Raw genomic sequence first — 62,424 nt, forward strand, 5'->3', positions numbered from 1 at the left:
AGATCTAGCCGAGAAGCAAGGATCGAGGAGAAGGAAAAGAGAAAAGGGCTGAAGGAAAATAGGTAGAAACTATTTAAGTGATTCATGTTCATTGAATCTTGGTCTATTTATTTCTTCTGCGTTATTATATCATCAAGTTTTCTGTGCTTCAGGGCCTCGAAAAGAGAGCCTCGTAGAAATCAGCCTGAGCCTGACTTGACCTCGGTACTAAAGCCCTTGGTTCAACCACAACGACCAGTCATATCCGATCATTCAAGAATCACAGAAAATGAAATGATCAGACCAGGAATTTTGGTCAAACCAGCATTCATGGCACACCATATACCTTCTTCAACTAATGTCCAAGCTCAAAACCCAGGCCCGTTCGCTGATCATTGCAAAGTGACCGGAGAGACTCAACCGAAGAAGAGTCCAGTACTAGATATGCACGTAGGCCCAGAAGCCTCTCAGCGATTTGCGGGGAATATGAGTTTCAACAACAAAGAACCCAGATTTTACCCCGGAATTCAAGAGGTTCAACACACGAGAAATCAGCCACATTTCAATCCCGGTGGCTATATGGATTGGTCAACAAGGTCCAAGAACCAGCCATTCACAGGTTTGAACACAAATCATCCTGTCAGTCCTGTAAGAAGAGAGTATGGTGTGAACAACTATCATCGACCCATAAGCCCACCAAGAAGAGAGTATGGTGTGAACAACTATCATCGACCCATAAGCCCACCAAGAAGACACTATATTCGTCCCATGAGCCCGCCGAGAAGACACTATACTCGTCCCATGAGCCCGCCGAGGAGAGAGAACTTTGTGCCACGAAAGCCGTGCCATCATTATGCTCGAGGAAGGTGTCACTATGGGGAAACTTGTAAATTTTCTCACTCTATGAGGGACTAATATGGTCAGACCCGTCCCCTGCAGTGTCCTCATTTGTTCTAGCCGAAGGAGGTTTTTGGTGATTTTTGCTTTCGAAATTTGAAGAGATTTCCCTGTTCGATGTGAGGTTTACAAATATGCATACTTTGTTGAGATATTGGGTTTGGCGTGAAGTTTAATGAAGGCAAGTAATTTTGCTTTTTTCTTGCTTTCAGCTGAAATGAGCAATGAAGGTTTGGAGCAGAAACGTTTATTTTGTAGATTAAAATTTTGACATGCTGTCATCAGGTGGCAATATTCTTTTACATGAGTAAACTTTTTCTCAACTATATGATTACAAATGGTTACATTTGCAATGGTTGCATTGTGATGGAGATTTCCTATAACTAAGAAAAATCACACGGCGTACGTATCGTCAAGTAATAGAGTGCAAAGAGCACCGATATCGAGCCCACAAGGATTTTGGACAATTTTCGATATAAATTCACTAGATTTTCTTTTTAAGTTGTAAGAAAATTAAAGATGAGGGGTTATTGATGTTTTTGAGAATGAAACTTATTTAAAAGCAAGAGTAAATTAAAACAATTAAAATCGATTCAACAAGAAATAATAAAAGCAAGGGGCGCGACTTCGTTAGTTCATCGATTTGGTTGGTCTTGGTAACGATTCTAAACTCGGGTTAAAATGGAAAAACTTAGTCTCAATCCCCTTAAAACATCCACTAATCTCTCTCGAGTCTTTAGGGACCTAGTTATTTGACGAACTTACACATCTCGGTTTGGGTTCTATTAAAACAAACAATTGCACTTAGCCCGAGATTTCAATCAACTATATCTACCTCCTAGTCTATCTATAGCTCTAGGTTGGTGAATGATGGGATGAGTAAAGCTCGCTCATTTCTTACCTCTTCGTTTCTAAACTAGCCTTAGGATTCACTAATTAAGTAGCTAATCTAACTAGAGATAACACACAACCCGAAACCCATAGATTTTCACTATCTAACCCAACCATGAAGCACAATTTCTAATCTAAGAATTAACCAACCAAAATCGACTCACTAACTACATCGCACCCCTTTGACTATTTAGCTACTCATGATTATGAACAAACAAAGCAAAATAGAAATGAGTAAAAACAACAAAACAGGAAACAAATGAGGCATTGAATGCTAACTCAACAACCAACAATAAATTGCATTAACTACAACTTAAACTTCAATATTAAACTCAACAACCTATTAACTTCAAAAGCTAACAATATTCAATGCTCATAACAAACATAAGCTAAACAAAGTTAACAATAAAGTAATTTAAATGAGTTCAACAAAGCAAGGATAAAATAAAGAGTAAGGAAAAGAATAAACTATTGGAGATAATGATGATGATGGTGAGTGTGTCACTTCACTCCTTCTTCTTCACTCCAAAGCTTAGAACCTCAAAAAACTTCTCCCATAAGCTATGTTTTCAAAATCTCTCTCTAGAAAATCAAGTCTTTCCATATGGTGACCTAGCCAAGAGTATAATGACCCTCCAAAGTGTGTTTTCGGAGCATTTTGGGCCTTTGGATGAGATCCAAAGGTCAAGATTAGCTAAAAAAAAGAAGATGGAAAAAGCTAAAAAACACTGTGGCACACCGCGCCATGTTTGAACTTGCAAAGGGCGGCGCGCCTTGGATGGGGCGTTGGGCGTTATACTTCCTGCTTGGAGTTTGCATCTTAGGTACGGCGCGGTGCGCCAACTCCAAAATTAACTTCCCCACTTTTCGTGAAGTCCAAAAGACTCTCGTTTAGCTCCCGAATGCCTTATTTTCTTTCAAGACTCTCTAAAAGCTCTCTTTAACTCAAAAACCTGAAAGTTCACTAAAATTACACAAAATAACATAAAAAATACTAAGAAGAAGCTTCGATTCTTATCTAAAAAGCGAAGATAAGTGTGAATGAATCTTACTTATCACATTGTAAGCCATTGGACCGTGCAATACTATTTTAAATGGGCTCATAACTATGTCTCCGTATAAAATTAAGTAAGGCTATTGTTGCATTGTTTATTCTGATAATAGTAATTTGTTTTAATTTAAACAATGTAGTATTTGTTCCTCTAATTCATCATCTTATTTTATTTTGGGATTCTTTATTTTGAGTTAATATAATTTTTTTTAAAAAGAAAATGATCAAAATGTTAGTTGGTGGCGTGAGAGTCTCCTGTCAAAGTAGTCATGAACTTATGAACGAAGTCCTATTTAAATGTATGTGTGGTGGGCCTCAAAATTACCGTGAATGAGATTAAAAAAACAATGTGGATATATAATAACAACAAATAATAAAATCTAATGAACCATATCTAAAATTATGTGGTGGAATAATTTTCATTGATAAGAATAAATACATAGAGAATTGCTTTTACAAGAAAAAAGAAAGAAATTGGATGTCATTTTTGTGATATCCTCCTATTTATAATAAAACGCATGACTAAGGAGCGCTCGTCGGAGACAAGCTTTCAACTCAATGGCCATCTTCTTGCAGGCTCATGACACACTGTGATGGACCGAGATAATCGATTCACAATAATTCAGTCAAGAACATGATGACCAAAAAGAAATTAGGCAATTATATTGATCTTGACAATCCCTAAATGCAATCTCACATATAGGACACTCCTTCCTTCCCTCTTAATAGCATCTCCAATGCAAGCAACTAAAATTGATTTACACATCATAAAAAATATTATTGTTTATTTATTTTTATCCACATCAACATTTGTGGTATCTTACATGAATATACTCAAATGGTGGTAGCACCAAAAATTGCTAAAAGTGAGTCTCACTCTAGCAATTTATTATATTCAAGACATTGGTGTGTTAGTATTTTATTATTTTTTTATATCATATTAAAGAATAGTTGGCATTGGTGTCAGAATTAATTACTTTACCATAATCATTACAACTCATAATATTAATATGCAAAAATGAAAATAACATGGTATTGTCAAATAAACAATAAAACAATTTTAGTTGCTTGCATTGGAGATGCTCTAATACTTGCCAAATACATCCCTGACAAGGTCATTTAAGTAAATGGTTTTCATAAGCACAACAACGCTATAGCGATGACAAATTTCAATTTTGTATTTTGTGGGTCCTACTCTTTTTTCTTCTTCGATACATACATGCAAAATCATCCGTTGATATCGCTGTTAGCGCCGTTAAATAGCAAAACTCCGCCATTTAAGGCCTGGCCATTTGTTATTGTGCGGGGACCCGCTTTTGATAAGTCGTTGGTAATGGCAACTTATCACACGTGTGTGTTCGGCTCGTCAACAATTATTTGAATCGTGATCAACGATTGGTTTGTATAGAGAAAGAGACAGTTCTCTACTTGTTTAGGCATGCCTCGCGTTAGGCTGGGTTCAATGGTCTTGCTCTTCAAGATAAAATAGATTGGGTCAATTTGTTCAAACCCATTGATATATCTTTTTAAGGTACGAAGTCTACAAGTAATATGGCAAAGTAGCCTCAGATGATTGTTAAACTCGTTAAGAAGATTTAAGCCTTGTGACATAACAAAATTATGGCTGAATTGGCTGATTAAACATTTTGTACTCTACTTTACCAAAAAAAAAAATAACATTCTAAATTCATTTTACTAATTATATATTGGGGTAGATTATGAAATCTAATCAAACTTGGACCATTTAACCTAATTTTCTAATTTAAAAATAAAATAATTTTTCTATTTAGTTTAGCTTATAAATGTCAATTTTAACCTTTAACCCTGCCGTGTCCAACCTCTTTTTAAACATTTGTTTTTTTATGTGTGGGTCCAACTCCAAACGTAGGAGAAAGACATCAATTTCCGGACCACGCACTTGAACGGTTTTAGTCTTCAGAGTTCAGCTTTCGGATCAACAACGACAAATAGACTCTCAAGTCTCCTTGGTATGTCATGTTTATGAACTTGCATGCCTAACTTTAACCCAGCTTTCTTGTTTTTCAAGCAAGATCTACTTGTTCTTTCTTTTTAAGAAATACCCAGAATTTTTAAGATCTCTTAAACGCCATTTCTGAACTAAACATCATATATATGGAAAGAAGAAGAAAATAAGAACTAAAAATGAAGAGAAATAACGGTTTTTCACGAGCAGTATAGGGTTGCCATGGGAAGTGAAGCTGTGAACGTGAACGAGTTTCAAGAATTGGCAAGAAAAGTTCTTCCCAAAATGTACTTCGATTACTACGCTGGTGGTGCAGAGGACCAATACACACTCAAGGAGAACATTGAGGCTTTCCAAAGAATCAAGTAGATCAATCAATTTGACTCTCTATTACTTTAATTATAAATTAAATAAAATAAATTCTAAGTTTCAAATTTCAATGGGTTTGATTTACAGGTTAAGGCCCAGAGTCCTTGTGGATGTTAGCAGAATAGACATGACAACAACTATTTTGGGCTTCAAAATCTCGGCGCCAATATTGATTGCCCCGACGGCCTATCAGAAATTAGCTCACCCTGAAGGTCTAATAATATTACTCAATACAGTCACTTTTTCTTTTAATATTATCAGTTAAGAAAGGTCAAATCTTTACGCTCTCATCGTGTTCGTTTATAGGCGAAATGGCCACGGCCAGAGCAGCCTCTGCGTGCAACACCATAATGGTATCATTATTACTTCTTTTGCATTGTTTACTTTACTCTCTAGACTTTAGAGCTTGAATTTTGTTCTTCGAGGTTTTATCAACCATGTCTACGTGCTCCGTTGAGGAAGTTGCTTCAAGCTGCGAGGCCGTTCGGTTCCTACAGCTATATGTAATTGATCCCTCTTCTCATGTCTCCTCTCATTTTTCTGATAATGTAACTTCGAATCTTTGGTAAGAGTAGGTTTACAAGAGACGAGATTTATCGGCTCAGCTGGTTCGAAGAGCCGAACGAAACGGGTTCAAGGCTATTGTGCTCACGGTTGATGCACCTAGACTCGGTCGAAGAGAGGCCGACATTAAGAACAAGTGAATTCTTCGCAAAATATTGGCCATTATGATAATTAATACACTTTCATTGTTTGACATTGCCCAAAAAAATATTTAAAAATTGCCTCTCATGTGTCCGTAATTTTCGGGTGTAAAAAAAAAATTTGTGCAGAATGATCGCGCCTCAGTTGAAGAATTTCGAAGGCCTTATATCGACTGAACTAACCACTGTGAGTGGAGTTTTTGTAACTTTTTTTATATTATTATTTTTCATATATATTCTTCGTAGTTCAGAATTTTACTCGTAATTTTTTCAAAATCTGCAGGATGATGGGTCAAATTTAGAAGCTTTTGCCAGAGATATGTTCGACGAGGCACTGTGTTGGGAGGTATGGATATAGTGAATAGTTAGTCTTGTCATGTACTCAAACAAATATCTCTTCCGTATGAATATAGTCGAGAGACAATTGCCCGTATGTGGTTCCTACGAGCTTATGTAGTGGTTAATATGCAGGATTTAAAATGGCTCAAATCTATCACAAACTTGCCCATTCTGATCAAGGGAGTACTTACGCACGAAGATGGTAAAAAAAAAAAAAATCTAAGACCCACATGTCTTTTTCTTTTTAGTACATGATCTTGACTCGGACTTGGAAAATCTTGAGACCAACCAAAATTCATGTCCCGTTTTTAATTGTTTGCTTTTGGCTCGAGCAGGGCTTCTCAACGTGTTTCATACTAAATTTTAATCAAACCTCAATTCGACAGCGAAAAAGGCTGTTGAAGTTGGTGTTGCAGGGATCGTCGTGTCTAATCATGGAGCCCGGCAGCTAGATCACTCTCCCGCCACTATCTCTGTCCTCGAAGAGGTGATTAAACTCATATCCAAATAATTTACGATAATAACACTTGTGAGATACGTGAAAACCGATCAAAACATAACAATCTCGCTCACACTCGACCACAGGTGGTTCAAGCTGTTGGTGGGAAAATTCCGGTTCTTTTAGACGGAGGAGTTCGCCGAGGAACCGACATTTTCAAGGCATTAGCGCTCGGTGCACAAGCAGTGTTGGTAAACTAAAGCTAAGCTAGTTTTTTTTGTGTGTGTGTGTGTGTGTGTGTGTACACGTGTGAACAATTTGGCTGATTTGGAAATGATTCAGGTGGGAAGACCAGTTGTGTTTGGCCTGGCGGCGATGGGAGAGAAAGGGGTGAGAAGCGTGATCGAAATGCTTAAAAACGAGCTCGAACTCACAATGTCTCTCTCAGGCTGTCCTTCTCTTCAAGATATCACAAGTAATCATGTCATGACAGACTATGGAAGATCACACTCAAAGCTCTAGTTTTTCGTCATTGGTTTAGATAATGCATTCATGATTTTCACGCACTTCTTTAATAATTGGGATTAGCTCGTTTTTTCATGTTTCTACAACTTTTATTTTTGTCATGAGAAAATCTATGAAACAATATCGCTTACAATTTATTGAACTTTTAAAAATAACCATTTTGGATTGTTGGGAAAGCAACAAACTTTTTGCTTTCAGTTTCGTACATTAATGTTAGTGAAATAAATGAACGTAGAAGCTACAAGAATTTCTAAAAAGTTAAGGATAAAAAATAAAAATAAAATTTGTTCGAGGTTAGTAATTTTTATATTCATTTTCCAAATGGCGAAAAGAATTGGGATCCATGACAAGCTCAGTTATGCTCATATTACATTTATAGGTTAAGATAGATAGAAATTGGATTTGAGAATTGGGGAAAAACTAACTCTCATCTTGAATGATTGAGAGTGAAAATGTTTATTCCAATTTGAAAGGGAAATGTACAAGTAAAGGGCTTTATATAGCCATGAAACATAAGCGTCATAAAGGAAAATACAACTTGTCGTACTTGTCGTTTAATAGACATAAACGACACATACAATCGTATTTGATCTCTAATACACCCCCGCAAGATGAACTTTCCCAAAAGTCCATCTTGGATTGAACTTGGATATCGGAGAAGACAGCTCGGAGAAGACCTCGATCGCATGAATGAAGAAATGAATTGATTTGCTCACTGCTCAGCTTCACACGGCCATCTTCAAATTTCGGCGTGAATCCCCAGCAGGGACTTTGTGAAGAACCGATCTCGTTTTGAGAAAAAAAATTCTCAGACACTGAAGTGGCGGCACCGGCGAGCGAGGCTGAGAATGCGCTCAAGATTCTTTGCCACATCAGCGGCGATTCGGGGGGGCAAGACGATTGTAGACGGAGGAGGAGGCGTAGCAGATTCGCTTGGAGCAGAGCATCTGCGAGAGGCGATCGACGCTACGAGCAAGCTCGGAGCACTCCGACTTCGACGACTCGGCTTCCTGTGCCAACTTGATGACTCGGTCGGCGAGCAGGAACGGCACTGAGAGCTCGTCTTGGAGCGACCTTTCTTCCTCTTGGGTCCGAGGACGCCATTGTTGTACGGACGTGTAGAGGAAGAAAGAACACTGATTTGGTTGGGTATCTTATAAAAGAATCCGTCTTTAACTTCAAGATCAAACGCCGTCTCGTTCCTTCATTGGATCGAGAGAAATGAACGTCGTCTTGAATCTTCACCGGATCATAAACTCTGAACCACTTGAACCATCTCCGTCGATGAAGCTTCATTATCCGGCATCATAGCAACAAGAAGGAAGCTTGAAATCGTTATGGAGAAGGAATCGGAGATCAAAAATCAGAGATCTTGAAGCCTTGACATGGCGGGAAATCGCCGGAAGAAGAACTTGAAGCTTTGACACGGAGGGACTCGCCGGAGAAGCCTCTTGAATGTTGACACGGTGGGACTCTCCGGAAGAAGATTCTTGATGAATGACACGGCTTGAAATCGCCGGTGATGAATCTTGATAAAAAAAACGCTCCGAATTTTCGATGCGTCTCCGTCGATGAAGCTTTTTTTTCGTCGATGAAGCGATGGAGAGAAGAACTTGAAATCGAGAAGAAGAGACGCTCAATATTCGAAATATTCGGAGGTAAAAGGAAATCGACCTTCATGAAATTCCACAGAGGTTGTCGTCGGAGATCTATTCCGATCGTCGAGGAATCGGGGTTGACGAAGTGGATTTCTCTAACCTAGAAAATCGAACGCGAAATTTTGCTCTGATACCATATTACATTTCTAGGTTAGGATAGATAGAAATTGGATTTGAGAATTGGGGAAAAACTAACTCACATCTTGAATTGAGAGTGAAAATATTATTCCAATCTGAAAGAGAAATGTATAAGTAAAGGGTTTTATATAGCCATGAAACATTAGCGTCATAAAGGAAAATACAACTTGTCGTACTTGTCGTTTAATAGACATAAACGACACACACAAACATTATGTTTGATCTTTAATAGCTCATGTTTGGGATAAAATTAAAAAAAAAAAAAAAAAAAAACATTCTGATTATGAGTTTTGAATAGGCTTTAACATTGCTTGGATCTAAACTTATTATTTAACTTTTTCCAGTTTGCTTAGAAAAATGTAAATAAATTTGATTTGAATCCTAAAATAGTCTGAGAAAGTACTAGAGAATGTGAAAGTAAGATTTTTCTTCAGTATATAAAACTGGGCAGAAAAATGCTATCAATCAATTGCTTTGTTTTCCTTGGATATTATAATACACATGAGCATTAATATTATCATTTTGTGTGGATCACAAAATTTGTTCATCAGTGAATAGAGAAATTAAAAAAAAAAATTATAATTGTAAACTGGGACCAAGGTTTCTTATATTGTCAAAACCACAATACAGTACTATTTTGGCTTATGCATTTATTTAAACGGGGACCATGGTTTCTCTATACGACACAATCTAAAACACGAGACTTTTGCCTTTCATATTATTTGAAGGCCAACTAGAAACAGCGCTTTTGATCGCTTTATCTTCTCGTCATCTAGTTGAGTCGACAACAAAAGATATTTCTTCTTTGCAGTCTCAATCTTATTCAGCTTTACATAGAAATCTTTGTTCACTTCTTATTCAACTCAAAAAGTAAGCAAGTAATTAGTTATGGCTGATTTCCAAACACAAACTCTCTTTAAGTTATAACTATTTATGTACTAACATTGACCATTAATAGCAGGCTAACATGTCAACAGAGCCGCTGAATGCGAAGGAGTTCCAACAGTTAGCCAAGAAAGTCCTTCCCAAGATGTACTACGATTTCTACACCGAGGGATCAGAGGACCAGAGCACACTCAAACAGAACGTCGACGCATTTCAAAGAATCACGCAACGACTTCGAAAAGAAATTCTTTAGTTTCTCTATGTCACACGTTGATATGTAATAATAGTGCTTGGAAACAGAACGTTGATGCATTTCAAAGAATCATGCAAGTACTTGGAAAAATAATTGTGCCCTCCACCATATTTTGTAGGTCACTCATAGTCATATAAATAGATACGTAATTGTGAAAACTGTTTTACACTGATCTAGTCTAGTTTGGTTTGATTCGGTTTTTACCGTTTCTAATTAACTTCTATTTTATTTTACGTACTTAACTAGACAAAATGATTCAAAAAGTGCAACTATCTGAGTCTTGACATAAAACATCTTAATTCTTAACAATAAACAAGTCCAACTTACACTAAATAGCTTAAATACTCTAAAATTCCATAAAGAACCAGTCTGGTCTGGTTTAAATAATGTTTGATTATGGACCAGGGAGTTTGAGATCAAGTTAAAAAAATTAACCAGATTAGTTTTAAGAGAGAAACTGCTATCAATCAATTTTCTTGTTTCCCTTGCCTTGCGTATTATTTTACACGTGAGCATTAATATACGAATCCAAAATGATCAATCAAAGACACCCATATCATTTTGTGTGGATCAAAAAGTTATAATTCATCAGTGAACAGAAAAATATCAAAAAATGCAATTATAGACTGGGACCAAGATTTCTCTATAATGCCATTGTCTAAATCTCAAAACAGTGCTTTTTTTTAGGTTGTGCATTGATTTCAACTGGGGACCGGTTTCTCTATACCGACACTATCTATGATTTCTCTATAAAAGAGTATTGATATCCTTTTTCTTCATTCTCAATCTTATTCTTGTTCAGACTAGTGGCACTAACACTTAAGATTTACAGACGAGTCTCTGATCACGTCTTAAAACTCAAGAGGCAAGAAAGTATTTAGTTATGGCTGATTTCCGAAGACAAAGTCTTTGTAACTGTATGTACTAACGTTGACCATTAGCAGGCTAAAATGTCAACGGAGCCGGTGAACGTGAAGGAATTCCAACAGTTAGCAAAGAAAGCCCTTTCCAAGATGATTTTTATGCCGGAGGATCAGAGGACCAGAGCACACTTAAACAGAATGTCGATGCGTTTCAAAGAATCACGCAAGGACTTTGAAAATAAATATTGCTCTTCTTCCGATTTTGTGTGTCACACTGATTTAAATAATTATTAATGCTGAATATCTTTGCAGGTTACGGCCGAGAGTCCTCGTCGATGTAAGCAAAATCGATATGTCGACAAACATCTTGGGCTACAACATCTTGTCCCCGATAATGGTCGCTCCAACCGCTCGACATCAACTCGCTCATCCTCAAGGTACACCGTTTAGACCAGTCTTGTCCAGTTTGGTTTTATTTTAGACCGGCTTCGATGTTTTTTCTAGTTTTTTTAACATAAAATTAGGAAAATAACTAATTTAAGCGTTTGACATTGCTAAATAACCAACGTTTGGTAAATCTTAGGTAAATAGCCATAAATGATGACGTGACCTAATATATGGAAGTGACTATTTACCTAAGATTTACGTCTGTAAATATATGAAAGTGGCTATTTACTGAAGATTTAACAAACGTTGACTATTTAGCAATATCAAACGGTTAAGTTGGCTATTTTTCTTATGAACCATTTTTTTAAGTAGTATTTAATATATATTTTTCTTCATTTTACATGGAAAAAATTTCAGATCAGCTCCCCCTAAATGAAAAGAATTCATGTAGAACCCCTAATATTCTTGTCTAGCTTCATCCCTGGTATCATTGTTTTACAAATTTAAGTAGATAAAGCGACTCATCATTATCTTAGTGTTGCTGATAATCAAGAAGTGTTATAGGACGGGTTACCAGAATATCGGTTTTATTGAGTTTCTGAACTTGTTATCCTCGTAATGGTTTATCGATTTCAGGAGAGACTGCCACGGCCAGAGCCGCGGCTTCTTGTAACACCATCATGGTATTCTCAATTTCTTGGTTTAATAATCTGGTGTTTGTACTTCAAGTGGTGAAATAATCTGAGGCTGCTTGTAATACTAGGTGTTGTCGTTCTCCTCTAGCTGCACCTTAGAGGAAGTTACTAGTAGCTGCAATGCCGTTCGGTTCTATCAATTATATGTGCGTTTTCGTTTGCCTATTGACCGTTTTTTGGTTTTTTGTTGTGGTTGTGAATGACGGTTTGTGTTGTTTCTAATAATAAGGTTTATAAGAGACGGGATGTCACGACCAAGTTAGTTCAGAGAGCCGAGAAAAATGGGTTTAAGGTGATTGTACTAACAGTCGACGTGCCTAGGCTCGGTCGAAGAGAGGCTGATATAAGAAACAAGTAATTAATTTAATATGCTTTGAAATGCAGATAAATTACTTAAGAATTTTAGTTGATACGTGATTCTTGTAATAATTGCAGAATTGTTGCACCTAAAAGAAGGAATCTTGAGGGTCTAATGCCAACTGAAGTAAACTCTGTGAGTAGCAATTTGTATCAAGGGTTCATATGAAAACTCAAATTTTGTCATATAACCAATCTTTGGTAAATTTTAAGTAAATAATCACGAGATTTTTTTAACATAGCCAAAAATACATTAATAGTTGTAAATAGTCGTTAATAATTGTAAATAAATCATCAGACTCCAAAAGCATAAATGTAATGACTATATATTGACTTAAAATTTACAAAAAGTTGACTATTCGACTGAAGTAAACTCTGTGAGTAGCAATTTGTATCAATTAGTTTCTATGAGTCAACTACGCAAAAGAAGTGTCTCTCTCTTTCTAAAAGGGGAAACAATAACGTGGTTTTTTGTAGGGGAAAAATGATGTTTCAGCCCTTGAAGCTTATGCCAAAATGGCGTCCGACGATTCTCTATCTTGGAAGGTTGTAATAATACATATAATTACTCCATTTAATTTTTTTAAATTAAAGACTTTGTTTGATTTAACTCTTATATCTTGTTTGTGATGTTTCGCAGGACATCGAGTGGCTAAAATCGATCACAAAATTGCCAGTTCTTGTCAAGGGAATACTTACTCATGAAGATGGTATCTATTTATTTATTTCACTTGCATATACTCTTTATTGATACCGTTTTATTTTATCGTATACTTAGCAAAAAAGGCCGTTGAAGCGGGTGTAGCCGGAATCGTTGTATCGAATCACGGAGGCCGTCAGTTAGATCACGCTCCTGCCACTATATCTGTATTAGAAGAGGTCAATGGAAAACAATCTTATTTGAGTTTTTGTAATGTGAAATTGACGATCGAGTAAGGTTTGAACGACCCGTGATTACAGGTGGTCCGTGCCGTTGAAGGGAAAGTTCCGGTTCTCTTAGACGGAGGAGTGAGACGTGGAACAGACGTGTTCAAGGCCTTAGCCCTCGGAGCCCAAGCTGTGCTTGTAAGCTAAGCTAAGCTCTTTGTGGTTTTTGATAAATGATCTAGATCATCAATACTTCATTTTTGCTTCTCATTCATTTGAGCATTTAAATCGCATTCTCAGGTTGGAAGGCCTGTTTTATATGGTCTGGCTGCCAAGGGAGAGAGTGGGGTCCGAAGCGTGATCGAGATGCTGAAGAACGAGCCCGAACTCACAATGGCTCTCTCGGGCTGTCCTTCGCTTAAAGACATTACCAGAACTCACGTCGTGACCGAACGCGACAGAGCTCATTCAAAGCTTTAGATATCTTGCAAGATTTTTCATAAAGCCCGGATTAATTGTCGTAAGAAATGAAGCATTGTATTGCATTTCACTATCTGTAGCAGGACTTGTAGCAGGACCATTATTTTAGTACACTGCGATGTCTTTATAAGCTCTGGAATTGAACATGAAAAACTGGTATCACCAAGACCAATATGTGTTTTGCTTCAGCTGTCGGTGGAAAATTACAACATGGTATGATAACCGAGAAGCTTGGATGAGAACTCGAGCTCATGTGAACATGGAAAGAAGTGGTTATATGCTTTGCCTATAACCTTTTGGGAATTGTTGTTACAAGAAGTTGACCCTTTGATTCAGGCTTGATTATTGTCTCTCGTGGTGGTTCTAACATCTCAAAGAACATCTCTTGGTTAAAGTTGTCAGCTCGCGGTGAGGTCTTGCTGACAGCTTTATTTCTGGGCTCGCTGGATGCGTGCCATCTGTCTCTGTCTTGGATCAGAGGACATTCGTTTTGTTTGTCTCGTATATAAGACAATGCGAAACCCTAGGTAGGGTTACACACTTTCACGCCGAAAAACCTGAGTGTGCCAAAAAGGTTTTTGTGTATTCTCTATTGTGTGAGTTTTGTTTTCCTGGGCGAAGAACAACACACTAATACACTGAGTGATTGTAAGGGTGAAAAGCGAGGGGAGCTCAAGTCTAGGGGGAGCCTAGACTAGCATCAAGCTACGGTTCACTGGGAGTTAGGAATAGTGAAAGGTTATCATTCATTGTATTCCGATTAAACTCATTTTCTGTTAGTGAAGTTGCTCTTTTCACCGGGATACTCATCCCTCCAGATTAGGCTTTTAAGGCCGAACTGGGTTACCATTCTGTGTGTTCGTTTACTATTATTGTGTGGTGTCTTTACAGGTGTTACTACTGTCTGATACAACACCTTAGAAATAATTCATACATTGATGAAGTACTCCTAGAGGCTTACAAGACTCTCTTTGTAAAATGGGCAGATGAGTCTAATGCCTTCCTCAATCAAAAGGCTAAAATAGAAGAACTTGAGTTGATGCAATCCAGTCTCCTGGAAGAAATCGCTGAGATGAAAAAGGACTCTCCTGAGGAGATGAAGATCAGGATTAAATCTCTTCTAGAAGAGAAATCTCATTTGCTTGAGATCATTGGAAGTCTAAAGAAGGAAATCGCAAGACTGAATGGCGAGCTTGCTAGCATGACCAAATCTGTTCAATTGTTGAACTCAGGGACCTCAAGTCTGAATGAGATACTCAAGATTGGTCAATCCTCCTCCAACCACAGAGGACTTGGGTATTGTTCTGGGTCTCTTCCCTCTAAGAAGACTGTGTTTATCCCTGCTTCCCAGCAAAAACCTCGTTCAGCTGAAAAGGTGTCACACACACCTCCTGCAACATCTGATCAAATTTTTCCAAATCATCACACAAGACCAGACTGGAAATGGCACTTCTGTGGAAAAAAGGGGACATATTCGTCCATTCTGCTTCTCTCTGTATGGAAGATTTCTAGAGAGGAAAAATACTGGTCAAAAGGTTCTGGGTGCTCAAAGCAGATTTTCCAAGAAAAAGGTTGATCTGGGAGAAAGATCTCATCTTGTATGGAGAATCAAGCAGGATCTAAGGGCACAGGTCGCCTATACTTCCTTGAAAGCTACAGCGAGAAAGGACTGGTATTTCGACAGTGGCTGCTCAAGACACATTACTGGAGAAGGCTCTTTCCTCAACAATGTTAAGGGATGTTCCAAGGGACATGTCACGTTTGGAGGAGGATCTACTGGTACTGTTGTAGGGAAAGGGAAGTTGAATGTATCTGGTTTGCCGGTTCTGGATAATATTCTTCTTGTCGATGGGCTCAAAGCCAATCTTATAAGCATCAGTCAACTATGTGATCAGGATCTCACTGTCACCTTCACTAAAAATGACTGCAAGGTAACACGAGGAGACAACTCAGTGTTTATGAAGGGGTTGAGGTCTCCAGACAATTGCTATCTGTGGTCTGGACCGTCTATGACTTATGCTTTATGTCTCCTGAGCCAAACAGATGCGACTGATTTATGGCACAAGAGGCTTGGTCACTTGAATATGAGAAGCCTGGGTAATTTGGTCTCCAAGGAGGCTGTCCGAGGTCTACCTTATCTCAAGATCAAAGAAGGCAAGATCTGTGGACAATGTCAAGTTGGGAAACAAGTCCGTGCCTCTCACAAAAAGGTTGATTATCTCACCACTTCTCGGGTGTTGGAACTCCTCCATATGGATCTTATGGAACCGATGCAAGTAGAAAGTCTTGGTGGTCGACGATATATCCTTGTGGTTGTTGATGACTACTCCAGGTACACCTGGGTTGATTTCCTACGGGAAAAGTCTGATGCTTTTGAAGCTTTTCAATCCTTGAGCTTGAGACTTCAACGTGAGAAAGAAAACTCTACAGGAAAAATAATGAAAATTCGGAGTGATCATGGTAAGGAGTTCGAGAATGGGAAGTTCCTTGATTTTTGCAGCTCCCAAGGGATCAAGCATGAGTTTTCTGCTCCAATCACCCCTCAGCAAAATGGGATTGTAGAACGCAAGAACAGGAATTCAAGAAATGGCGCGTGTCATGCTCCATGCTAAGTCTCTTCCATATCGCTTTTGGGCAGAAGCAGTTCACACTGCTTGTCACATCCTCGACCGTGTCTCCATTCGCCCCGGTATGTCCTGCACCAGCTATGAAATTTGGAGGCGGAGAAAGCCTAGTGTCAAATATTTCCATATCTTCGGCAGTACATGCTTTGTGCTTGCTGATAGGGAGCCGAGAAAGAAGTTGGATGCCAAGAGTGATGAAGCTATTTTCCTAGGGTATTCCTCTAGTGGTGCTGCGTTCAGAGTCTTTAACAAGCGGACAAAATGTGTCATGGAATCGAGGAATGTCATTGTGGATGATGAAGACAAGCCGTCAGAGGAAGATGAGACGGGAGTCTCATCTGAAATTCTCTCCAGTGTTCCTGAAGATGTCTCAGACACTGAAGAAGCTTCCGTTGTCAATGAAGAGAATCCCACACTTGATTCAACGGCTATTGTCAAGAAAGTCTCTAGTAGGATAAAAAAGAATGATCCCTCCGATGCCATTATTGGAGAACTAAATGAAGGAGTCGTCACCAGGAGGAAAGAGCCAGTGAACTACAGAGAAATGATTAGTAATGTGTGCTTCACTTCCAGAATCGAGCCCAAAAATGTCACAGAAGCTGTCAGTGACGAGTTCTGGATGAATGCTATGCAAGAAGAATTTGTGCAGTTTGAAAGAAATGAAGTCTGGAAACTTGTTCCTCGACCTGAAGATGTCAATGTTATTGGCACCAAGTGGATTTTCAAGAATAAGTCAGATGCCCTTGGAAATGTCACCTGAAACAAAGCTAGATTGGTTGCTCAGGGCTACTCTCAGAAGAAACGTTTGCCCCTGTTGCTAGGCATGAAGCCATTCGACTACTTCTAGGGATCTCCTGTCTGAAGAAGTTCAAACTCTATCAAATGGATGTCAAAAGTGCCTTCTTGAATGGATTCCTAAACGAGGAAGTCTATGTGGAGCAACCAAAGGGTTTTGTCGATCCTAAATTTCCAAACCATGTGTACAAGCTGCATAAGGCCTTGTATGGATTGAAGCAGGCGCCTCGAGCCTGGTATAAGCGACTGGCTGAATATCTGTCCAAAAAGGGATACGTCAGGGGTGTTAAGGATCAAACTCTGTTCATTAGAAAGAGTGGATCGGAGATGATGTTTGCTCAGATCTATGTGGATGATATTGTCTTTGGAGGAATGTCCCAGAAGATGGTGGATCACTTTGTGGAACAGATGCAATCAGAGTTTGAGATGAGTATGGTTGGAGAACTCTCTTTTTTCCTTGGTTTCCAGATTAAGCAATTTGAAGGAGGAATATTCCTGTCACAGAGCAAATATGCTAAAGAGTTGGTCAAGAAATTCGGGCTAGAGTCAGGAAAACCAAAGAGAACCCCTGCTTCTACTACAGTCAAACTATCTAAAGATGATGATGGTGAGGCAGTTGACACCAAGCTGTATAGAAGCATGATGGGGAGTCTGCTATACTTAACCGCTAGCAGACCTGATATTTCGTTTTCAGTGGGAGTTTGTGCTAGATTTCAGTCTCAACCCACCACAACTCATCTTAGTTATGTCAAAATGATCATCAAGTACATTCACGGTACTGCTGACTATGGTATCTTGTACTCTTTTGACACGAACTCGTGTCTGGTTGGTTTTTCTGATGCAGATTGGAGAGGCAATTCTGATGACCGAAAGAGCACCTCGGGTGGATGTTTCTTTCTCGGGAATAATCTGATTTCCTGGTTCAGCAAGAAACAAAATTGTGTATCTTTATCCACTGCTGAAGCTGAGTACATTGCTGCAGGGGCAGGTAGCACAGAGCTAGTTTATCTCAAATCTATGCTTGAAGAGTATGATGTTCCTCAAGATGTTGTCACATTGTTCTGTGACAACACCAGTGCCATCAACATTGCAAAGAATCCTGTTCACCACAACAAGACTAAGCATATTGAGATTCGGCATCACTATATTAGAGATCTTGTGAATTACAAAATTCTCTCTCTAGAGCATGTCAATACGGAGGATCAACTGGCTGATATCTTCACAAAACCTCTGGATATGGTGAAATTTGAGAAGCTCTGTTCTGCCTTGGGAGTGTGCATACCTGACTTATAGCAATTATTGGGCTGGCGAAGTCATTTATGGGCTGTGACTTTGGCGCACAGAAGGCCCAATTGGGAAAATGTTGTTCACACTCTCTCTCAAAACGCAGCGTTTAGAGTAATTCGTTTGAATTACAACGTGACGGTTTATTTCCCAAGAAGAAGTACGATTTTTCCAACTGCTATCATCATTTTCGCAGATCTTTGCCTCTTATTGCATCTCTCTTTAATCTATTCTCTTCAGTTCTTGAAAAACTCTGTTTTCTTCATAATCATGGTGTCCACGAGAAGAGGTACAGTGAAAGCCTCCAAGTCCACGGTGAAAGGAAAGGCCAAGGGTCTCTCTTCGTCCAAGACGGAGAGCATTCAAGTGAACAAGTACGGTGTAAGAATCAGAAAACCTCAGCCCGTCAGAGTCGATGGTGAGGCCGAAGACTCTTCGTCTAGGGCTGAGGCTACTAACCTTTGTGGTCTTCTTCCTTCTTTTCCTCAGGTATCAGTGACAGTTCTCCCTCACCCTGTTCCTTCCTCAGTTTCTAACCAAGAAAACATGCATGTGGATGTTTCCTCTGAGCCTATCGGTTCTGAGAGGGAAACCATGAGCCCCACAGTAAAGGCCATGGTGACTCTAAGAAATTCAGGAGAAGGACATGTCGAGAACACCTCCACGGACAACCCCAGTTCTCCCAGATTCGCTGATAAATCTGATCCCCCTAATCCTCAAGCTCAGGAGGCTGATGAAGTGGACAATCCCACTCTGGCTGAGATGACCAGAGAACTTAAGGGTCAAGGTTCTAGGTCGGATGAGGACGTTTTAGGAGAGAATCGCAGAGAGCTGATCTCCCGTGAAGACTTTGACCGAATCATGGATGAGGGTCTTCAACCAGACTCAGATGTGGTTCCCCCATGAGACATGCCCAGAAAGAAGACTAAGAGGACCTCCAAGAAGGCTGCTGAGAAGTCCTTCATTGCGGAGAAAGTCAAGAAATCTGCTAGGAGGAAGAAGAGCAGAGTGGAGACCACTGAAGCGAATGTCATTAATCCTCAGGAGGAGGTTGTGGTGAAGGATGTCAGAGACCATGTCACTAACATCGTCAAAGATGAAGAAGCTGTGGCGGAAGCAAGGTCTCGCGACAAGAAGAAGAAGTCATCTAGACAGGATGTTCCTGATGTTCCAATCACAGGAATATCTTTTCACACCCTTCAGAATGCCAGCCGATGGAAGTACGTCATTCTTCGGAGTATTGCTCCTGAACATGTGCTCTCTAATGAAGCCATGAAATGTGCTGATGTCATTGAACTTCTCAAGAGCACCGGGCTTCTCTCCACAGTGACCTCAGTGGGCTCCTACCACGCTCAGCTTGTGAGAGAGTTCATTGTCAATCTTCCTGATCAAGTCGATGATGCCACTTCCCCTCATTTTCAAAAGGTGGTGATCAGGAACAAAATCATTGACTTCTCTCCCAAGGTCATCTATGAGTTCATGGGTTCAAATGCTCTCACTTCTGAGGATCAAGTGCCTTCAAGAATTGAGCTGATTTCTGAACTCACTGGAGGGAAAGACAAGAAAGGGTGGCCTGAGTCTGGGCTGTACCGTGCTTCTCTTCTCAGTTCTAAGTACTCTGTTCTTCACAAATTTGGAGTCAAGAACTGGATTTCTACTGCTCACTCCACAGGTGTTTCTCTCGCTCTAGCTCAATTTCTCTTCATGATTGGCACAGGTCGTTCGGTTGACTTTGGGAAACTCTTCTACTCCCAAATCATCAAGCATGCTGGCTCTGAAGCTATAAAGCTTCCCATCCCTTATCCTTCCATGATCACTGGGATCATTTTGCGTCAACAATCGGATATTCTGTCACCAGAAGAGATGAAAGCTTGCAACTCGACTCCAGGGAAGATCTCCTTCAACTACAAACTTTTTCAGAAGCATCATGTGGTAGACATCAAGAAGCCTCCCCAGTCCAGCCTACCTCACGCTCGCTTCAATGATGATGATGCTCCTGTTGTTCCTCCCATGTCAGCTGACGTCAGGAAACTGATGGCTCTTTCCCTTGTTGATGAGATCAAGCATCTGGAGACAGTGATTGCTACCTCTACTGAGCGCAAGATGGCCCTTGAAGATGCTCTAGTTCGTATCTCCCAAGTACCTAAACTTTTTATTTTTGCGTGGCTCAGATACTGTTTAGCTGTTTTTCTTCCTTTTTGTCTTTGCTTGGCAAAAAGGGGAGTCAAAAAGTCACTTCTAAAACTTGGTTATTTGGTTATATGTCTGTAACTTCTGAACCACCCTCCTTCTATGTTGTGCTACTTTATGGATATATTTTGTTGTCTCCTCTGTCAGTCACTGTGACAAGAGTGATCTCACAGTTAGATGTTCTGTTGTGCTGTGTGTGTGGCGAGAGTGCTCCTTGAAGGTTGGCATAGTGTTTCTTTTTTGAAGGAAGAGTTTTGCCTGCTCAAAGCCAAACGGGGAGATTGTTGTTACAAGAAGTTTGCCCTTTGATTCAGGCTTGATTATTGTCTCTCGTGGTGGTTCTAACATCTCAAAGAACATCTCTTGGTTAAAGTTGTCAGCTCGCGGTGAGGTCTTGCTGACAGCTTTATTTCTGGGCTCGCTGGATGCGTGCCATCTGTCTCTGTCTTGGATCAGAGGACATTCGTTTTGTTTGTCTCGTATATAAGACAATGCGAAACCCTAGGTAGGGTTACACACTTTCACGCCGAAAAACCTGAGTGTGCCAAAAAGGTTTTTGTGTATTCTCTATTGTGTGAGTTTTGTTTTCCTGGGCGAAGAACAACACACTAATACACTGAGTGATTGTAAGGGTGAAAAGCGAGGGGAGCTCAAGTCTAGGGGGAGCCTAGACTAGCATCAAGCTACGGTTCACTGGGAGTTAGGAATAGTGAAAGGTTATCATTCATTGTATTCCGATTAAACTCATTTTCTGTTAGTGAAGTTGCTCTTTTCACCGGGATACTCATCCCTCCAGATTAGGCTTTTAAGGCCGAACTGGGTTACCATTCTGTGTGTTCGTTTACTATAATTGTGTGGTGTCTTTACAGGTGTTACTACTGTCTGATACAACACCTTAGAAATAGTTCATACAGTAGATCTGGACTTTCAAGAATAAACAAAAAATTCAAAAATGGTGGTATATATGGGCTCTCAGGGTTTGTTTTCTTAAAGTTGAACGATTCAAAGTCCGAATAGCTGTTTAAGCCAAGGTGCAATTATACGGCTATGTCAAGGGCCTCTCGTTGTCTCGTGGACAAGCAGACAGACATAAAAAAAATACAACTCTAAAGTGAGACCTTGTCCATGGTTGCTATCTCCGTCTACTGGTAATTTCACACTACTTCTGAAGTGTGGTCATGGGTTCAAAGTTCAAACCGAGAAAGCCACAGATACCCATCAAAAAACTGAGACCAGGGTTTTGTTATAATGTCATTGTCTAAAACATAATACAGGACTTTTCCATTATTTAAATGCCTACTAGAAACTGTGCTTTTAATTTAAAAAAAATATATTATTTCTCATTTTCTACTTTTGTCATCTAGTTAAGTTGAACAAAAGATATTGAGTGTTGATACTTTATTACTCACAATCTTGTTTAGCTTGAGACTCAAACCATCCCTGTTGATTTACAGGGTACCACTTCTAAAACTCAAAAGGTAAGTACTTTCCAAACACAAACTCTCTGTAACTGTATGCATTAACGCTGACCACTGGCTGGCTAAAATGTCAACGGAACCAGTGAACGTTAAGGAGTTCCAACAGTTAGCCATGCGAGCCCTTCCCAAGATGTACTGTGATTTCTTTGCCGGAGTGTCGGTGGACCATAACACACTCAAACAGAACTTTGATGCATTTCAAAGAATCACTCAAATACTTAGAAAAAAGTTAATGCTCTTCACCATATTTTGTATGGTTCTATAGTTATATAGCCATATAGAAACCTTGAATATGCTAAATAGCCAACGTTTGGTTAATCATAGTTAGTTGGCCACTGATTCTATTAATAACCTTGAATGCTCTTCACCATATTTTGTATGGTTCTATTGTATTTTACGCAGTCAAATATATAAAATGACTTACAAAGTTTGACTATCCAAGTCTCGACATTAAAAAATGTTTACCATTTTTTTAGACCAATCTAAATTGCATAACTAGACTAGTTTAGGGGAGAAACTGTTTTAGAGCAGGGTGTCCGTTTATGAATTTTCCAATTTTTTTTGCACGGCCCTACGTGAAGAAGGTCTAGAGCTTAAAACCATCAAGTTTCTAAGAAGTCTAGTCTGGTGTTTGTAGTTGAAACCTGAAAGGCGGTGAACAATTACAAGGGTCAACAAGCGAGTTGAGCTCGGTACACGGGCCAAATTTGCATTATGCAAATGGACTCGGCCTATTGGGCCTAGCTCGGTTTCAAGGGTCGAGTTCTGCACAATTGGGACATGCGTTTCGGTTTCGAAACCCAACAATTCTTAAAAAAAAAAAAAAAAAAAGACGAAATCCTACACCAAACAAATAAGACCACCGAGAAGCTTGGTTGAGAATCCGAGCACCACCGGTGACTATTCGAAAAGTGATTAGCAAGAGCTGTGCTCTGCCTAAGGGTGAGAGTTCATGCACAAAACATAGTCTAGAGTAAAACAGAAAGTGTTATTAAGATGTTTCTAAGCGTCCAATATTAAAATTGTACGTGGATTAAAATGCTATCAATCAATTTTATTTTTTATTTTACATACGCGCTTTTATATCAACCTGTTTCTGTAACGTCATGCGTTACGCATCAGGTTTTACTTTTTCAACATTTAGTTCTGCCATCAAATAAAACAACACTTTGTCAAAGCCTTGACGTAGAAATTATCCATAGGCTGAATGTTTTTTTTTTCTTCTCCCAATAAAACACCAATTTGTTTTGTGTGTTTCAAAAAATTTATTTATCATAGAACTCTTGACTAAACTAGGACCAAGGAGTAGGGCTGTACAAAACCGAACCGAAAATCGGATAAAACCGATATCCAAACCGAACCGAAACCGAAATTCGGAGCCACGTCAGCTAACCGAAATTCGGATTCGGATAACCGATCCGGTTTACAAAACTGGACCGGATATCGGATTTGATTTTGGGAAAATCTGGATATCGGATATTTAACCGATTTTTTTTAATTAAAAATAAATATATATTAAAACAAATTTATGTCACTATTATTAACACATGATGGTCAAGTTGTCATAGAAGAACAAACTTCTCATATATCAACTCATACTGCTACTATAACTTGATTATGTGATCTATAAAGGTAACACACAAATTCAATTGTTGTATGGTTTATTATGATCATTAGGGTAGTAATTTTAATTTTATATTATGATATTTACATGTGTAGGTAGTTGGAGACGAGTGTCCTTTTGAATTTTATTTTTTTACTCAGTTTTAGATTATGTATTGTCATTTTGGAGCTTTATAAGAGTCGTTTGTACTCGTTTTTTGAATTTTTACAAACCGGATTTGGATTTTAAAAACTGGATATCCATTTTATAAAACTGGATATTAAACTGGATCTGAAATTTTACAAACTGGATAACCGAATTTTAAAAATTGGATACTGGACTGGATACTGGATTTAAGAAACCGGATAACCGAATATTCGGATAACCGAATTTCGGTTTTAGACTAAATTGGAGCGGATACTGGACCGAGTTTTTAAAAACCGAAAATTCGGATTCGGATACTAAAATTGTCAAAAACCGAACCGAACCGATCCAGTTTCACCCCTACCAAGGAGTCTTTATAATGTCATTGTCTAAGACATATTACTGGTCTTTTTGACTTTTCCGTTATTTAATAGAGACTAGTAATAGTGCTTTGTATTATTTTTTTAATTTCCCATATTCTCCTTTTTGTCATCTAGTTGAATTGCACTTGAATTGACAATAAAAGATACAAATACGCAGCCATCTTAAACACTAGCAATTTTTTTTAACCAACCTTTTGTTAATTTCCTGTAAATAGCCATATTGCTTACGTGGCAACTTATTAATTAAATTATGTTTACACTTTTGCCCTTATTTAATTCGGCAGATTTTTTAATTAGGCTTTTTTTTTTTCAAATTTCGAATCAAATAATGAAACCGAATAGGGAAGTTTTCAAATTTGAAATTTGAAATTTCCTGCAAATTTTGAAAGTTTCCAGCGCATTTATTGTTATGTATTTGAAAGTTTTCAGCATTGACTTTAGTTAATTAGTTTCTATTTTCGTGGTAATTCATTACGGATAAAATCTGTAAATATATTATTCATTTATTGTTACAGATTTTCAGTTTTATTTACACGAATATACTGTAAATAAACTTTGTATTTACAATGAATATACTGTAAATATGCTTTTTATTTACACGGATATACTGTAAATATGCTTTGTATTTACACGGATATACTGTAAATATGCTTTTTATTTACACGGATATACTGTAAATATGCTTTGTATTTACACGAATATACACCATCCGAACAAAAACGAATCATCATATTCTGTACAACCAAATAACCATTGAAACTCATCTTCCTCGTCACGCAAATCACCGACCCATCTTCCTTTGGCGTCGGAGCCTTCTCGCAGGCTTTTGCAATCCCGACCATGTAACAACCTCGAATCATGGTGGCCAGACTTTTGCTCCGCGAGAACTTAGGACCGGCGTCAGATCCCGATCCTCCTTCGCTCCGACTTCGGTGATGCCTCATTAACAGTTTTTTTTTTAAATCAGTCCAAAAACAAACAGTTTTTCAGAAAATCCCGAGCAAAAATGGTAGAATCGCCATTTTAGGAAAAAAATTGTAACAGAAACTCGGGAAAATACCTTGAACTTGTTCTCTGAAAATTTCCGACGCCTTCTTCTTTTGATAACTGCAGAAAATTTGCGTGTTTGAGTTCTTATTTTCTTGAATATTCATCGGAGATGGTGATTGAACTTCGGGATTTTTCTTCTCCGTCGCTTGTTTTGGGGCAGAGAAATGAGCGATTTTTTTTCTTTTTTTTTTCAGCGGTGAGATTGTGAGAGAGAGGTTTTGGTTATCTCATTAAAGTATTTTAATTTCCTTACCTTGAATAGAGGGAGCAGTTACTGACATTAATAACTAGATATTATTCGTATATTTGTTTTAAATGTTTTTATTTTCGGTATGTAAATGGACGGGAACAATTGAGGTCATTTTGGTATTTTGTTATACTGTAAATAAATGGGTGTGGCTATTAACCGGAAATTAACCAAATGATAGCCAAATCCAAAATCGCTTTTGCTGGGTGGTTATATTGCTATATAACCATAAAAGATATTCAGAGTTATGATATACTATATCCATCAACAATCTTGCTTAAGGGGAAATCTCTGATCACTTCTTAAACTCAAAAGGTAAGCAAGTAACTTAGCTATGGCTGATTTCCAAACATGAACTCTATGTAATTGTATATACTAACGTTGACCATTAGCAGGCTAAAATGTCAACGGAGCCGGTGAACGTGAAGGAATTCCAACAATTAGCCAAGAAAGCCCTTCCCAAGATGTACTACGATTTCTACGCCGGAGGATCGGAGGATCAGAACACACTCAAAGAGAACATCGACGCGTTCCAAAGAATCACGCAAGGACTTTGAAAAGAAATCGTGCTCTTCTTCAGTTTCTGTATGTAATGCGTAAAATAGGTTTATAATATGATCGGGTTTTTTTTTTTTTTTTGTGCAGGTTACGGCCAAGAGTCCTGGTTGACGTCAGCAGAATCGACACGTCGACAAGCGTGTTGGGTTATGACGTATCGTCTCCAATACTGATCGCTCCAACTGGACTACATCAGCTTGCTCATCCTCAAGGTAAGACGTTTTTTTTTTTATATTAGTCGAGCCTAGTTTGGTTTAGTTTTAGACGGTTTTGATTTCTTATTAATTATTATTTGTTCTGAAATTTAAGTAGATAAAACCATGATTGAAGTTTATTTATTTAAGTCTTGCTAATAATTAGCAAGTTCAATTTAAATTTAATATTTAAATACTCTAAGGTGTTTGGAACCTGAAATTAGGGAGAGAAAACGAAAATGAAAACGATTATGTTGTCCAGGGACGGAAATTAGGGCGGCTAAACTGTAAGAAAAAGTTTAGGGGGACTTATTTGCAAATTTTTAAGGTACAATAAAAAGAAAATTTTAAAAAATGGGCAAAAATGTGAAAAAAAATATTTGAGGAGGGGTTTAAGTGTTTGGAACCTGAAATTAGGGAGAGAAAACGAAAATGAAATCGATTATGTTGTCCGGACTGAGCCAGGAATGTAAATTAGAGGGCTATAGTGTAAGAAAAAGTTTAGGTGGACTTATTTGCAAATTTTTAAGGTAAAATAAAAAGTAAATTTTAAAAAATTGGCAAAAGATGTAAAAAAAAAAATATTTGAGGAGGGGCTTCAGCTGGCTGTTACGTCCATGATGTTGTCCTTGTGTTGTTTGTATTGAGGAAAAATTGAAGGGAAATAATGATAAAGTAGATATATGGGATGTAATTTCTATATCGAGTGGATACTATTTATAATGGTAAATTGGGTGGAAAATGAAGCACGACATAAAATTTCTACGCGTGGCCCCGCATTTGTGTCTATTTTCTAACTTTTCCTCTTGTTTCCCTCTTATTTTACATGACTTTCAAACATGACACATAATTTTAAATTTTACTCTTATATTATCGCATTTGCGGGTTACAAACGAACCCTCAAATCTCGAATAAAAGAAAAAAAGGAAACCCGGTCATGTCAGGTTTAATGCACAATCTCAAATTTGTGACGGCTCAGTTTAAGTCTGTTCCTGGCTTGGACGAAGCTAACAAATCTTTTTGAGAGGGGGCTAAAATAAAATTTTAGGTGTAATTTCTCGAAGCAATTACATGATAATTAATAATTTTTGCAAAGAACAGCGATACAATTAAGTTTTGCATAGTTTTAAATGAATTGTAATTTCAACAAATAAGGGTTTGGATAACTAAAGAAGCTATAATTATAATTTTTAAATAACTTTTAAGAAATATTAAAAAAAAAAATTGAAAAAATATAAAAACCATACCATGTGCCTTCATCCTTGGTTCCAGGAGAAAAGCTATTTTAGACCAGATTGTAGATTTATCAAATTACTGAACTTGTTAATTATGCTTTGCAGGAGAGATTGCCACGGCCATAGCCGCGGCTTCTTGCAACACAATCATGGTATTTTAATTTCAGAGACTTATAGTCTGATGTTTACAGTTCAAAGTTCAAACTTTAAATGCCCATAAAACATTATGATGGTCTCTGAAATAATAGGTACTGTCATTCGGGTCTAGCTTTGCCTTAGAGGAAGTTGCGAGTAGCTGCAATGCCGTTCGCTTCTTCCAATTATATGTGCGCTTTCTTTGTGCCTATTTCTTGGTTTTTGGTATTTTACGGTGGCTGTGAATGACTTGTCTGTGTTGTGCAATAAGCAGGTTTATAAGAAACGGGACGTGTCGGCCAAGTTGGTTCAGAGAGCCGAGAAAAATGGGTTTAAGGCGATTGTACTAACCGTCGACACTCCTAGGCTTGGTCGAAGAGAGGCTGATATAAGAAACAAGTAATTAATTCGATATTCTTCGAAATTAATGTCTTTATAATCTTAGTTGAAACATGATTGTTGTAGCTTCTACAGAATGATTGTGCCGAAGATAAGGAATCTCGAGGGTCTAATGCCAACTGAAGTCAACTCTGTGAGTTAAATTTTGACTTTTTTAGTCTTCTCAAAGTAAACTCTGCAAAAGAAGTATCCCTCTATAAATAAATGTGTTTTGCAGGAGGAAAACGATGGTTCAGACTTTGAGGCTTATGCGAGTGCGACATTAGACGCTTCTCTATCTTGGAAAGTAATAATAATAATAATAATACTAATTTAGGCTAGAATTTTTACCACGAAGAATTTGTTTAATCTCATCCTTATATCTTGTTTGCGACATTTTGCAGGACGTCGAGTGGTTAAGATCGATCACAAAATTGCCGGTTCTTATCAAGGGAATACTTACTCATGAAGATGGTATTTATCTATTCCATCAACATTCTTTTTTTCTTCTCTTGGAAAACAAATTGATACCGCTTTTGTTATTTATATATATTTAGCAAGAAAGGCCGTTGAGGCGGGCGTAGCCGGAATCATTGTCTCTAATCACGGAGGTCGTCAACTAGATCACGCTCCTGCCACTATCTCTGTCTTAGAAGAGGTCTATGATAAACTATCTTAATATATCTTCTTTTTTTTCTGATGTTAAATTGACAAAGGTGGTTTTTTCAATTTCTTGGATTTGAACGACCCGTGATTACAGGTGGTCCGTGCTGTTGAAGGGAAAGTTCCGGTTCTTTTAGACGGAGGAGTGAGACGTGGAACAGACGTGTTCAAGGCCTTAGCCCTCGGAGCCCGAGCCGTGCTTGTAAGCCAAGAAACTCTACATGGTTTTTCGATAATTCGTTATCTTCTTTTCATTCACTTGAGCATTATTTGAGAGTACTCGTTGTTCAGATTGGAAGGCCTGTTTTATATGGCCTGGCTGCTAAGGGAGAGAGTGGGGTGCGAAGTGTGATCGAGATGCTGAAGAACGAGCTCGAACTCACAATGGCTCTTTCGGGCTGTCCTTCTCTCAAAGACATTACCAGAACTCACGTCGTGACCGAACGCGACAGAGCTCATTCAAAGCTTTAGATGTTTTGCAAGTTTTCAATCCTTGTATCTTGGATTCATCTATGAAATTTTCTTCCCATGTTTTCTGAATATCTGTTTTGCTTCTTCTCTCGGTGGAAAAATGACAATATAATTCATGTTGTTGGCACGAGAATTCACCTTATTAAGCAGTCTCAAGATTTCATAAATAAAATTCCAATTCGAATTTAGTTTTCAAATTCTCATATTAAAGATTCGGTGTCACTGGATTTATGATAAGATTCTATCATATATAATAATTATTCTTATAAACTGAATTGCAATTATATAAATAAATAATATATATATATATATATATATATATATATATATTCACGAAATTAAGGAGCATAATTCTTTTTTTACTACCGAAACGAACAATAAGTTTGAAGAGGTAAGTTTGAGAGCTTAGTACAGAGAGAGAGTAAGATGGTGAATGCTCGAAGATAGTAATAATAATAATAATAATTTAGGTAATTAGCCGATTTAAATGTTTGGAATTGCTATTTAGTCAATGTTTGGTAAATATTTAATAAGTGTTAACCGCGTTTTTGGGTTTACACTAAGAACCGTCCGTGGTTCGATCTAGGGCCGGACCCTATGACCGCACGTAGGTTGGGTTTGGTGAAGTTCTTCTCTTCTCGTCGTATTCATGCTATTCGGATCTTCGGGTCTTCGAGTGTCCGGGTCTTTGGATCTTCGAGTCTCCGGGTCTTTGGATCGTCTATGTTTTCCGTGTTCTTCGCCGGGTCTTTGAATCCTTGCACCTTCACCTAACCACAAATGAAACGTGAATCTAGAGGGACGCGGAGGGTTTTCCCTCGGCGCGCTCTCCGACGCTCAACATTAGTCGTGTTGTATTGCGTTCTTGGTGAACGATTTGTACTCGTCTCTATGTTTTCTAGAGAGAGAAAGTGGTGGTGTGATTTTTGTAGAGTTTTGATAAGTTGAGAGAAACTTACTTTGTGTTGTGAATGAGTGAGGTATTTATAGGGACCAAGGAGTTTGGTGAAAAGTACTTGATTAGGTGGTGGAGATGGCCGGGTGGTCTTGGCCGAGTGAAGACGGCCGGGTGGTCTTGGCCGATTGAAGACAACCGGGTGGTCTTGGCCGAGTGAAGACGGCCGGGTGATTTTGGCCGAGTGAAGATGGTCGGGTGGTCTTGGCCGGGTGAAGACAACCGGGTGATTTTGGCCGAGTGAAGATGACCGGGTGGTCTTGGCAGGGTGAAGACAACCGGGTGGTCTTGGCGGGTGAAGATGACCGGGTGGTCTTGGCCGGGTGAAGATGACCGGGTGATTTTGGTCGAGTGAAGATGACCGGGTGTTCTTGGCCGGGTGAAGATGACCGGGTGGTCTTGGCCGGGTGAAAATGGCCGGGTGGTCCTGGCCGAGTGAAAATGACTGGGTGGTCTTGGCCGAGTGAAGATTTGTCAAGAAGTCTCGCTTGAAAACATTCTTTGAGAGTCTCCTTTGAAAGACATTTTAGTGTTGACTCGGTGCTTGGCGTGTGAATTTGCTTGTGGGCTTGGGCCTTGTGTTTGGGTTTGATGTTTCGTTGTTTTGCTCTCGGGGCATTATTTACACCATGTGAAAATAATGGCATAACATTAACCCTCCAGTTTCTTGAGCGACTTGTCGTGCGAGAAATTTAATTTGAATTCCCCGAGAGCTTCGTCGTTGATATTTTTGGACCGTTTGGTCCTGTGAATTAGATACGTATCTTGTAGCGGTACGTCTCATGGGACGTGACTTTGCAAAATTTAAGTCCCGTGAGACATGACCCGTAAGACTAATCTCGTAGGATTGAGTCTCGTGAAACGTGGACTCGTAAGGCTAACCCCGTGAGGTTGATCCCGTATGATTGAGTCACATCGCATGTGGCCCCGTAAGGCTAACCCATAGGATTGGGTCCCGTGGGAGATGGCCTCGTAAGGCTTGATCCCATAGGATTGAGTCCCGTTGGACGTGGCCTTGTAAGGCTGACCACGTGGGGCTGATCCCGTGGGATTGAGTCCCGTGATACGTGGTCTCGTAAGACTTGATCTCGTAGGATTGAGTCTCGTGGGATGTGGCCTCGTAAGGCTGAATCCCGTAGGATTGGGTCCCGTGGGACATGGCCTCGTAAGGCTTGATCCCGTAGGATTAGGTCTCATGGAACATTGCCTCGTAAGGCTTGATCCTGTAGGATTAAGTCCCGTAGGACGTGACCTCGTAAGGCTAGATCCCGTAGGATTGGGTCCCGTGGGACATGGCCTCGTAAGGCTTGATCCCGTAGGATTGAGTCCTGTGGGACGTGACCTCGTAAGGCTGACCCCGTGGGGCTGATCCCGTAGGATTGAGTCCCGTGAGATGTGGCCTCGTAAGGCTTGATCCCGTAGGATTGGGTCTCATGGAACATTGCCTCGTAAGGCTTGATCCCGTAGGATTAAGTCCCGTAGGACGTGACCTCGTAAGGCTAGATCCCGTAGGATTGGGTCCTGTGGGACATGGCCTCGTAAGGCTTGATCCCGTAGGATTGAGTCTTGTGGGACGTGACCTCGTAAGGCTGACCCCGTGGGGCTGATCCCGTAGGATTGAGTCCCGTGAGATGTGGTCTTGTAAAACTTGATCCCGTAGGATTGAGTCCCGTGGGATGTGGCCTCGTAAGGCTGAATCCCGTAGGATTGGGTCCCGTAAGACATGGTCTCGTAAGGCTGAGGGATCCAAGAAAAACCTATGTTGAGTGGTGCAACAACCCAAACTTCTTATGGCTGAGTAAGTCCCTTTCGTGGCTATGCTCGATCTCGGAAGATCAGGGTCTCGGGAGACCATGCCTCGTAAGGCGGGCTTTGCTTGGGACCGACTCGAACTATTAGTGGTATGGGGCATCGCACTCCTCAATGTAGATTTTGCGAGGGTCTCTCTTAGGATCGACTCTTTTCCGAAACGCCGGGAGTTTAAGCGAAACATACTCCGAGTAGCATGATGACTCAACCACTTACGGTTAGGGTTGGTGCCTTTTTGGGCTAGGCTCGCTCGTACCTCTTGAGGTCGGGGCTTTGCCCTTTTTAGGACTATCCCGAGCCATATCGGGTCGGAGTCATTATGTCACTCGGGGCCGATCCCACCTTAGCTACCCGGGGTCGTATCTTCGAATTGCCAAGGAGGCATTGAGCGACTAGGGTCGCAAGCCAGAGAGGCATTTGAGCGACAAGAGTCGGAGCCAAGGTCGCGTTTGAGCGACAAGAGTTGCAAGCCAATGTGGCGTTGAGCGACAATGGTCGCGAAGCCAATGAGGCGTTGAGCTACAATGGTCATTGTCATGGACCTTGTTTTCAGGGCTTGATTAAGTATTCTAACCGAGGACTTTGTCAATGGTTTTTTTTATTGTGTTCGGTCGGATCGTATCGGTTGTATCCATTTTGGGGTCTTGATTTCATATCTCACCGAGACGTCTCGGTCGTCGCCGAAATTAGAGTCATTTTTTTCTTTGTACTCGATCGGATCGTCTCGGTTATATCTGTTCCGGGGTCTTGTTTTGTCGTGGCGTCTCGGTCGCCGTCGACATGGGGTCATTTTCCTTGTACCCGCTCGGATCGTCTCAGTCGTATCCGTTTTCGGGTCTTGTTTTATATCTTGTCGGGGCGTCTCGGTCGTATCCGTTGCCAGGTCTTGTTTTCGTATCTTGACGGATTCGGACTCGCGGTAACTCGCCGATTTTGTGCTTCGAGGAGGCTCGTCAGGTCGGGACTTGCGGTGTCTCTCCTGTTTCTTTCCCCACACACACACACACATATATATATATATATATATTTTTGTATATATGTGTGGTACATTATGTACATATGCAAATATACATTTTGTGTACGTACATATGTATATAATTGTGTACGTGTATACTGTGTTTATATTTTTAAACACATTATGCATATATATTTATTTTTCATCTTTATTTGCGTCTGGCCGTGGTCGATTGCACAGGAGTCGGTGGCAATAGCTTCGCGCGGACCAGACTTCGGTGAGGACACGACCTCGTCGTCGTAGCAACAAGGCGGCCGAGGACCCGATCCCGGCGAAGACCAGGCTCTTCGGCAAAGACCCGATCTTGTCGTCGGAGAAGTGGTGCGAGCGAGGACCCGACCTCGACGGGGACTCGTCCGTCGTTGGAGCGGTGATGTAGGCGCAGACCAGGCCCCGTCGTCAAAGCGGCGTGGTGGGCGGAGGAGCCGCGACCGTTATCGTGCGGCGGCGCTGGAGTCACAAGACCGGCGGTCGTCGGAGGAGGTGCCGAAGTTGCCACTGTCTCTCCTCTTTCCTTCTGTCTTCTTCTTCCTTCGTTTCTTTGATTTTTCTTACTGTCGGATAGTGAGAGAGAGAGAGAGAGAGGAGAGGAAGATCTTTTCTTGGCTTTATGGTGATTGTTTTGTGTGTATTCAATCTGGATAAAAAGATAGTAGTGATAGAGTATGTGAGATGTCTTTTTTCCACTTGCCTTCTCCAGGAGAGAGAGAGAGAGAGAAGAGTAGGTGATCATCCCTCTTTCTTTGGTTTGCCATGTGATTTTATTTAGACCAGCCAAGAAGATCTTTTTTTTTTTTTTTTTTTTGTTCTTTTAGTGGGGCTACCGTGTGAATGTCTCCAAGAGAGGTGGGAAAAATATTTGTTTTTGCATGTGGCTTCCATGAGAGTTCATTAAGCCAGCCAAGAGATAGACAAATCATTTTTTATTTTCTTTGTGTGGCTATATCAAGAGGGAGAGAGTATTGGCAAGAGTTATTTGGGGTTTTTTTTTTTTTTTTATGTGCCCGATCGGATCGTCTCGGTCGTATCCATTTTCGGGTCTTGATTTCATATCTCACTGGGACGTCTCGGCCGTCGCCGACTTGGAGTTTTTTTTTTTTTTTTTTGTGCCCGATCGGATCGTCTCGGTCGTATCCATTTTCGGGTCTTGATTTCATATGTCACTGGGACGTCTCGGTCGTCGCCGACTTGGAGTTTTTTTTTTTTTTTTTTTTTTTTTTTGTGCCCGATCGGATCGTCTCGGTCGTATCCATTTTCGGGCCATTGAATTTTGTTTAGGAAAAAGTCTCCGGTCACCAAGGCAAAGACTTTTGAGGTAAGACCGGAGGTCGTGGTGGAAAGCTTCCATGGAGAAAGCTTTGGAGTAAATCTTCGTCGTATTGAAAGTTTTCCGCGGAGGAAAAGAGTTGCCGGTGGAGAGCCCGTGGTTGTTCTCGGGATCCCCTCCTTCTAGCGCCAAAATGTTAACCGCGTTTTTGGGTTTACACTAAGAACCGTCCGTGGTTCGATCTAGGGCCGGACCCTATGACCGCACGTAAGTTGGGTTTGGTGAAGTTCTTCTCTTCTCGTCGTATTCATGCTATTCGGATCTTCGGGTCTTCGAGTGTCCGGGTCTTTGGATCTTCGAGTCTCCGGGTCTTTGGATCGTCTATGTTTTCCGTGTTCTTCGCCGGGTCTTTGAATCCTTGCACCTTCACCTAACCACAAATGAAACGTGAATCTAGAGGGACGCGGAGGGTTTTCCCTCGGCGCGCTCTCCGACGCTCAACATTAGTCGTGTTGTATTGCGTTCTTGGTGAACGATTTGTACTCGTCTCTATGTTTTCTAGAGAGAGAAAGTGGTGGTGTGATTTTTGTAGAGTTTTGACAAGTTGAGAGAAACTTACTTTGTGTTGTGAATGAGTGAGGTATTTATAGGGACCAAGGAGTTTGGTGAAAAGTACTTGATTAGGTGGTGGAGATGGCCGGGTGGTCTTGGCCGAGTGAAGACGGCCGGGTGGTCTTGGCCGATTGAAGACAACCGGGTGGTCTTGGCCGAGTGAAGACGGCCGGGTGATTTTGGCCGAGTGAAGATGGTCGGGTGGTCTTGGCCGGGTGAAGACAACCAGGTGATTTTGGCCGAGTGAAGATGACCGGGTGGTCTTGGCCGGGTGAAGACAACCGGGTGGTCTTGGCGGGTGAAGATGACCGGGTGGTCTTGGCCGGGTGAAGATGACCGGGTGATTTTGGTCGAGTGAAGATGACCGGGTGTTCTTGGCCGGGTGAAGATGACCGGGTGGTCTTGGCCGGGTGAAAATGGCCGGGTGGTCCTGGCCGAGTGAAAATGACCGGGTGGTCTTGGCCGAGTGAAGATTTGTCAAGAAGTCTCGCTTGAAAACATTCTTTGAGAGTCTCCTTTGAAAGACATTTTAGTGTTGACTCGGTGCTTGGCGTGTGAATTTGCTTGTGGGCTTGGGCCTTGTGTTTGGGTTTGATGTTTCGTTGTTTTGCTCTCGGGGCATTATTTACACCATGTGAAAATAATGGCATAACAATAAGTAACTACAAACATGACGTGACATTCATGGATTGCCCTTTCATTGAAATAAAAATATGAGGTATTTACGTTAATTAAGCGTGTAAATACGTGGATGTAACTATTTATCAAATATTTATCAAACGTTGACTAAATAACAATCTTAAAGTGTAAATATAGCTATATACCTGATTGACCCTTATGCTAATAAAAATGACCACCGGGAAGCTTATATAAGAACCCAAGGCTCAGGTGACTTTGCCCAAGGGTGAAAGTTCATGCATAAAACATGTTTTATGGTGAGACAAAAGCTAAATAATTACTAAAATAGTGTAGAGTAATTTATAAAGTGCTAGGGACTGTAGCAATAGTAAGATGTTTCTAAGTGTCCAAAATTAAAATCAATCAATTTTATTTCTAATTTTACACGCGCGCATTGTTATCAAATATGTTACTACTTTGTCAAGCCTTGAAGTAGAAATTATCTCAAGACTAAAGGTTTTATTTCCAATCCAATAACACACCAATATTCTTTTATGTGTATCAAAGATTTTATTTATGAGATCACTGACTGACCAAGTGCTCTAAACTGGGACCAAAGGTTTCTATGTGATGTCATTGTCTAAAACATATTGCTCACCTTATTTTACTTTTCCATTATTTAAAGAGACTAGAAACAGTGCTCTGTATTATTTTTTTAATTTCCCACTTTCTCCTTTTGTCAACTAGTTGAAGTGGCAATAATATACCTTCAGAGTTATGGTACTTTTTCCATTTCACAATCTGGTTTACAGGGAAAGTCTATGATCACTTCTTATAAATTCAAAAGGTAAGCAACGGAATACCCTGTGGCTGATTTCCGAACAAAAACTTTTTGTAACTGTATGCACTAACGTTGACCATTATCAGGCTAAAATGTCAACGGAACCAGTGAACGTGAAGGAGTTCCAACAGTTAGCCAGGAAAGCCCTTCCCAAGATGTACTACGATTTCTACGCCGGAGGATCGGAGGACCAGAACACACTCAAACAGAACGTCAACGCGTTTCAAAGAATCACGCAAGCACCCAGAAAAATGATAATGCTCCTCTTCAGATCATGTATGTAAAATTCATAGATATGTAACTATGGATACTGAATATCTTTTCAGGTTACGGCCGAGAGTCCTGGTTGACGTCAGCAGAATCGACATGTCCACAACCGTATTGGGTTACGACATCTCGTCTCCGATAATGATCGCTCCAACCGCAGCGCATCAGCTTGCTCATCCTCAAGGTTTTACACCGTTTTAATCCTGTAATATTTATCATTAGTTTAGAAATTTAACTAGAAAAAATGACACTAAACTTTGTTATCGAATTCTTTCTTATAATTAGCAAGTTCAATTTAGATACTCTAAAATCTCGAAGAAGAAAAAGAAGGAAACTTGTAAGGTCAGGTCCGGTCCAGTCTGGTTTAAACCACGATCTCGGTATTTGATACTTGACGGGTTAGTTTGAGACCAATTCCAGAAGAAAAACAGTTTCTGAATTTTTCGATTGCAGGAGAGAAAGCCACGGCCAGAGCAGCGGCTTCTTGCAACACAATCATGGTATTTTGGATCTCCGAGATATCTAGTCTGGTGTTTGTAGTTGAAACATGAAAAGTCCGTAAAAAAATTCTGAGGCTGCATATAATAATAGGTGTTGTCGTTCTCCTCTAGCTGCACCATAGAGGAAGTTGCTAGTAGCTGCAATGCCGTTCGCTTCTTTCAGTTATATGTGCGTTTATTTCGTACCTATTGATTTTTTTTGTTTTTGTTTTTTGCAGTGGGTGTGAATGACTTTGTTTGTGTTATTTGGAATAACCAGGTTTATAAGAGGCGGGATATATCGGCCAAGTTGGTTCAGAGAGCCGAGAGACATGGGTTTAAGGCGATTGTACTAACAGTCGACACTCCTAGGCTCGGCCGAAGAGAGGCCGATATAAGAAACAAGTAATTAATTCGTTACTATTCGAAATGTCTTTAGCATATTTGCAGTTAATTCGATATGCTTTGAAATCTTTTTAGCATCTTTGTCGAGACATGGCTCTTGTATCTCCTGCAGAATGATTGCGCCGAAGATAAGGAATCTCGAGGGTCTAATGCCAACTGAAGTCAACTCCGTGAGTAAAGTTTTCACTTGTTTAGTTTCTCCAAGTCAACTCTGGAAAAGAAGTATCCCTCTCTTACTAAATGTGTTTTCCAGGAGGAAACTGATGGTTCTGTCCTTGAGGCTTATGCCAGAATGACATTAGACGCTTCTCTATCTTGGAAGGTAATAATAATAATAATAATATTTATTTAGGCTAGAATTTTTACTACTAAGACTTTATTTTATGTCAGTCTTATATCTTGTTTGTGATATTTCACAGGATGTCGAGTGGTTAAGATCGATCACAAAATTGCCAGTTCTTGTCAAGGGAATACTTACTCGTGAAGATGGTATTTATTTATTCCGTCAATATTTTTTTTTCTCTTCGAAAATGGATTGATACCGTTTTCCTTTTTCATATATTTAGCAAGAAAGGCCGTTGAGGCGGGCGTAGCTGGAATCATTGTCTCTAATCACGGAGGTCGTCAGCTAGATCACGCTCCCGCCACTATCTCTGTCCTAGAAGAGGTCCAAGCTAAACGATATTATAATAGCTTCTTCTTTTTTCTGTTGTTAAATGGACAAAGGTTTTGTTTTTTGGACCGAGCCGTGATTACAGGTAGTCCGTGCTGTTGAAGGGAAAGTCCCGGTTCTTTTAGACGGGGGAGTGAGACGTGGAACAGACGTTTTCAAGGCCTTAGCCCTCGGAGCCCGAGCCGTGCTTGTAAGCTAAGAAGCTCTTCATGTTTTTCGATCATTAACTTTCGCTTCTCATTCACTCAGAGCATTTGAAACTCGTTGTTCAGGTTGGAAGGCCTGTTATATATGGTCTGGCTGCCAAGGGAGAGAATGGGGTACAGAGCGTGATCGAGATGCTGAAGAACGAGCTTGAGCTCACAATGGCTCTCTCGGGATGTCCTTCCATAAAAGACATTACCAGGGCTCACATCGTAACCGAACACGACAGAGCTCATTCTAGGCTTTAAATATTTCACAAGTTTCCAATTGTTGTGTTCAAGACATATCCTTGATTTTACAAAACTACAGAATTGGACAGGAAAAAAAAACTACTATTGATTTACTTTTTACAAGGAACGTAGATTTTTATTAATTTGAAAAGCTTGGAAAATTCTAAAGCTGAAACATAGTCGGATTGCAAAGGAAGTCACAATCACACGTAGATATCGACAATTTAAGGGATCAAGGGCATTTAGGGAAGAAAAAAAAAAAAAAAAACTCTGGTACTCTTTATCGTGCTTCATGTAGAGATGGCGATTCCATTGGCGCCCTTAGGTCTTCAACGTCAAGCCGAGCAAAATAAGTAAATAAAGCAACTGCAAATCGGAAGCCGTACGATGTTGCTGAAGCTCCTGTAACTGTTGTTGGTGTTGTTCTATCAACAGTTTCTGTTCCTGAATCTGCGTCTGCTGTTGCTGTACTTGTAACTCCAGTTTCTGCTGCTGAATCTGCATCTGTTGCTGTAGTTGTAAGTGTCGATTCATAAACAGTTGTTGTAGTTGCTGTTGTTGTGGGGGCATTAACATCTGTTGTTGAGCATTCGGTAACTGCATGTTCAGATTCTGACCCATCACGTTTAAGTTCAAGAGGGGATTGTTCGCCGTCAACATCGATCTCTGAATCTGTGGATTTGTCTGTTGAAGCACTTGATTCTGTTGCAGTGGAAGTGTTTGAAGCACTTGATTCTGTTGCTGTGGAGGAACTTGAGTCTGTTGCACTTGAGTCTGTTTCAGTGGAAGCACTTGAGCCTGTTTCTGTGGAGGAACTTGAGTCTGTTTCAGTGGAAGCACTTGAGCCTGTTGCTGTGGAGGAACTTGAGTCTGTTTCAGTTGAAGCATGTGATTTTGATGTTGCTGTTTCTGTTGAAGCACTTTATCCAGGTGCGTTTGAGCCAGTTTATTCCGTTGCTGTTGAAGCACTTGAGTCTGTTGTTGCATTTGATTCTGTCGCTGTTGAAGCACTTGACTCAGTTGTTTCCGTTGTTGATGTTGCTGTTGAAGCATTTGATTATGCCGTAGTTGAAGCAATTGATTATGCCGTTGTTGAAGCACTTGATTACATTGAATCGCTTGATTCAATTGTTGTTGCTGTTGTTGTTGCACTTGATTCAGTTGGTGCATTTGATCCAGTTGCTGGTTCTGCAAAAGCGATGACACTGAGCCCAAACGCCCAGATGTAAACCCCTGAGAGAACGGAATGCTCGCACTGCACACAGAATTCTGAGTCGCAATCTGAGGCCGGTCTCCACTGCTCGTTGACTTCACAGAATCGTTAGATGGCTGTTGAGTCTGTGGAAGTATCGCGACATAATTCTGTTGTTTCTGTTGCTGTTGAAGCGTCCCTGTCAAATTCGCATGATCAGCGATGCTGGATTTTCTGAGTTCAAGATGTTGTTGCACGGAAGATCCTCCGCTATCCATCTGTATATAAAGATGGGCATTATTTTCCATGCCATAATGACTCGTATTAAGAAAAGACAATGAAAAAAAAAAATGATCCTAATGAAAACATACTGCTTCGAAAGAAAATCAGCAGAATTCTGTAACATAGATTTATCGAAGTTACGTCAGGGCAGAGGCAGATCATCATAAGAAAATATAAAAACTATTACTTAGGCAAATTTCATAAGCAACAATTGCAGGAAAATTCAGACCAAAGACGTGAATTAAATTTTAAATCTACCACAGTAAGGATCAGATAAAAACTCGTGTTCAAACTTGGGATACTATAATATGCAACAACAATTGATTACCCTCAATTTGGCTTAGTTAGAATTACTACTGGTAATCAAAACTAACCTCTTCATCCGAAAAACTGGACCCATCGCTCGGCCCCTCTGGCACGATCATCCTTGTTCGGAACTTGGGGACGAACGTGACGCAATTTCCTGCAAAAATTCGGTAAACAGACAGTTTAAACCAATATCGCAAACAAACAAAGAACAATCCTAAATAACAAACCAATTTCCTGCAAAAGGCTTTCAACGTATGGTCTCGAACTGTGACTTCAACGAAAACTTACAAAAACAAAAACAAAAAAGTTTACAAACCCTAGAATCGTTCGAAAAGGAAATGAAAGAAAACTCAATCTTCACCTTGAGCGAAATCCGAGGGTGATTCTTGTGCTTTCCTTTGTCAAAGCTCAACTCTCCTTTTCCTCCTCTCTTGCTCTCGTCCTCGCGGTTTCTCTCGGTAGAGCACATTATGAAAGTTACTTTATTGAGCGTATGTGTAACGTTTCTTCAAAAAAAAAATATATATTTTTTTTTTTTAGAAAATGTGTAACGCTATTCTAGGATGTAAATATTACATTTTGATTTTAAAAGTAAATACATAGATATCAGATCGTCAATTTTTTATTTCTATTTGTTTTGTTTTTAATTTTTCTAATACTAATGCCAGATAGGGATGGCAACGGGTACGGGTAAGGCCGGGTACATCTATTCTGTTACCCGTACCCGTTATAATTTTTTACCCGTTACCCGGACCCGTTTATCCGAATTTTGAGACGGGCCGGGTAACGGGGATACCCGCCGGGTAAGCGGGTTAAAATTATTAGACCCGTTACCCGTTTACCCGGTTTAAAAAAAGGGTAACGGGTCGGGTAGACCCGCTTACCCGTTTATAAAATAAAAATCTCTCAACAATATAAAGTTTAAAAATAATAAAATTTAGGTAAAAAATATTAAAGTGCTATATGAAATATTGGTTGTAGCCTATATGAAAGAACCAACTTTTTTTTTATTCTTATGTATAAAAACAATGTTTAAAATATATCATCTAATTAGGTAAACATATGATTTATTATATTTTTAAATATTTAAAAGTTAACGGGTCGGGTCCCGGGTAACCGGGTACGGGATGGCTATTCCGTTACCCGTACCCGGACCCGTTAAAACCTTAACGGGTATTACCCGTTTACCCGTTTACCCAAAAAGAACGGGTATTACCCGACCCGAATAAATCGGGTAACGGGCCGGAACGCGGGTAACGGGTCAAATTGCCATCCCTAATGCCAGAGTTGCCCGCTTTTAACACGTCAACAAAATAATATTATTTAATTATATCTCTCTTCCACATCATTAAGTTGGTAATTTTTAACAAAAGAGAAAATAACACATTTATACCCTTTGTTTTAGTGAAATGTCGAGTTTAACCTTCGGTTTTCAAAAATGTCGAGTTCATACCCCCTGTTTAACTAAAATGACGAAATTATACATTATGTTTAACTAAAATGACGAAATTATACCCTGAAATAGACAACAGCGTCACGAATATTCTTTTTATTGACTTTTCATTGACGTTGACTATAATATTTATATATAAACACCAATTATCTTTATTCATTCGTGCTATATATGTAATTTATTTAAAAACTAAAAAAATAAACAACAGTCTCTTAATCGTGAAGAACACAAAAAGAGGCAAATGTGTAAACATCGATAGTTGATAGTCATCAAAATCGCATATTCGAACAGAGAATCAAAGATTTAGAGTTACAATTCGAACACGGAATGAAGTCATCTCCTAGAAGGTATGAGTTTTATTATTTAATTTCAATTTAATGCTATTTTTATTTCAAAATTGAGAATTTGGAAGTTAGGGTACTGATTTAAATTTGATTCGGTTTTTCTTATATAAGAGTTAATATTAATGAAAGGGAGATTTGTGACGCTGTTATTCATTTCAGGGTATAATTTCGTCATTTTAGTTAAACAGATAGTATAATTTCGTCATTTTAGTTAAACAGAGGGTATGAACTCGACATTTTTGAAAACTGATGGTTAAACTCGACATTTCACTAAAACACAGGGTATAAATGTGTTATTTTCCCTTAACAAAATCACTCAAATGCATTAGTTTTAAAAGTTGTCCACCATAATTCTTTTATCATTCTTTTATTGTTTACAATTTATTTATAATGAGCTATAGCATGTATAGTTGAGAAGTTTGGATTTCATACTTTATTTCAATTTTTTTTTATTAAAAAGGTAAAATAGTGAATACTTTTTGTATTGATCAGAATAGTACATCTTTTCAACAAATGTTTTTTTGTACGTGTACGAGTAGTTGAGAGTACATTACTTCATAAAGAATAAGACAATTTTCATTAAATGCTTCTTGTACGTGAACTAGTCAGTACAATTGAGATTGGAATAAGACAAAATACATAGTTCGTAGTTCGGAGTTTTATAATATTTTTTTATTAAAAAAAACAAAATAAAACTACAATTTTTCACTTGGCATCGGTGCCAAAATAAGAAATAGTGTCAAATTTACTCTTTTTTTATACTAACTCCAATCGATAGGCAGCAATAAATGTCATCCATGTCACCTTTTTGCAACTAAAGTTGTCACCCATTGGAGTTGCTCTAAGGAAACTCAACAAATATGGAAAATATATAAACTAGTTCGTAATTAATTTTTTGAAAATATATAACAATTTCATAATTTATAATAAAATAGTCCATTTTTATATAGAATGACAATATTATTATTTATTTTTGGCTCCTAAGACAGTCGACTGTGGAGCTGTCAATTAGGTCAGATTATTAGTGAGCTAATCAACCCGAACTTTTTTTTTAGATTTTGGGCCGGCCCGACCAACTTTTTTTTATTTTGGCACGAACCCGTTTCATAAAAAAAAGTCAGTCTCAGGCCTGTATAAATGTCTGCAGTAAGCTTAGGGCATAGACCCTCACATCCGCTCTGAGCTCTCAATAAAATTCAACATATTTTATATTAAAAAATATATAATTTTTTGTTTAAAACTTATGTTTTTATTATAAAAAGTACTTTTCACCCATAATTATATTTTTATTATTCATGATATAAATTTTTTTATTACTAAAAGTTATGTTATTTTGATGAAAATGTATTTTTTGAATTAAAAATTATTTATTTATTAAGTTTTTAAGATTCTTATTTGGGTTTTTTCAGGCCCAATTTAGGTCCATTTCAAGCTTGGACCCAGCCCTAAGTCCCGAGGATCGAGGGCTTCGTCCAAGGTTGGGCCTAAGGTCCTATATCTTAGGCCCGGTGCGGGCCGACCCAACAAAGCTTTAATCCTATGCGAGTCATACAAACATTGTGGCAACATTACCATTTGCTATTCCGAAATCAACAAATTTTGGTGCATGCTTGACTTCGACTACTCATCCAACGACACCCGAGTGCCAACGCAAAAGGCTCTTAAATTGCGAGAGGAAATAAACGTTGGAGTCGAAAGAAGTTGAAAGTTTCAAGGCACTGAGTAATGTTTAGCTACCGAACTTTGTGAAGCCGTTCGTCCTCGTCGTCGCTACAATTAAAGATTTTATTCTCTTCACTTATTCTCTTGAACTCCCGTTGTTATTTTTATTTTATGATTATTATTGTGGATTTTGTTTTGATGAATTCTAGTTTATCCTCTTCTTCTTTGTTTCTCCGCTACACCTTGAACTAATCTCCTTAATGGCTATGGATAGTTAGTCTAGAATATGGTTATGGATTCAATTTGATTTTAGTTGAAGTATTTACTCATTCTATTTTGTTTTGCTTAATTCAATTCTGCTCTTAATGCTTGTATGAGATTCGCGAACTTGTTCATGATTTTGAATTCAACTTGATGCTTGAGAAATATTAGGTTGTTACTGTGCGTGAATTGAGTTACCATGATTCATTTTTAGGCTAGAGATAGCTAAGTTTTAAGAAGTCGTTTATACGTTCTTGTGTTCAATGTTTGTCTTGTTTTTAGGAGTTGAGATCGAGAGATAAAATTCCGATATATGTTTAGGTTGCTAGATGCTCAAGAGAGATTTAGTGATATCATTGTAAATGTGACTAGCAAAGTTTAAGTGTTTAAATTGTGCGAAACCTCCGAGAATCCAAATCATTGAATAGATTAGTGAAATCATGGTCCTTACCTTCACATAACCGTAAAACCATCTTTTAATTGCTCTGTATATTTTCTTGTCAAAAAATTGTGACAACTTTTCTCCTCCATCTTTTGAGTTCAATTCGTTCTAGTTGATTTAATTATTATTTAAGCTTAGTCTTCGTGAGTACGACATCCTTACTTACAAATTAATCTATATTATTTGGGCGACATGTGCACTTGCATATTAAAATATCGCAATAGTTACATGGGTTTAAGGCGATTGAACTAGTGGTAGACACTCCTAGGCTAAGCCAAAGAGAAGTTGATATAAGAAACAAGTGAGTAATTCGATATGCTTCGTAATGTCTTTAGCAGCTTTGCTGAGACGTGAGTCTTGAAAATAGGTTGATAATTATTTATTGACGTGGAAAAAAAGTTAGAAGGAGTTGTCTATAACAACTAGTTTTTGTTTTATGTTCTTTGTCTTATTTTAAGTGTTTGTTTCCGTGTGTATATAAAGGAACATCACATAATGAGTTAGGTACTCAAGAGAGTTGTTAGTGAGATCAAAACACGGAGATTATAGGTGAGATTCCTTGCGATGAACGATCTTATTATATCTTCTTTTTTTCTGATGTTACATTGACTAAGAAGGTTTTTTTTTTTTTTGGATTTGACCGCGTCGTGATTACTAGTGATCTGTGCTATTGAAGGGAAATTTGCGATCCTTTTACATGGGTGAGTGAGACATGGAACGGATGTGAAGGCCTGTTATATATGGCCTGGCTGCCACGGGAGAGAGTGGGGTCCTAAGCGTGATCGAGATGCTGAAGAACAAGCTCGAAATCGCATTGGCTTTCTTGAGCTGTCCTTCCCAAAAAAATCATTACGAGGGCTCATGTTGTAACCAATTAACACGACGGAGCTCAATCAAAGCTGTAGATATTTCACAAGTGTTCAATTATTGTATTCAGAATAGAACCTTGATTTTACAAGTTATGAAATTGAACATGAAAAACTGGTATACTGCCAATATCTTGGATCCATGTATGAAATTTACAAGTTTTAGATATTTTACGAGTTTTATCAATTGTTATGTTGCAGATAGATTCTTTATTAGAGAAACAATTATCATTATTTTTTTTGGAGGAGCCTACATTTTCATTGATTTCAGGGCATTTAGGGAAGAAAAGAAAAAAAAAAAAAAAAAAAAAAAAAAAAAGCAGTCGACTAATCCTTAAGCAACTAAGAAAAGAGGCAAGTCTGTGAACTCCTCTGAGGAAGCTGATAACCAGAGAGAAGCTCTGGTACTCTTTACTGTTCTTGATGAAGAAACGGAAATTCCATTGGTAGTCTTAGGACTTCAACGTTAAGCCGAGTAACGCCACCTGCAACTCCGAAGCGGCCTTTTCATGATGTTGCTTAAGCTGCAGTAACTGTTGTTGCAGTTGTTCTATCTGCAATTGCTGTTGCTCAATCTTCTCTTGATTTTTTTGTAACTGCAGCTTTCTGTTGCTCAATCTTCTCTTGATTTCTTTGTAACTGCACTTTCCGTTGGTGAATCTTCATCTGTTGTTGCTGAGGCTGTAGCTGTCGAATCATTTTAAACTGATACTCCCGTTGTTGTTGTAGATTCTGTAACATTTGCGTGTTGCGATTCTGTCGCTGTTGATTCCGTTGCAGTGGAAGCATTTGATTCCGTTGTTGTTGCTGTTGCAGTTGAAGCATTCGATTTTGTTGCAATATAAGCACTTGATTCAGGTGTCGTTGTTGTTGTTGCACTTGATTCAGTTGTTGCATTTGATTCTGTCGCAGGTTCTGCAAAAGCGATTGCACTGAGCCTGAACTCTCGAATGAAAGCGCCCGAGAGATCGGAAGAGAATTCCAGGTCGCATTCTGACGCTGGTCTGAGCGGTCTCTACTGCTCGTTGACTTTGCAGATTCGTCAGATGGCTGACCCAAACCCTCTTCTCCGTGTTGCATCACAACTTTCGGATTGATATTTATCGGAAGCATTGCGACGAAATTCGGTTGATCGGCAATGCTGGATTGTCCGAGTTCAAGCTGTTGTTGCACGGAAGATCCTCCACTATCCATCTGTATGACAAAAAAAAATGCTCCAAATGAAAACATACTGGTTCGGAAAAGAAAAAAAAAAAAAGGATAGATTTATCGAGGTTGCGTAAGAGTAGAGACGGATTATCACAAGGCAAGATAAAAACTGATTCGCGGCAAATTTCATAAGCGATAATCGCAGGAAAATTCAGACTGATGACGGGAATTCATTTTGAATCTAGCAAAGGGAAATATGGTGACCTAGCTCAGTGATTTAGATCAGATAAAAGCTAAATTTTAATTTGAGAATTGATTACCCTTAATCTAGCTAGCTTAGTATATTATTACTGGTAATCAAAACGAACCTCTTCATCTGAAAAAGTGGATCCATCCTCTGGCACGATCATCCTTGTTCCGAACTTGGTGACAAACGTGACGCAATTTCCTGCAAAAGAAATGAGATTATTCAGGAAACAGACGGAATAAACCGATGTCGCAAATAGAAAAAGATCGATCCTGAATAACCTTAAAAAAAAAAAGTTTACAAACCCTAGAATCGAACAAGAGATGAAAGAAAACCCAATCTTCACCTTGAGCGAAATCCGAGGGTTATTCTTGTGCTTTCCTTCGTCAAAGCTCTACCTCTTCTCTTCTTCCACTCTTTCTCTCTTTCTCTTCCTCTCGGTTTCTCTTTATATTACGATTGTCATTTCAATGGACGTGTGTATTCAAAGAAAATACAAGTCATGTCTAAGGGTATTTTAGGATGTAAATATTACAAATTAATTATTGCCCAAGTAACTACATTGATATCGAACTATCTTTTATTTTGCTCGCAAAGATCGTTGGGTGGGATTCTCCCACAAGGACACTTTAAAAATATCAATATTTAATCCCTAATTCATTTTGGCTCTCACTTTCTACTCTACACAATAGTTTTCATTTTGTTGCAAATTGGTCTCGTCTCATTTGAAATTTATATTTCACTTTTGAACAAATAGAAAATTAACCTGGTGCATGATTTACTTAATTCGATTTGCTAAATTTAAAATATATTTGAGAGCGCTCATAATTTGTTCTTGCCCTAAAAAAAATTTCATTATAATAGATAATTCACCAAAATCAAAGTTGGGGGGAAATCAATTTAATTGAGAGAAACTTGAAATTTCTTACAATCATTCAGAAACATTAACTCACACTTAAACAAGAAAGAATTCTCCATTTTTAGACAGTTATACACTCTCGAGATGCTCAATTATTATTCTTAAACATCTACTGAACAATGTCTACAAAATCCTTACTTAACATTAGGTGCGTCTAAATATCCTAGGAATCAGATACGTACTTTATAGGGTTCAACTTCATCTGATAAGTTTGTAGAGTGCTGAACCTCGTCTCAGAGACCCTAACGTGGTATCTCGCGGCATGCCAACTCTTGGCAAACATGTCGTCGACGTTAGTCGTTTTGCCAAGATGGTCGTGTCACGTCATGCTTACTGGTCTCTGACAATGTTGCAAAATTCACTCCGCGCACTCACTCACGTATTGTTTCAAAAAAAAGGAAAAGATTTGTAAGAATGTGTGTCGAACGCACAAGGACTATATTTAATAATTTGAGAAGAATAGTAGGTTTGTCAAATTAAATCCATTCTAATAAAAATTTAAAAAATATATATATTTAAGATAAAAAAAAAATGTACAAACCTAAAAGAGGTCAATGATGAACCCTTAAAAGAAGATAAACATATAAAACCTTAAGGAGATAAACATGTAAAAAATAAAAATAAATAAATAAAATCAAAGCTTAAGATCTTTTTCAAGTTTTTTTCCAATTGTATGGGAGATACAACCTTGATTACATACTCTGAAAAAAAAAACAAAAAAAAAACAAACAAAACAAAACTGGCAATTCCATAATCCATTGGTACTCAAAGAGCTTCAACATTAAGCCAGATAAAATTGAAAATCAAACTACCTTGGTCACAGTAAGTTAAGTAGAGTGGCAATCAATATCGACCCATAATCAATAGCCACACTCCATCGTCACAGAAATATACAATAACTTACAACACCATTACATCTCTAACAACAGAAACATCCATCTAAATTGATGCCAAGAAACCTTTATGACAATCCAATAATAAATAATAATAAAAAATTAAAAAAAATTAAAAAAAACCTGCAGAATCTACGGCACGACTGAGCAAAACACTACTGCCATTTTATATGGACATTATTTAAAAAAAAAAAAAAATACATGTTTATTGAATCGATAAGTTACAAAAACTAAGCATTGCCAGCGGAGTTGGCGTTGTTGACAACACCCTGAAGGTCCATCGGGGAATTGGCGAGGTTCTGCGAGCTCAGCTGCGGGCTGGCGGGGCCGCTCATCTGCGGGCTCATCGGAGTGCGCTGCTGCGGGCTCATCGGAGTGCGCTGCTGCGGGCTCGGCTGCCCCTGTATCATCCCCATGGCCGAGGGCGACCCGACCTGAGGCGAAGAAACCGCGCTCTCTTGATGCTGTTGCTGAAGCTGCTGCTGCAACTGAATCTGTTGCTGCATTTGCTGAATCTGCTGTTGTTGCTGTTGCTGCTGCGGGGTCATGTAGGCCATGAGCTTCGGGGGTCCCATGGGTGGTCGCTGGATCGGGCTCATGCCGGCGCGGTTCAGAGTCTGGCCCAGCATCGAGAGCCCCGCGGCGGCCGAGCCCGGGTGGATCTGCCGGGGCCCGCCCAGCATCGGGGCCCGGTTCTGACCCATCCTGAGCTTGGACGCCATGATGACCGCCGCCGGCGCCAGCGGCCCCGACCGCATCTGCTGGTTTATCGGGCCCATCCCCCTCGCGCTCCCCATGTTCATCGTGTTTCCGAGGGCCGCGATCCCGGCCATCGGGTTTCCGATCCCGGTACCCATCATCATCTTCCTCTGCTGCATTTGCTGGGGCATTTGTTGTTGTTGTTGTTGTTGTTGTTGTTGCATCAGGTGGGCGTGGAGAGGGGATGATTTGCTCACCATGTGATTGCCCAGCTGAATGTTCGGGTTCGAGATCGTGTTGTTCGCCATCATCATCGATCTCTGAAACATTTGGTTCTGTTGCTGCTGCGGAAGCATTTGATTCTGTTGCTGTTGTTGTTGTTGTTGTTGCTGCTGAGGAAGCGATGGGACAGAGTCTGAGAGCTGTGGCCGAGGTGGCATCGAAGCTCCGGGTAAAAGCCCCTGAGACATCTGTAAGCCCTGATTGGGTCCCGGTGGAAGCATCCTCGGCCGATTCCCACCGATCATTGGCTTCAAAGACTCGTTGGATGGCTGACCCAAACCGGCGTCTCCGTATTGCTGCATCTCGACTTTCGGAGTGTTCGGAAGCATCGCCGGGAAATTCGGTTGATTTCCGATGCGGGGTTGTTTGGGTTCGATGTGCTGCTGCACGGAATATCCTTCGCGCTCCATCTGTATGAAAAGATGGGCATTATTAGTTTCCACATCGTAATTACTTGTGATGGGTTAAAAGAGAACGAAAAAAGAAAATGTTCCTAATGAGAACATACCAGGGTCGTGAACTGCTTTGAAAGCAAATCGGCAAAATGCTGCAACACACATTTATCAAAGTTGTGTCAGAGCAGAGGCGGATCAACAGATGGCAAGGTAAAAATTATTATGGGAGTAAAGTTTCGGCATATATCATAAGAAATAATTGCAAGGAAATTCAGACTGAAGACGGGAATTCATTTTGAATATCTCAATGATGATGGTTACCTAGCTAAAAGAATATTAAATAAAAACTCAAGTTCAAAAAATTGATTACCCTTAATTTCGCTAACTCAGCTGTGGTTTATCTAGTAAAACTTACAGTATTGGGTAGTGTAGGAAGGTTATCCTCCACACTCGGGAAATCGCCCGGGTCTACTTCACCATAGAGCATCGCTACAGTTCCATCGTTTGGCTTCTCCGACATGATCATCCTTGTTCGGAACTTGGGAACAAACGTGACGCAATTTCCTGCAAAAGCAAAATGTAATTATTCAGGAAACCGACAAAATAAACCAGTACCACAAAGAAACCAAGAACACTCCTAAATAAAGAAGGGAAAAAAAAAAAAAAAACAATTTCCTGCAGAAGGCTTGTTATTTTTCGTCTCTTCGTGAATGTAACTGCCAAAACCAACTTGTGAATTTGTTCATAGCAGTGCCATTGTAATCCCCAAGTTTCGGCAATTGCCAAACTTCATCTTCAATATTCGAAAGAAAAAAAAATTAAAAATTGATTAACAAACCTTGAACTATACGCTCCTGATGCTCCAAAGTTATAACTTTAGTCTTGCAGACATTCATACTGCCACCTCCAAGGGACTTGGATAAAGTTTTGTCTACTTCTTCTTTGAAGTCATCGCTATTATCCGGACGCGAAAGACATTCCCCAACTAAGCGGGCTATATGCACTTTAGGCTTTCTAAATAGTTCGTCGACCTTATTCTTTTTGCGGTTGAGTTGATGCCTGAAACAGAAATCCGTGATAATAATAAGGTACAGCTCACATATACCGCAATCAGGAAAGCAGATAAAAGATTCACTCCAAAGGAACACTTTCACAGCTTATGTATTGCGACAAACTAAGCAGGCGACTCGAAGTAACATACCTCATAGCAACCATTTCAATCTTTGAAAACTTCTCGAGTATATCTTTATCAATAGGTTGGGCTCCGACCGGCGTACTTCCGACATTCATTGCAGCATTGGCGGGGGAACCGACCATGCTATTAGCTTGGTTCTTGGCCACCAAATTCTGTTTCCGTTTCGGCCCGAGCTGGGCTTGGTGATGCCTTTGCAAGGGATCGCCACCGGAGGCCAACGACGGGTTGACTACAGCGGATCCGACCGACTTCTCCCTCTGAGCCGATGGCCCGAAGTGGGACCCACCCGAACCGCCGGAGAACTCCCCCGACAGCGGGGACTGGACCAGGGCGCCAGCTGGCAGCCTGGGGCTCTGCACGGACTTCCGCTTCGGACCCTGCTCCTCCTTTCTCCCGTCTTTCTCGGCGTGCTGTTGGCCGAGATTATTCCACTGCGTCTGAGGGAAACCGGTCCGCCCGTAAGCGTTCTGAGACGATCTCTGTTGGTGCTGCTTTTGTTGCTGCTGCTGATCGAGGTGACCCGTTTCCACGTCCCCGGACTGCATATCCGACCCGTCTAATTTGGCGGCCTCGACCTGCTCCTCCTTGGGAGCGAACCGCATGCCCTGCTGCTGCCCTCCCACGGGATCCTGATTCAAAGCGCCGTCGAAAACCTGCTGCGAAAACTTTTGGTTGCCGGTGTTTGCGTACGGAAGCCCTCTCGCCATCGGCGATTGCTGTTGCTGCAACAGCTGAGCTTTCCAGTTGAACTCCGAGCCGCGGAAGGCGTCCATGTGCTGCCCCACCGGCGGCTGAAGTTGCTGCATTCCCTCGAGGCCGGTCGGGACGGGCCTCGCTCTCTTGCTATTCAGACTCGACAAGGGCGACATTGGCCCGTCCTGGCTCTCCCTCTTTCTCACCATCGAAGAGGCGTTGGGATTCGCGTTGTCGACGTACGAGTTCATCATATCGTTGATTGCGTGGTCCTGAGTACTCCTCGGGGTGTTGTTGTTCCCCATTTGGTACGCTTGTTGATTATTAGACGCCAAATGTTGTGCCAGATCTTGCCCGAAGCTGCTGTTGTTGGCTCTTATGGGCAACGTGTTGCTCCCCAGAGCCTCTTGGACATGGTCTCCCATCATATTCCCCGGATCTACCGACCTGCCATTCGAGATTTCGGGAGCCCTTTCGATGCAGACCTTCTTTCCGGGCTTGCTGTTAGACGTTACTGTAACCTCTGGCATCTGTCTTAACCTCTTTCTTCGCAAACTGCTGAGATCCAAATCAAGCTGCAAGCGATTTTTAAAAGGAATTAGCAAACCATCGAATATCTATGAAAAATATCTTAAAACTGCCTTCGAGACTGAATACTTTACCTTTGTTGAAACGGGATTCTTACAGAGCCTATCCAACTTGGGAGTAGGCTCTAGAAGTAGTTGTGGTTGCAATGCTTTCAGTATCCGAGACTCCAGTTCCTACAGTTAGAGAACATAACTAAGGCAGTGTTGTACAACATAGATCTGCAAGAAGATGGGGGTGAGTAAATATTTACTTACCATCAGATCGCCGTAAGTCCAAGAATTATCTGATATCATAGGAATGTCCTTCACAACGTTCTCCAATGACATTCTGAGACGGACTTTTTTTACAAGAGGGCCTCCATCCGCAAGTGGAGAACCAGGCCCTTGTTCAGAAGCACATTTTCGAAAATCCCGGACCTGCAAAAATTTTATCAAATGAAAAATGATAAGTATTACAAAAAGAAGACAGATAAAGGAAAGAAGAGAAGAAAATTAAAAACCCAGCCCTGATTACATAATAATAGCTGCCCAATCCCTCAAAGACGTCTGAAATTATAATCTGAGCAAATACTTTATTAGTTGGCTATCGAGCTATTTATCTTGTCCCACGCTATCTTCAGCGTCTATTCATTGTCTTTAAAAAGGTAAAATCATTTTATACAATTGTAAGTAGAAGTTAAGCGGACAAATAACTACCAAATTAAACTTATTTTCTACCAAAAAAATTTTTTTTAAACAACTCTTAATATTAACAGGGCATTAAGCCTAATTACAAAAGCGACATGTAGAGATCCCAGAAACTGAGATCTCTAGCCTGTGACCATAAAACGTCATATAGCGAGATCATGAATAGTGGTATAGAGAGCAGGGTTTAACAAACAACACAATAACATCCATAGGTATAGCCTACAAGAACAATGTAACTCACCTCACAAACAAGTGACCCATCAGTGAACTTGCAGGGTATATCATCAATAATGTCACTTGGCAAACGGCCAGATTCAATCGCCTGGAAGATATAAAAGGAAGGAGAATAATCAGTACAAAAAAATTCCAAAATAAAATAAATAAATAAATGTAAATATGATAAAAATACACACGCACATGTTTTTTGGTATATATAACCCTGGTATCCAGGTTAGACCCGACTAAAATCAACGACACCCTGGCATTATCGACCAAGAGACTACCCCACCTATGAATATATATGTATATAGATGGCATGTAAGACTTTATCGTCATACATGCGGGAATAATAAATAACTAATTACTTACTGAGAAAAGACTCTCGGATGCCCTATCATATGGTTGTAGCGATTTCGGAACATCTTGACCTGCTGATTGAAGTCCAGTCTCGTTCTAGAAACACATAAATGAAGTATAAGTTACAGAAAAAAAAAAAAAAAAAAAAAAAAAAAAAAAAAAAGTTCATATTTATTTTTTGGGAATCAATTCTCTTCAATTCATTCCAGATAGGGAAAGTTCATCTGAACAAACCTCTGACGGTTTCCCAATAGAATATCCGTCCAAGAAAAGGTTTAGCGTGAAGGAGACTTCTCTATCTGCCAAGATGACAACCAACCTCATAAATGAACCTCGACATTCATAATCCAAAATAAAGAAGAAAAAAAAAGGGGGTTATTAAGTTATATAGCCACACGGTTATAGTGAATTGAGATATAGCCCACTTTTGATTAATTTCTTGTAAATAGCCAAGTTAACTTATTAACAAATTAGTAAAAGACTTATTTAACCCAGCCAAACATGTAAAAAAAAGGTAGTTAATAGGCTGCCACGTATGCAAGTTGGCTATTTACAAAGTATTTACCAAAGGTCGGCTAATTTACAATTCTTATATTTTAGGTGGCTTACGTAGCTAATTTTTTGAAAAAAAAACCAACAGAAGGAACAAACCAGTCAATAGAAGCTGCTCCTCAGAAGACAGAATTGAACCGGACACTCCAGAAAATTTCTCGCTTCCCTCTACTCCGCCAACCTATATCATGTGTTTATTAAAACGACTTTCTTTAATAAAAATGCTAAACCAGTCTCAGTTAAAGGAATAAAATCGTCAGCTCAAATCTGTCTACGCACAAATTTTTAACCTGAATATCTACAACATGCCCAAACTTAGAAACGTTCTTCGAATTCCGCATTTATCGGCTAAAAGATTCTTCTACCATCTTAGTATATAAATAAATAAATTATTTGATCAATTAAACAGTAAACTTGGAAGCATTTCTCAATAATCTGAGTGTGACTACATAATCTAAATGGTAAACACCCCCATTTATACACACAGTTCCAACGGCGTAGCCAAAAACAGTAACACTAACAAAAACCCGCTTTATCAATCCAGATTCAGAGCAGTTTTCCATTCAAGTAACCCCAAAATCATCAGATTTATAAGAAAGTTTCAAACTTTAAAGCTCATCACCTACTTAAACAACGAACAGCCAAATTTAAATCCCTAAACTCACAGAAAAACCTAAAAATATGTCTTCTTTTGCCAAAATAGGAAGGTTAAAATCAGAATTGTTAGATTGCCATTAAATAATTTTGTAACTTTCATTATCAGACAAGTTTTCGCAACGAAATGACTTTAATTATCAGACAAGTTTTCTCAACGAAATGCACTTGAGAGCACAAAGTTTATTAATTTGATCCTCAAATTCGCTGACATTCAAAAATCCTCCCAATAATTAAAAATTAAAATAAAAACAGGGTAGATTTTACCTCGAGCTTACGATTATCTGAGTCGTCGCTAATTCGCGAGCAATCGCCGGAATTATCCCCGTCGACAGCGATGGTGGTGTCGGATTGAAACGAAGGCTTCGGTCGGAACCTCCGACCAATCTTCGACACTTTGAACGAAACTCCCATTACGGAATTTCCGAATTTAGAGAAATCGGAGGTCGTGGTTATTTGAGTGTTAAGATCATAAGAAAACAGAGAAAAGCAAAACACGAAGTGACAGAGAAACCAAAACCCTAAAGATCAAAACTTTAAGCTCGTGTTCAATGCATTAATCGAGAGAGCCTAGAAGGAAAGCAGAAGTTTGAAACTTGCAATTTTATTTAGCTTAATGTATGTACAAATTATCTATAATCCCATGAGAGTGTTTATATGTATATATATATATATATAGAGAGAGAGAGAGAGAGAGAGAGAGAGAGAGTTCTCTGTATCGGAGGATCGTGAAAGTACATAGTAATGGAAGAATCGTATCCTGATCGTTTAATTGGCTATTTCCCCTCTTCTTTAACTGAATTTGGAAAAAAATTTGCTAATAGTCTTCTCTTTTATTTTTTTTTTTTTTGCATCAGTAATAGTCTTTTTATTAATTTATTTATTTATTAGTAATAAATACTATTACTAATTCCATACTATACACATCCCCATTCTTTTTTTTTTCATTTTTTGCTTTTAGACTTTTCCCTTTCTTATAATGTCTATTATTACATGAATAGTCCATATCTTTAAAATTAATATTTTCCCTAATTTCATTTTTCATTGCAATGCAATCGAATACGTTTCTAAATTGTAACAAAAATCTTGATAAGCTCAACAGAAATAATAAAGTTAGGAAGTAAAATATAACATAAACATTTTCAATACGATTTAACCTATTTCGAGCCTATAATGTGATTTTTTTTTTTTCAAAAAGCCTAAATAATCTCTACTGCTTCATTACAATAGAATAAAAATTATATAATGATATACTAACTTTTAGAAGTGAAAACTACACTCAAGTTAGTTAGGTATTCCAATTTACCGATTAACCGCATTAAGAAAAACACTACCTATGGTGCGATACAATCTTATAGTATCGCACCGTTCTATGGATAAAAAATATTATACATAAAATTCAAGAGGTCGAGTTTAAATAGGTTAACACTAAAAGATATTTAATTTTATAGTCTAGTTAACTTAATCGATCATTTGATGCAGTTTTTTTTAAGGGTCTTTTAACTATATAGTCATTTGACTTATAGTGTTTTGTATAATAGCCAAATTTTTTTAATTTTTTTGTAAATAACCAATTGAACTTATTTACGGTACTAAAAAAAACAAAAATAACCAAAATATGCGAAAATGTTTTTGGGTATTTTTGTTTTTTTAGTGCCGTAAATAAGTTGAGGGGGTTATTTACAAAAAAATTACGAAAAGTAGTCATCTAGTAATTTTTAGTTATTTGGCTAATTTTTTATTTTTTTAATGTTGCAATACCACGGAATTTTTATTCATAGTCCTCACTTGCAGCGGATAAAAGTGATTACATTTTTTAATAAATTATCATTTTAAAAAAAGGTAGGAAATAAACTAAATGTGTAGCAAAGGAAATTCAAGTCGTAAATGGCATACATCTAACGTTTATAACATATAACAAGTGTTATCTCCTAAAATAAACTTAGAACAACGATAAAATGAAAAAGTAGAAAGAGTTTGGATAACACATCTGATGACATATTCATTTTCCGGTGGACACCACGGATTTCAATATCATGGGCGGCCTCTCGCAAATAAATCAATTAACAATAGATGGATTCATTGTATCATTCAAAGCATTAACAAGTGTAGTGGAGTTACTTTCGATGATAGAAATTTCCTTCCATAAAAAAATAAAAAAAGCCCACTCAAATTTGTATGCTACAAATGAAGTTCTCAACTTCACCATCAAGACTAAAACACACATAAATCGGACTAGCAAAAAAAGTAACGAAATCTCTTGTACAGTTCCGAGACAAAACCCCCATATCATGGTTAAAAAGAACCGTTAATATCGAGCTTCAATCCATGCACACCAATAAACTACGAAAACAAATTATATTTTCTTATTATATGTATTAAACGCATGTACATTATAAATATTAGACAGCTCTAGATTTGGAATTTAGAATCAACTCATTTTTTAACTTAATAGGTGGATATAGTCATTTACATCACATTAATTTGGCTTATGTCAGGGGAAGCCATGAATGTAGATTAGGGAGGGCTAATTTGTAACAAAAAATTCACGGGGGCTGATTTGTAAATTTTGAGGGTAAAAAAATATAAAATAAAAAATAAAAAAATGGGTAAAAATGCAAAAAAAAAAAACAAAAAAAAAATTGAAACCCCCTCTCACTCTCATGTGGTTTTGTGTCTGGCTTATGTGGTTATTTATTATAAGTCTCGGAATCTACTTTTGAATAAAGGTAAGAATGGAGGTTACCGGTTAACCATGTTCTATTAAAAAAATTACCTTAAGGATCTAGATTGAGTGGTACTTCCTCTTCGCTACAAGATCTCAGCATGTGAGGATGTGGGTTCAATCTTTAGAAGTGGCGAAATATTTTCATTATCGAAGTTTAAAAGATTTTTTACAATATGTGGTTATATGCTCAATGTAATCAATTATACACTATTTATGTAAATGTACGAATGAAAAATAGTAAAACAAAATCCTTAAAAAATATACTCAATCATAATTAATTTAATATTTATTTCAATCAACTTATAGAAGAAGAAAAAAGTTGCTAATTGAATATCCTCGATTATTTCAATTAATGGGACTAGTTTGTATTTATTGATTTATTAAAAAAAATTAAGATTACTGAAATATAATTAATTTAGTAGCTAAATAAGATTCATAAAAATAATTCTTTCACTTCAATGAATGAAAATAAACAGAATTTTTAAACTAATATTGTAATAGAATAGCCAATGTTTCAAAACTTGTTCAAGAAGTGATTAGTTAAAAACATGGAATTGTAATAGCGAGAATGAGCATACTAGTGCAATCAACTAACCAATATTAGAAGAATAGTCCAAGTTAATATTAGGAGAATAGCTCAAATTTGAATAAATTAAGTGAATAGCCCAATTAATATTTCACTACCTAAATTACCCTCATATATAAGAGCAAAACTCAATTTTCCCAAAATCTAAACTTAAACTCGTTCTCATCTTCGTTCATTTCACGCCACCGATCCACTTCACGCCGCCGATCCATTTCACGCCGTCGTCGCCAATCGTTGTTCATCCTCGTTGCTGATCCCTAGCGTCACCGGCGAGATCCGCCATAGACGGCGTCGATTCCGTCGAGCTCCGGCGTCGGCGATGCTCGGAGAATCGACGGCTCAGATTGACTCGAAAATCGGCGGGGGGAGAGGAATCGGCCGCGGAGAGGAAATTGGCCACGATGGAGGGGATTGAGGAGAGACACTTTGTAAATTCGCGAATCGGTTAATTTAATTAACCTACTGGAGTGAGTTAGGTTAATTAATTAACTGATTCGTGAAGAATTTGAAATTCACAAAAAAATTTACAAAAATCATAACTTAAGTCAATTGATATTCAAAGCATTCAATTAATTAACCTAATTTCGAATTCAATCATTTAGTAAATTAACTTTACTCACAAAAAAATCAGAACCTAAACTAATATTCAACCAATAAGTTAATTAATTAACCTAATTCACTCCAGTAGGTTAATTAAATTAACATATTCGCGAATTTACCAAGGACGTTATGGTCTGAGCCGAAAATATGGGTTATTTGCTTAATAAAATGAAACTTGGACTATTCCCCTAATAAAAATGACAAATTTGACTAGTTACAACAAATTTCACATTGTAATATATGTTGTATGATTTATTTGTTTTCAGAAGTGAATGAACTTCAGCTGGGGTGTAATTCTACCTACCTTGAACGCTCGACCTAATCACCAAATTTGATTGATATGGATGGAGGTGCTCAACACTTGAACTACCCCATAATGTGTAAGTTGTTAATTTGGGTATGTCTATATCATGTCTTTTTTTTTTTTTTTAAGACTATATTTTGTCTTTTATTTCGTATAAACAAAATGCGTCCAATAAACTATTTTATTTACCACCATATATAAAATAAAATTTTCTTATATGATCATCAACATTTATATATTACAAAAAATTAGGTAATTAGCTAACTAAAACGTTTGGAATTGCTATGTAGTCAACGTTTCGTAAATATTAGATAAATAGTCATAAAGATGACGTGGCATTCTTGTTTTACCCTTTCATTGAAATAAAATGGGAAGCATTTACGTCAATTTACACGTGTAAATACATGGACGTGACTATTTAGCTAACGTTTACGAAACGTTGAGTATATAGCAACAACTAGTTTTTTTTTAGGCCTTCCCATGCAAATGCCACTAATTTTTCTCTTCTTGCATCGTGAACTTGACAAGTGGATGATCGTATCAACGACTTAAGGAGCGGTTGACAAGTGTAGTACTAGTTGACGTGGATATTGCAAAGTACATTTAGCAACAAAAGTCGGACGTGATGTAATTCCAATCTAAATAGAAGATCGAAGAAAAATGTTGTACTTCAGTCTTCGATTTTTTTTTCATCGTCGGTCTACTATTAAAAATCTTGATTTTTGTAGTACTTTTCAACTAAATCGATAATTAAGATGACTATAATTAATAAAATTCAATATTACTCTACCTATGAAACTTTTATTTCACCACCAAACGAGAAAAATTGTCATTTGGCCAATGATAACATAATAGGATTTGGACAACCGCTAAGAGTAAAAAAAAAAGGACCATGTACTTTTTTTGGACATTTTTATTGAAAAAGGAAACTCAAATTTTAAAAGTCAATATCTCTTGCTTCTGACCTCTATTTTAAAAAAATTTGGTAGCAACGCGAAGCTCTCGGAGACTAGTTTCTTTTAAGATCGGTCTTGACTATATTTTTTTAAAACCCAAATTTTGTGATCACTTTGTCACGAATTGGATAAATTTCCAGTTTCAGTAAACAGTGTCACGAAATTCAACAGTTTCGTGACAACATTGTCGCAAACTTTAGTGATTTCTTGACAACATGAATTTATATTGGACTTTCGTGACCACCTGATCAAAAAAATACTAAACATGTCACGAAATATTGGAATTTTGTGACTAAATTGTCACGAAAAAGAAGAATTTATTGACCATTTTGTCATGAAACTAGAAGGTTTAGTGACAACATAATCACGAAATAAGGTCTTTTTTATACAATTTCGTTCAAAATAACTTGTTTCTTAGACATATATTTGCTTACGAACTAGTGGTCCACTGGAGGTTGGAATTAAAAATAAAAAAAATAATAATAAAAAAAACCAACCATGTGAGTAACCCTTTACATAGAAGATCATGACGCAATGAATTGTATTATTTTGTTGGAATAAATCTCTTAACTTATGTTATTATTATATTATTCACGTCTTATCAAATGATCCATATGTATTTATGGCTCATTAGTTCTTAAGTTACTTTGATTTTTTTTTAATTCCAACCGCCACTCTTCTTTGTAAACATGTATTTGTAAAAAAAAATAATAATAATTTCTAATTATTTGAGTGAATTTGTACTTAAATATTGGAATTTTGTGACAAAGAGGTCACGAAACACATCTATTTCGTGACAAACAGGTCACGAAAAATCAGACTTTCGTGACTGTTTGGTAACGAAATATTGGACTTTCGTGACCACTTGACAAAAATAATGGATTTTGTGACCAATTTATCACGAAATATTGAAATTTTGTGACTAAGTTGTAACGAAAAAAAATAATTTATTGACCATTTTGTCACAAAACAGGAAGGTTTAGTGACAACATGATCACGAAAATAGGGTCCTTTTTGTACAATTTTTTTTTAAATAACTTATTTTTAGACATATATTTGCTTAGGAACTTGTGGTCCACCGGAGGTTGGAATTAAAAAATTAATAAAAAAAAAAGTAATACTTTACATAGAAGATCATGAGCCAATGACTTGTATTATTTTATTGAAATATATTTCTTGGCTAATGTTATGATCATAATATTCTAAGATATGACATATTTTAAAGTTTTCAAATCATTATGTTTATTAAACTTGTTATAATATTTCACGCTATTATAACATGATCCATATGTATTCACAACTTATTAGTTCTTAGCTTCTTGGATTTTTTTTTTTTTTTGTTCCAATGCCACTCATCTACCACTTTATAACCAACTATTTGTAAGGAAAAAAAAATCATTTTCCAATTATTTGGATGGATTGTACTTAAGTAATGGAATTTCGTGACAAAGAGGTTACAAAATACATATGTTTCGTGACAAAAAGGTCATGAAAAATTGGACTTTGGTGACCCTTTGGTCACGAAAATATTGGACTTTCGTGACCAGTTGATCACGAAAATAATGGATTTTGTGACCACTTTGTCATGAAATATTAAAAATTTGTGACTAAATTGTCAAAAAAAATAATAATTTAATGACCATTTTGTCATAAAACTGGAAGGTTTAGTGACAACATGATCACGAAAATAGGGTGTTTTTTTATACAATTTCATTCGAACTAACTTGTGTTTTAGACATATATTTGCCTACAAACTAGTGGTCCACTAGAGGTTGGAATTAAAATAAATAAAAAAATAATAAAAAAAGACCGCCATGTTAGTAACCCTTTACATAGAAGATCGTGAGGCAATGACTTGTGGTATTTTGTTGAAATATATTTCTTGACTGATGTTATTATTATAATATTCTAGGATATGACATATTTTAAAGTTTTCAAATCATTAAGTTTATTAAACTTCTTATAATATTTCAAGTCATTATCATATGATCCATATGTATTCATGGCTTATTAGTTCTTTACAAAGTGGTAGAAGAGTGGCGATGGAAATAAAAAAAATAAAATAAAAATATTAAAAAAAAAAGCAAAAACCAAATAAATCAAAGAATTAATAAGCCATTAGATACATTTGGATCATGAGATAATTATGTGGATACACTTAAATAAACTTAATGATCTAAAACCTTTTGAAAAGTGTCATCTCCTTGAAATTTATAATAATAAAATTAGTCAAGAAATATATTTCAACAAAATAATACAAGTCATTAACTCTTAATCTTCTATGTAAAATGTTACTTAAATTGGATTTTTTTTTTTAATTCCAACCTCCACTGGACCCTTAGT

At 38.4% G+C, this 62,424-nt stretch overlaps 8 protein-coding genes across 15 annotated transcripts in view; 6 read left to right on the top strand and 2 right to left on the bottom strand.

The window, feature by feature from the left end:
• The window catches only part of LOC149385628 (SAP domain-containing protein), a 2,789-nt gene extending 1,695 nt beyond the window's left edge, over positions 1 to 1,094 (top strand). Inside the window, exons 8-9 of the mRNA XM_089624904.1 lie at positions 1 to 62; positions 153 to 1,094. The exon at positions 1 to 62 is cut by the window's left edge and continues 66 nt beyond it. Of these exons, the coding sequence (XP_089481030.1) occupies positions 1 to 62; positions 153 to 894 (804 nt within the window). The 3' untranslated portion in view covers positions 895 to 1,094. The remainder of the gene's footprint in view (positions 63 to 152) is intronic.
• A 3,561-nt stretch (positions 1,095 to 4,655) lies between these two features.
• On the top strand, positions 4,656 to 7,372 carry LOC149385629 (peroxisomal (S)-2-hydroxyacid oxidase GLO4-like). 2 transcript variants are annotated; one of them, XM_089625630.1, is made up of 12 exons: positions 4,656 to 4,806; positions 5,018 to 5,167; positions 5,259 to 5,383; positions 5,478 to 5,524; positions 5,597 to 5,674; positions 5,747 to 5,871; positions 6,005 to 6,062; positions 6,159 to 6,221; positions 6,347 to 6,416; positions 6,601 to 6,701; positions 6,800 to 6,904; positions 6,996 to 7,372. In XM_089625630.1, the coding sequence occupies exons 2-12, from the start codon at positions 5,025 to 5,027 to the stop codon at positions 7,173 to 7,175; spliced, it is 1,095 nt and encodes a 364-aa protein (XP_089481756.1). In that variant the 5' UTR covers positions 4,656 to 4,806; positions 5,018 to 5,024; the 3' UTR covers positions 7,176 to 7,372. The 2 variants fall into 2 exon arrangements, with proteins under 2 accessions (XP_089481756.1, XP_089481755.1); XM_089625629.1 differs by having other exon boundaries at positions 4,668 to 4,806; positions 5,013 to 5,167.
• Positions 7,373 to 9,910: 2,538 nt separating this feature from the next.
• Positions 9,911 to 13,946, top strand: LOC149385630 (peroxisomal (S)-2-hydroxyacid oxidase GLO3-like). 3 transcript variants are annotated; one of them, XM_089625582.1, is made up of 12 exons: positions 10,863 to 10,977; positions 11,057 to 11,198; positions 11,288 to 11,412; positions 11,999 to 12,045; positions 12,126 to 12,203; positions 12,287 to 12,411; positions 12,493 to 12,550; positions 12,892 to 12,960; positions 13,055 to 13,124; positions 13,193 to 13,293; positions 13,375 to 13,479; positions 13,582 to 13,946. In XM_089625582.1, the coding sequence occupies exons 3-12, from the start codon at positions 11,328 to 11,330 to the stop codon at positions 13,759 to 13,761; spliced, it is 918 nt and encodes a 305-aa protein (XP_089481708.1). In that variant the 5' UTR covers positions 10,863 to 10,977; positions 11,057 to 11,198; positions 11,288 to 11,327; the 3' UTR covers positions 13,762 to 13,946. The 3 variants fall into 3 exon arrangements, with proteins under 3 accessions (XP_089481710.1, XP_089481708.1, XP_089481709.1); XM_089625583.1 differs by having other exon boundaries at positions 12,296 to 12,411; XM_089625584.1 differs by lacking the exons at positions 10,863 to 10,977; positions 11,057 to 11,198 and adding an exon at positions 9,911 to 10,084.
• A 5,427-nt stretch (positions 13,947 to 19,373) lies between these two features.
• LOC149385631 (uncharacterized) lies at positions 19,374 to 21,553 on the top strand. The gene is made up of 2 exons (XM_089626377.1): positions 19,374 to 20,603; positions 21,524 to 21,553. The coding sequence occupies exons 1-2, from the start codon at positions 19,374 to 19,376 to the stop codon at positions 21,551 to 21,553; spliced, it is 1,260 nt and encodes a 419-aa protein (XP_089482503.1).
• A 4,204-nt stretch (positions 21,554 to 25,757) lies between these two features.
• LOC149385632 (peroxisomal (S)-2-hydroxyacid oxidase GLO4-like) lies at positions 25,758 to 29,390 on the top strand. 2 transcript variants are annotated; one of them, XM_089625421.1, is made up of 12 exons: positions 25,758 to 25,874; positions 25,955 to 26,103; positions 26,205 to 26,329; positions 27,652 to 27,698; positions 27,795 to 27,872; positions 27,956 to 28,080; positions 28,147 to 28,213; positions 28,298 to 28,366; positions 28,464 to 28,533; positions 28,617 to 28,717; positions 28,820 to 28,924; positions 29,014 to 29,390. In XM_089625421.1, the coding sequence occupies exons 2-12, from the start codon at positions 25,961 to 25,963 to the stop codon at positions 29,191 to 29,193; spliced, it is 1,110 nt and encodes a 369-aa protein (XP_089481547.1). In that variant the 5' UTR covers positions 25,758 to 25,874; positions 25,955 to 25,960; the 3' UTR covers positions 29,194 to 29,390. The 2 variants fall into 2 exon arrangements, with proteins under 2 accessions (XP_089481547.1, XP_089481548.1); XM_089625422.1 differs by having other exon boundaries at positions 28,156 to 28,213; positions 29,014 to 29,389.
• A 6,793-nt stretch (positions 29,391 to 36,183) lies between these two features.
• On the top strand, positions 36,184 to 38,719 carry LOC149385633 (peroxisomal (S)-2-hydroxyacid oxidase GLO4-like). 2 transcript variants are annotated; one of them, XM_089625423.1, is made up of 12 exons: positions 36,184 to 36,316; positions 36,397 to 36,545; positions 36,637 to 36,761; positions 37,031 to 37,077; positions 37,169 to 37,246; positions 37,337 to 37,461; positions 37,574 to 37,631; positions 37,715 to 37,783; positions 37,881 to 37,950; positions 38,028 to 38,128; positions 38,220 to 38,324; positions 38,407 to 38,719. In XM_089625423.1, the coding sequence occupies exons 2-12, from the start codon at positions 36,403 to 36,405 to the stop codon at positions 38,584 to 38,586; spliced, it is 1,101 nt and encodes a 366-aa protein (XP_089481549.1). In that variant the 5' UTR covers positions 36,184 to 36,316; positions 36,397 to 36,402; the 3' UTR covers positions 38,587 to 38,719. The 2 variants fall into 2 exon arrangements, with proteins under 2 accessions (XP_089481549.1, XP_089481550.1); XM_089625424.1 differs by lacking the exons at positions 37,031 to 37,077; positions 37,169 to 37,246 and having other exon boundaries at positions 37,296 to 37,461.
• A 151-nt stretch (positions 38,720 to 38,870) lies between these two features.
• On the bottom strand, positions 38,871 to 47,322 carry LOC149385634 (uncharacterized). 3 transcript variants are annotated; one of them, XM_089625420.1, is made up of 4 exons: positions 40,713 to 40,852; positions 40,417 to 40,505; positions 39,415 to 40,038; positions 38,871 to 39,366 (listed from the first exon to the last, which is right to left on the bottom strand). In XM_089625420.1, exons 2-4 carry the CDS (start codon positions 40,465 to 40,467, stop codon positions 38,890 to 38,892), a joined length of 1,152 nt encoding a protein of 383 aa, XP_089481546.1. In that variant the 5' UTR covers positions 40,468 to 40,505; positions 40,713 to 40,852; the 3' UTR covers positions 38,871 to 38,889. The 3 variants fall into 3 exon arrangements, with proteins under 3 accessions (XP_089481546.1, XP_089481545.1, XP_089481544.1); XM_089625419.1 differs by lacking the exons at positions 40,417 to 40,505; positions 40,713 to 40,852 and adding exons at positions 46,897 to 46,976; positions 47,122 to 47,322 and having other exon boundaries at positions 38,871 to 40,038; XM_089625418.1 differs by having other exon boundaries at positions 38,871 to 40,038.
• A 1,118-nt stretch (positions 47,323 to 48,440) lies between these two features.
• On the bottom strand, positions 48,441 to 55,628 carry LOC149385635 (nuclear receptor coactivator). The gene is made up of 12 exons (XM_089625536.1): positions 55,175 to 55,628; positions 54,353 to 54,434; positions 53,936 to 54,000; positions 53,714 to 53,797; positions 53,367 to 53,447; positions 52,694 to 52,855; positions 52,514 to 52,612; positions 51,165 to 52,426; positions 50,802 to 51,022; positions 50,379 to 50,527; positions 50,077 to 50,115; positions 48,441 to 49,978 (listed from the first exon to the last, which is right to left on the bottom strand). Exons 1-12 carry the CDS (start codon positions 55,319 to 55,321, stop codon positions 48,818 to 48,820), a joined length of 3,552 nt encoding a protein of 1,183 aa, XP_089481662.1. The 5' UTR covers positions 55,322 to 55,628; the 3' UTR covers positions 48,441 to 48,817.
• Between the last annotated feature and the right edge of the window lie 6,796 nt (positions 55,629 to 62,424).

Source organism: Urtica dioica, chromosome 9 (genome assembly GCF_054948205.1).
Source record: "Urtica dioica subsp. dioica isolate 48M chromosome 9, U.dioica_male_clone48M_v1_H2, whole genome shotgun sequence".
NCBI classification, from domain to species: domain Eukaryota; kingdom Viridiplantae; phylum Streptophyta; class Magnoliopsida; order Rosales; family Urticaceae; genus Urtica; species Urtica dioica.

Coding starts and splice junctions, on each gene's coding strand:
- LOC149385633 (XM_089625423.1), top strand. CDS start 36,403: ATGTCAACGGAACCAGTGAACGTGAAGGAGTTCCAACAGTTAGCCAGG. Junction 37,462..37,573: donor GAGGCCGATATAAGAAACAA/GTAATTAATTCG, acceptor TATCTCCTGCAG/AATGATTGCGCCGAAGATAA. Junction 38,129..38,219: donor CTATCTCTGTCCTAGAAGAG/GTCCAAGCTAAA, acceptor CCGTGATTACAG/GTAGTCCGTGCTGTTGAAGG.
- LOC149385635 (XM_089625536.1), bottom strand. CDS start 55,321: ATGGGAGTTTCGTTCAAAGTGTCGAAGATTGGTCGGAGGTTCCGACCG. Junction 54,001..54,352: donor GGAGCAGCTTCTATTGACTG/GTTTGTTCCTTC, acceptor TCATCTTGGCAG/ATAGAGAAGTCTCCTTCACG. Junction 50,116..50,378: donor TTCCTACACTACCCAATACT/GTAAGTTTTACT, acceptor TGTGTGTTGCAG/CATTTTGCCGATTTGCTTTC.
- LOC149385631 (XM_089626377.1), top strand. CDS start 19,374: ATGCCCAGAAAGAAGACTAAGAGGACCTCCAAGAAGGCTGCTGAGAAG. Junction 20,604..21,523: donor CTCTAGTTCGTATCTCCCAA/GTACCTAAACTT, acceptor GTGTCTTTACAG/GTGTTACTACTGTCTGATAC.
- LOC149385634 (XM_089625418.1), bottom strand. CDS start 40,467: ATGATCGTGCCAGAGGGGCCGAGCGATGGGTCCAGTTTTTCGGATGAA. Junction 40,039..40,416: donor CCAGTTTTTCGGATGAAGAG/GTTAGTTTTGAT, acceptor CTTTATATACAG/ATGGATAGCGGAGGATCTTC.
- LOC149385632 (XM_089625421.1), top strand. CDS start 25,961: ATGTCAACGGAGCCGGTGAACGTGAAGGAATTCCAACAATTAGCCAAG. Junction 27,873..27,955: donor TTCGCTTCTTCCAATTATAT/GTGCGCTTTCTT, acceptor TGCAATAAGCAG/GTTTATAAGAAACGGGACGT. Junction 28,367..28,463: donor ACGCTTCTCTATCTTGGAAA/GTAATAATAATA, acceptor GACATTTTGCAG/GACGTCGAGTGGTTAAGATC.
- LOC149385629 (XM_089625630.1), top strand. CDS start 5,025: ATGGGAAGTGAAGCTGTGAACGTGAACGAGTTTCAAGAATTGGCAAGA. Junction 5,384..5,477: donor GAAATTAGCTCACCCTGAAG/GTCTAATAATAT, acceptor GTTCGTTTATAG/GCGAAATGGCCACGGCCAGA. Junction 6,063..6,158: donor TATCGACTGAACTAACCACT/GTGAGTGGAGTT, acceptor CAAAATCTGCAG/GATGATGGGTCAAATTTAGA.
- LOC149385630 (XM_089625584.1), top strand. CDS start 9,942: ATGTCAACAGAGCCGCTGAATGCGAAGGAGTTCCAACAGTTAGCCAAG. Junction 12,961..13,054: donor ACGATTCTCTATCTTGGAAG/GTTGTAATAATA, acceptor GATGTTTCGCAG/GACATCGAGTGGCTAAAATC. Junction 13,480..13,581: donor TCGGAGCCCAAGCTGTGCTT/GTAAGCTAAGCT, acceptor TCGCATTCTCAG/GTTGGAAGGCCTGTTTTATA.